Source organism: Anopheles coluzzii, chromosome 3 (genome assembly GCF_943734685.1).
Source record: "Anopheles coluzzii chromosome 3, AcolN3, whole genome shotgun sequence".
Taxonomy (NCBI): Eukaryota; Metazoa; Arthropoda; class Insecta; order Diptera; family Culicidae; genus Anopheles; species Anopheles coluzzii.
Genome location: NC_064671.1, coordinates 11,561,888 through 11,625,966, shown reverse-complemented (window position 1 = coordinate 11,625,966; position 64,079 = coordinate 11,561,888). Strand labels below are relative to the sequence as shown.

At 42.7% G+C, this 64,079-nt stretch overlaps 2 protein-coding genes across 12 annotated transcripts; one reads left to right on the top strand and one right to left on the bottom strand.

Moving 5' to 3' along the window:
- The first annotated feature begins 4,208 nt into the window (after positions 1-4,208).
- Positions 4,209-29,638, top strand: LOC120958297 (nicotinate phosphoribosyltransferase). Of its 9 annotated transcripts, none has more exons than XM_049610615.1 (13): positions 4,209-4,285; positions 5,213-5,599; positions 13,243-13,413; positions 13,534-13,660; positions 13,754-13,837; positions 13,941-14,068; positions 21,695-21,835; positions 21,918-22,089; positions 22,886-23,533; positions 25,520-25,630; positions 26,237-26,502; positions 26,576-26,985; positions 27,076-29,638. In XM_049610615.1, the coding sequence occupies exons 2-13, from the start codon at positions 5,494-5,496 to the stop codon at positions 27,151-27,153; spliced, it is 2,442 nt and encodes an 813-aa protein (XP_049466572.1). In that variant the 5' UTR covers positions 4,209-4,285; positions 5,213-5,493; the 3' UTR covers positions 27,154-29,638. The 9 variants fall into 9 exon arrangements, with proteins under 9 accessions (XP_049466572.1, XP_049466570.1, XP_049466569.1 ...); XM_049610613.1 differs by having other exon boundaries at positions 4,267-4,285; positions 4,662-5,599; XM_049610612.1 differs by lacking the exon at positions 4,209-4,285 and adding an exon at positions 4,292-4,864.
- LOC120958296 (PR domain zinc finger protein 15) lies at positions 27,341-40,266 on the bottom strand. Of its 3 annotated transcripts, XM_040380988.2 has the most exons (5): positions 36,658-36,966; positions 36,556-36,596; positions 32,031-32,957; positions 30,922-31,950; positions 27,341-30,861 (listed from the first exon to the last, which is right to left on the bottom strand). In XM_040380988.2, exons 3-5 carry the CDS (start codon positions 32,874-32,876, stop codon positions 30,640-30,642), a joined length of 2,097 nt encoding a protein of 698 aa, XP_040236922.2. In that variant the 5' UTR covers positions 32,877-32,957; positions 36,556-36,596; positions 36,658-36,966; the 3' UTR covers positions 27,341-30,639. The 3 variants fall into 3 exon arrangements, with proteins under 3 accessions (XP_040236922.2, XP_049466575.1, XP_040236921.2); XM_049610618.1 differs by lacking the exons at positions 36,556-36,596; positions 36,658-36,966 and adding an exon at positions 39,125-40,266; XM_040380987.2 differs by having other exon boundaries at positions 36,556-36,966.
- Between the last annotated feature and the right edge of the window lie 23,813 nt (positions 40,267-64,079).

The window sequence follows — 64,079 nt, the reverse complement described above, 5'->3', positions numbered from 1 at the left end:
AAAACTGAGTTTTAGTGTGCTCAATTGTAAACCGATATTTGATCGAAAATCGATAGAACTATAAATGGTCACTCTGAAAAACTTGCTTAATCTAGCTTTTGGTAAGGTTATGCCTGTGGGTTCACTACTGCATATTTCAATTCAGCCGTTAAGTGCTTTTGTGTTGTATTGTGCATTCATAAAATCAAAACAATAACACCAAAAACCTATCAGATAAAATATATCTTATTTTGTGGATGATATATAGCAGTAAAACAAACGCTTTAAACTAATGAGCGGATGAAATTAAATTTTATCCACAGATTATTATTCAAGCCGATCTGTCACACCGGGTGCTATAAACGCGACGCTCTTAGGCTGTCATGCAGGGACCTGCTGAAATCAATTGCTCCTAGTCAATAATCCATTGCTCGTAATCAAAAATAGAGGATGCTAGTCAAGAATCTATTGCGACTATTCAAAAAAAGTATGCGGCTAGTCTAAACTCAATTGGAAAACCCTGTATGACCATCACCATGACAACTGTGCGATAATCTGAATGTCAAAATAAAGATCATTCGTTTACGGATCGTTGTACTGACAACACCTTCAGCCTTCTGTTTATTCTTCTGCCTTGCGATTTTGTGCCTCTGTTATAAGTTCAACGTTTAATTCAAATTGGTAAAACTCGAGGTTTTACATCTCAGAAGTGGGATACGTCTTATCGCCTGCACCTGCTTTGCTGTCCAATCCAGCACGGCACAAGATTGTGTATCGAAGAGTTTGTTTGTTTGTGTGTGAGATGACGCTACCATCTGCCATTGCAATGCGCAAAAACGAGAAGCTTCTGTGTGTGCTTGCCGGTATAGGCAGCCAATTCGATGTTTAGGCAACGATTTGCCTCATGGTTAGACCAGATTACGCCAGATTCACCAGCCACAACGATATCGATCCCTGCAACCCCAAAGACACCAGCCATCTAGCACTTGCATTTAGTGTGGCCGCCATCTTGTTCATCTTGCACGACAATGACGACACCGCCATTTAGTATGAATACGGCCGGTGGCTATTCTTTTATCATTGCTCATACTTGGAATACTGGAAAAGCTTCGCGCATCACTTCTGTTATTGCATGTGCACCGCATGCCGTGTTGTCATCGCCTCCGATTCATCGTGTGTATTGCCTTCCGCCACTTTATGGATTGACCCCGCTACCATCCTCTACCGCCGCGTCATGTTCGAGTGCTGTGGCATCGGTTGTAGCCTACTGAGCTGTTGAACAACAATCATCGTGGTGTCGTTCAGTATTCAGGTTCATCCTGATCGACGTTGTCCTTATGCTTGGCTGTAACTTCTGTAAACGTCAGCAAGACTTCTAGAGGAGATGCCGATCAGCGGCAGCAGTACTTACACCCACTATGAGATTGATTCAACCGCACGCATCACATGACGACATTATTCAGGATCAGTTCTTTTCGATATCAGCATCGTCCTCATGCTTGGCTGTAACTTCCGTAAACTTCAGCAAGACTTCCGGAGGAGATGTTGGTCAGAAAAGCAGTTGTGATTGAAAGTATGTGAGTTATTCTCATGCCAGCTCTGTTCAATAAGTATTGAAGATTTCTACAGTAAAGCCGCTCAAATTGAGGTCAATTTGTTTGTCAGGATAGCCGAGCTGTAATATCCTGAAGATTTGACCCCTGATAAGACCATAGTGCCCAATATGCCGGATCGGAATATGACCATCACCGTGACAACTGTGCGATAATCTGAATGTCAAAATAAAGATCATTCGTTTACGGATCGTTGTACTGACAACACCTTCAGCCTTCTGTTTATTCTTCTACTTTGCGATTTTGTGCCTTTGTTATAACTTGAACGTTTAATTCAAATTGGTAAAATTCGAGGTTTTACAAACATGAAAAACTAAAATTTACACTAAAATTATATTGAACAAAGCATACGCGACATCACTTCAAATCAATGTCACCTTTGTATGGCAATCAGGAATGCACAAGGTTGCTTCATAGATGTTTTTTTAATGACAGTTACGATTCAAAATTCGAACAATTTTTAGATGGTGCACTGTTTTGTATGACGAGGCTACCATGTAAAATCCTGTTCTATTCAATACAAAGATTACATTGCGTATTGAGGAGGTTATTTGAAATAACAGTTATCAGAGCACATTGTCATAATAAAAACAATTCGACAGTTTTGCCAGCATGACAGCTACAATTGCGTTTGCAATCGCGCTCAATGTGGAACGGGTGTCAAAGTTTTTTTTTGTTTATAATGTTTTGGTGAAACCTAGCCCGTTTGTATCAACTGTTGTTTTTTCATTGAGGGTTTTTGAAATTTGCCCAAGGTTCATAAATTACTACAGGTCGGTCCTTGCAGATTCTTCTTCTTCTTTGGCACAACAACCGTTGTCGGTCAAGGCCTGCCTGTACCCCACTAGTGAAGTGAGCTTGGCTTTCAGTGACTTATTGTTACCATAGCCGTCCAGTTTATTTTCACAAATGTTCATTTCACAGCTAGGAAGTCCAAAGTTACTTAGCAAATCATAAAAAAGTCCTTAGCAACCCTAACTCCCTATCTGCCTATCTCCATAGAAATCTCCATCCATCATGGCTACCAAAATCAGAGCTAAAGACCCACCAGTAGTCTATCTAGGCACCTTGAGTTTACCATTTTTTGTTATGACAATGTGCTCTGTTTACCTTTTTTACAATATCCTCCTTAGAACGTAATATCATCTTTGTATTGAACTGTAATTTCTCAACAGCACGGATTAACGGACAGCCGAATAAAAGGTACCCGGATAAACGGCGTTGCACTGTACTTGGGTTGTCATCCAAACAATGAGGTTAGTTTGAGCTTTGATTCTTCACATTTGTAGTCTGTTAAACTATATACAGGTGTTCCCCGAGATACGACTGTATTTGGGACCGAAAAAATGCCCCAAAGCAAGGCGTAAGACGAAATACAGTCATTATCCGATATACGCTATCGTACAGGATCGAGCGCAATAGCGTATCTCGAGTTTTCGAGTATAGCGGATTCCTATGGAAAAATAACTTACACTACCGGTTCGAGGGTTAAAAAATATTGCCACAGAGTTTTGCATTAAAGTTTTTTGTTATAAAACAGGTATCTTTTGCACAAATTGAATGCAAAATGCACTAAGAACAATAAGGAAATTAAAAAAGAGCATAACATAATTCAAAGAATTAAAATATTTGCAAAAAACACATGGAGCTGTCAAATTTTAGAGAAATCGCGTACTGCGAATTCGCGTACATCGAGTATCGCGTACTGCGGATAATTGCTGTAGTCTTTTGTCGAATATCTGTCAATATAAAATTTATAACCGAAATAGAAGAGTTGGAAATCGTTGAAGGTCTATCAAATCGTGTATTTTATTTACAATAATGTACGATAATATATTAATTTTCCTCCAAAACCCGTTTACACGACAACGATATTCAAGACCTGGGAGTTGTGGGATCTGTGGAAATGTGTTTGTAACGACGAGAAACCGATTCTCAAAATATTCTCAAATACTTTATGATTGTTGAGACGTTATCAACATGATTCTTTCTTTCACCCGAAATATATAAAACAAGCGGTTTTTAAGCAACGTTAATTTATTCTATGAGGCTAAAAATTCAGTCGCTTGGCTCGGGGATACGTGAAAGAATGGCTCACGATCGCAACCTGTTCCGCGATCGGAAATTTTCGTGCAATCGGGACGACTTGGCCCGATCGTTATCAGCAGTTGTCCACACGACTCCACTTCGATAGCGTCCTCTATCGGGATTGTTGTAAAACACTAATGTGCCATCGGATTGACCGTGAATATTTATTTTAATATTCAACAATGATCTTCTAAGATAAAACCCGTTTTTGAAGATCCAATGAATTTCCAAGGAAATTCGAAGTGTGGGAATTTCCAAGGTGTTTTGTCCAATAATTATCACAAAATCTTGCCTCACTCTTCTTTTGAAATTTGTATTTAGAAAAGTTGTTTACATCTAAGATGCCGTGAACAGAGCTTACTTTGACAGTAGTGATCGCCTCACTAGCAAATGACAGTACTTTCGTGTGGGACACTTTTGTAACCCAAGTGTCACGTCGGTTTGTCGGTGGTTCTACAGTCTCGGGTTTAGTTTGACACCGCTGACCATATTTGTTATTTGGGAACGTATTTATTCTCACACAAACAAACTCGCTGCTTGGGAACGGTTGTCCTTCAAAGTACCTTCATGAGAGAGCCGACTGCTGTTGCCGGAGTGCAGTTTTTGTAAAGAAACCTTCATCTAACGTATTACATCGAACAAATCAGCGTTCATCAAGTCATCTACCCTGGGCACAGCAGTGATTTCGTGAAGTTTCCTCCCCCTGGCAAACTTACCCAAAGCGGTGCAAAAACACGGCCCACCACAGAAATCCTACCGCCTACCATCTCAGTCTCGCCGTCGGGTGGGGTGGTGGGGTAGAGCGCTCGCGCGCGCGTATATTTACGTTCAATATAGCACCAACACTAGCGCATAACCGGTTGTCTGCCAGTGTGGTGTGCGTGTGCGCGCTGTGTTGTGTGTGGCGGGTTCTCTTGTAGCTTGCGGGAGAATCGCGTTTGCTTTGCTCATTCAAATCTATTCTACTTTTCCACCGCAAAGGTCGTGATTTCCTTTCCCGGAGCAGCAGCAGCAGTTGGAGCAGCAGAAGGAATCAAAGCGGTGTATGACCGTGAGCACAGGCTTCGATCACAGGTTCACGAATAGCCCGAGCAAGTCGTGTTTGTGCTAAGCTCACACACAGCTTCGTGTTTTTTGGCGGCAGCCGTGCACTTTTATCGTTGTGCTACTGTTTACATTTTAAGGTGATCCGTTGTAATCATTGTAATTTGTGAGTTAGACATCAAATTGTGCGTGTGTGTGTGCGTGCTGAAGATAGTTTGTCTCCCAACCACACTCGACTCGTTTTAAAGTGGCCGTCCCTTCGACTCCGAACCACCCTCCTTCACCCCGCTTCACCCTTCCTTTGCGATGAGAGTGTGATAAAAATAAGAACTAAACCACTGCGTGCATTAACATTGTTGCTAGAGACTGGGCGGAGATGATCGTGGTGTTTGATTTACGCGTGTGTGAAATAGAGCAATATCTTTAGACCGTGCGTAACCTTTCATTCTTCTGCCTTCTCCTCCTTTTCCCTTCCAACCCGAGTGCAGCACTGACACAAGATATTTCCTGTGAGAATAATCGGTCGTCGTCGTCGTCGTTGTTGGGTCGTTCATCATCACCGCGCGTAATCACTGAGTTGCTGAGGTCAAAGCGTCGTAATCGGTACACGACTTGTGCCCTAATCTTGCCCTGTGCGTGCGATACGGCCTACAGGTTCGACAACACAGTAGGCCGTTCGTACGCGGCTTGAAGAACAAAACGATAGTGTGAGATCGCGTGTGTGAGAAGCGGAAGCAGCAGGAAAAAAGGCGGAGAAAAGGAAGAAGAAATGTCCTCGTTAAATCGCGAACTGTCCACGGACAGTGCGTTTGCCGCTGGCCGCAACAGTTGGAATCGCCACTATCATAACAGCGTCGTGCAGCCTCTGTTGACAGGTAAATACATGTGTGTGTGTGCGAGAGAAAGAGATAGTGATAGAAACGGAACGAAAGAGATAGAATCATTTCTAATCACTTTGGGGTTTTTGTTGTTGCTGTGTGTTTGTTTGCGAATTGCAATACAGCAGCCGCTCGATTGATTACACTCGAGATGATGAACTGTCAGCTGGCGTTGCACCTATGCATTTTAATAGGTAAGGGTTCCCCCACCCGCTTTCCTATTGCCACCATCAGCTGTCAAACGGGTGGGAGGTGGGAGGGTCAGCTGTGTATATTTTTTGCCATCCAAACAGGCGGTGGAAAGCGCTCCATTCCGCCAGCCGATGTCGGGTGAAGGTTTTACTTTCGATTTCCGCCATTCATGAGAACGTACTCGCGTAGTAGTAGTAGAAGTAGTACGTAGAACGAGCGAGTAGTGTGTTGTGGTGTGCTATAATTTATTTGTATGCCTCTCTCTCTCTCGTGTGCACCCGTCCGCGTGTCCCCGACCTGGTGGTACGTGGACAGGACCTCGACCGAGTGATGGTTTTGTTTTGTGTTTTTGGCACGAGATCCACAAGCAATTTATGCAATTTGCACACACATTTCGCTTGTCGCCGGGTAATGCCGTTGTTTGTAAACAATTCAATCCTCTTTGCCTTTTCGGTGGGCGCGATTGAGGCGAATTGATTGCCTTTGAAGCAAAAATTTGTCCACTGAGAGGTGTGAATTTGCAGGAAATAGACAAATTGGATATAAATTGACTTATACATAAGATTATTTAAATACAAACAGAGGTTTCGAATGCTTTTGGGATGTTTTCAAAGTTTTCTGCACACGATTTACTGAGTGTTTCTTAAAACTATGTGAAATATTTGTTATTAAACTTCAGAGATCTTAAAATACGTCTGACGAATAGGAAAAAAAAAGAAAAAAAGTTATGAATTCCTTAGGGGAATTTAAAAAAAAATCTAACTTTCTTGGGAAACAACCAAAAACACCCTGGGAAACAACAAAAAAAAAAAAAACCCTGGGAAACCTGTATGTTCTTGTTTTGTTTGATGACCGTTCAGTCTCTCGTCTTGAATTTTGATAAAATTGCTAAACATCTTAACAGACCTTATTCTTACTTCGTTTATTTTGGTTGTTGATTTCGTTCCTTGCATAATGAAGTCAAGGTGATGATTAAATGATTTATTTTATTTTGTCTTTCGAAATTAGTTTTTTAAAGAAAAGAGTAAGAGAAAACCGCAGTTTGAAACAAACTGCATTTAATGAATAATTTATATTTTTGTATTTGTATTGTATGCAGCATCTTTACGTCTAAAACGTAAACATTGCGTAACTTTAGGGGGCTTTGCAAAGTGATGCGAATAAAATGTATCATTAGTGGTATTTTTATTGTTTTCTTTTTGTTGGACTGCTTTTGATTATGTGCAAAATTAGTTACAAAATAGCTTGATAATTTGGATATTTTTCTGTTTGTTGTATAGCATAAATTTACGTTCAAAGTACCCATCGATTGCTTCTTGCCACATACCACCACCAACAAATATGAATGTTGAAAAATGATAGCTACCACTAATGTTGAAAAAAATGTTCTTATTTCAACCTCTGAATGATTTCATCAGTCGAATCTTCAGACACTTGATGATGAAATTCAGTTTGGAAGATGAATTGTTCCAAAAATAAAGTTTTATCTATTTATTGTTTATTGTTTATTGTTTATTTATTGTTCTTGGAAGCTTAGCTTGTTTAATCAATTGTGCTGAAAGTACCACTTTGAACGGCTAAATTCTTGTCCTCAAAAGTTGAATTTTCTTTAATATACTATGATTAGAGTATTCAAAACGTCCAGAGTTTAGCATGAAGCACAAAGATAAATGTTGTCCAGGGGCTAACCTATCTATAAAAAAAAAACAAAAATTGACATAAACGAAATTTGTTTTCCTTTTAAAAGAATATCATCTCGCATAACGAGTGAGCGAGATTGTTGAAATCTCACATTCTATAATAATTAAATCAAAATCTACATTTCAGTTCAATTATTCAACCAGACTGAACGTTTGGGCTAACAGTTTGGAACATTTATTTATAAATTAATTAATTGACCAGCGTATGCATTAATTGGATTACTGCATTAAATTTATTCAAACGTATTTATGACGCTTCATGATGGACCATTATTCACAGGAAATTACCCTAGTGTGTGGTCGCTAAGTTTGCAAACAAAAGGTAAAACAGTTCATTAGTTTGACTCAGTTGACGGACCTTCTAATTGTTTAGCAGGTAAAAATCTAATCAAATCCATAAAAAAACACACACACACATAGCCGACCTCAAAGCCATTCATACTAGCTCTGCACACCTTATGATTTCCCGTCCCTCTTGCGCGTTATCTTGCTTATCTTTCGTTGGGGTAGCACATATCCATCATCATAAAAGAGCAATAATTATCTTTTAGTTGGTTACTCCGCTGCAACTGAACGTCTCGTCCGGTATTTGCATCCCACACCGGCACTGATAATACAGTGCGATAGTGTTCATACGTGGTTGTATTATTAAACACTGACCGATAAGAGGTGACGCAAGATGGAGCAACTACACTCTGGCCCTAGCGCCCCTGGATGTGTTGCCCTTTGTTTCACTTGTCTCTTCTACCGTTGCCATACGGAATAACTGTCTGAACGTACACCATGGTACACAACGAACTGTCCCTGATACCAACATTGTTAGCCGTTTACAGCAAAACTAATCGTTATTTGTTTGTGATGCATTCTGGAACCTACTTTGCACAGTGCAAATGTAATTGTGCAATACAGCAAAGGGCGTTGATATTGCATCAGCTCTCGTTTCTTTCCCGGTCGCTCTTCACAATCGGTCAATGGACAATGGATGAACTTTTGTCTTCCTGGTTTGTTTATGTTACTATTTTCTGATCTATTATAGCGTTCTGCGTCTTGTTCTTCGTTGTCATTCGTTTATAGGTTTTGTTCTGCTATAGCAGAGATGTCAATCATACGGCCCGCGGCCTTCGAAGTCTTGGGATGCGGTCCACGACTCCTTGCATAAAAATATATTTTGTACACCTTTTTCTTTTTGGTTTGATTATTAAAGCCATCAATCAGTGTAGTAGATGAACCTAAGAGTAATTTCAGTAAAAAAATGGTTTTTGGTAAATTTGGTGAAATTTTGGTAAAGATATTAAGGGAAACCCATATTCTGACAATGGGGGCCTTCACGATTCTAGTTAGTTATTTGTATGGGGTTTGACAGTTGGAGGCTGAAATCATGTAAACACTCCATACAAAACCACACACAAAACTAGCCTGCAATTGTCAGTCTAGATTATTCTAGCCACAAAGCTCCCGCTGCGCAAATTCGAGCAGTTTCCAGCGCAGAAAATGCACCAAAATCTGCGCTGGCCAGCGCAGATTTGGCCTGCTCTCCCGCGCTGTTCTTCAGCGATTTCTGCGCTGGGTCGAGCAAGTTTAGCGCCATCTTCTGGCGAAATGGACGAACTATTTATGGCGGCGGAGCAAAAAAAACGGTCAAAAAAATTTAAAAAAATTGGCGCCCATTTTCTCATCCGCTTCGTCTCCCTCCCTCACCCTGCCTTGCCCTACTTGCGCTTTAGCCCGTGCCTTCCGCCGCCAGCTGATTGGCTGTTGCGGTGTATGCGTTGATACTCATATGTGCATTGCGGTTGTGTATTGTTATTGGTGGGTGTTAGCATTTATTAATTTGTGTGTGGCCTTGAGACGATGCGGGAGAAGCTGGATTGGGATTTAAAGTGTTATCGGTGTAGTGATGGTTTATTTTATTTCGTGCCGCTGCTGATGAGACCATTCGATGCCCCTGCCAGTTGAGGGTGAAGAAGCCTATTTAAAACAAGCGTAGGAGAACGTCTAACACTAATCTAATATTTTTTTTATTGAACATGTTTGATGCTTCAACGACCTTCTAAGCATCATGTAGCACAATGTATAGTGGCAATAAAATATTTTTTTGAATGTGCCGAAATCTGTCTCGAGTTTTCGGGTCTCGACACACACACGCACACAGCGCGGGGAAAGTGACCGTTCACTCTATCATGTCGCGATTCCCCACTCCGCCCGGCGCTAGGGATGAGGATGCGCTACAAGATAGCTGAACAAGCCGTTCTACCGACAAGGTAGCCGTGCTCGCTCGTGCGGGGAGGGGGGGGGGGTTCTGGTGGGGGGTGCGTGCGTGCTTGCGCGACTTCGGGGGTGCGTGCTCGCGAGCGCGCTTTCGTGGGTGCGTGCTGGCGTGCGCGCTTTCATGCTCGCGGGCGCGCGTACGTGCGTGTGTGTGTGCGTGCGTGCGTGCTGGCGTGCGCGCGTTCATGCATGTGTGCGCGCGCGCGCTTGTGTGTGTGTGTGTGTGTGTGTGTGTGTGAGTTTGCGCGCGCGTGTTTGTGTGTGAGTTTGCGCGCGCGTTTGTGTGTTTGTGTGTGTGCGTGCGTTTGGAAACCCCAAAACTATTTTATTCTGATGCGTACATTTTCATCCGCTGCGGCTACAAAGTCCATGCATTTTCGATCTCGCTACTTGAGAGACAACACAACCATTGGCATTGGCATCTTTGCGATCGGCTCTGCTGTTGGGGGTGTTAAAAAGGCACACGATCGAAGCGAACGTGCATGTGATATGTAGCAAATTTCTTTCCCATTCCGCTAGCGGACGCAAGTGGAAACAAAACTTGAATTGAATTCATACAAAAGAGGATTCTGGATTTGTTTATTACGGTGCGCGTATGGTGCTGCACCAGTCCGTCCAGAATCGGGCGGCTTGTTGACTTCTCGGTATCGTGACGCCGATTGACCGGCAATGCCTTGGAATGGGTTCGGATCGGTAGGTTCATGTTTTGGTCGAGTGCATTCCGTGCATTTGTCGCCCGACAGCGGTAGACCCGGCAGCACCAAAGTCAAAACAAAAACCTTCCCCGAGTGTGGGCTGCTATGCTAAGTTCTTATTAGTATTATTATTATTATTATTGGGGTAATAACCAACGCGATCATGCCGGCCTTTTCAAGTCTTGAGTAGCACGTAGCCGGATAGTCAGCCCTTGCTACGGCGGACGGTTCATACGCGGTTAGAACCCATGACGGACATGCTGTTAAGATGTGAGATGACGGTGCGGGCAACTTGCATACTGCCACACTGTCTTCTGCCCGGTGCATACGCATACGCGGGGGATGAACCTCCACAAAAACACCGTCATGAACCACCGGCAGATCTAACGGTAGGTGGACTAGGCGGTCGCCGATGATCTCTAGGCTGTAGTATGCCGTATGTCTACAAGTGGACAGAGTATTAGCGATAAGGGCCCCCGGAAAGATGGTCGTTGGGGCTCCGTGTCTGGAGAACCATTTGCACCTCCCCTTCCCCCATGGCTACTACAATTTTAGGGCCTGTGACCGATGATCGTAGGGGTCCCATGGGCACCCCCCTCCCCCCCATCTGCCGGCAATTTAAGTATACCGTTCAATCTTCCAACAGCTGTGTGTCAGTACCCCCTCCTCAGGGGCCTCAATTCGTCTTTCCGCCTTTCATGAACAAAATAAAGGAAGGCTAGACCGATGGATCATAACATTCCGGAAGAAATTACATTTGGCGACAGTTTTGCATACACACATGCGCAGGATGCTTAGCATATCTATGTAATCCACAACAGACGAAAGCAAAAGCTTAGTGTTAGAAACGTGTTGGAGCGAATTAGGGTTCTGCGCGTTGCACAGCAAACCCTCCATAGTGCGCTAGCGATTCCGTAATCATTTTTACATTGCGCTTTTTTCGTTTGATTTGTAAAAATGCAACTTCATCGCCGCAATGTGTATGAACGGTTTTTTAAGCGCCACAGCAACTCATGAGCATTGTCCACACGCGAGAAAGAGATAGCGCTATGGAGGGAAAAAGCACGGACGACGGCTGACAGCGATTGGCCGTCTGACGCAAGGTGTATTTATTGAGGAGGTGAATTATTAGCGCGTTTGCCGGGCGCCATCATTGAGTATTGTTATGTCAAATCGCATACAATTTTCTATACCCCCCTCCAGCACTTCCCGATTTTTATACCGGAGCCCCCAGTATTGTTATGTCAAGTCGTGAAATGTCAATTTGCTCTGAAGCACTTCACTTCCTAATATCCATACACCTTGGTCTGACGCTCCAACACATCCAAACCTTCGACAGCGCGCTCAGGCGAGGGGTATGAGGCGGAGCCAGGGACGGGTAGCTCGACGAGCTGCTCGACAAATTTGCCGTTGGAGAGAAAAGGAAGGCATGATAAAATTCTCAGAACTCCATGATTTCTTCCGTCGCTTTGCGCAGCGGGCTAGAATTAGATTCGAGTACCTGCTCGAAAACACGGTGTTGTTTACATTTATCCCAAGGTGCATTAAAGAGATCAGGTGGTGGAATCTGGAATCAAAGTGTATGTAGTCCAGGTAGTCTCATAGCATTTTTTTATAACCAATTTTGAACATCACTTTTTGACAGAACGAGTGAAAACTTTTGCTCCAACGAGCTTCTGGAGGCTTGACGAATACTCAACACACTCTTAAAATCTTCATTCAGAAGAAGAAGCGATAAAAATCGGTCTTCTAAATACATACACCTTGGGATAAGCCCACCTGTATATTATACTCACTTAGATAGCTGCTCGAAAACTGCTGTACAATGCAAACAGCTGACAGGCTGATATTTAAGCCTACGAACTTGAAACGGAAAGGGCCCCAATTTTCGTTTGGTTTAATGTAGCATAGAGCATGAAACATGAACAAAACGATTGAAAAGTAACTTCAAATTCTTTTGATAGGATTTAAAAAGTTACGTTTTTTCGGATGTTTTAATGTGGTTAACAATGAAAATGGAGGGACTGTCAAATATGTTCAAATAAGAGGAGTCTTTTCACATTGGAGAGGTCTCAGATGAGAGAGAGAGAGAGTTCACTGTAATGAGGAACAATATACATTACTGTAAATTAAATTTATTTGGAGTAAACCTATTTTAAGTAGCTTTTTGAGCCACGTCATCCAATGAGTTTGACAGCCGCTGGCTTAGCCAGTGATCCTCCAATTATTGTATTGTTGTTGTTTTGACAGTTTCTTCTGCTAAATGTACTAAATGGTCGGGCTTGAACTGATATCGATTGGATTTCGAATTAACATGTCTATGATTATGATCTTTGTCGTTTATCTGTATTGCATTCGATTATGTTTTCATTGCTTCGTCTTTTCTTTCGTAATTTTCCTTAACTCGTATTACGTATTTCTTTACTAAATTGACTTCCAATACATATTAAAATATGGAAATATATGGCCAAATAAGGTATTAAATCTCTTCTACACATATTTGGCGTCATTGTTGTATGTATCTGCGCTAATTGCACAATATTAACAACACCAAGCGTTCTGTATTTCAATATTCCAATTGGATTTAAACGCATAATTGTGACGGGTTAAGCAACTTGTTAAGAGTATACTGCAAACTATAGGATAACAAAAAGGAATTTATTAATGTCAAAATCTTCCGAAACAACCTTCAAATTATCTGTCTTATCTCTTATTAATACTATTGTACACGCTTCGCGAATCGCGCCTAATGTTTCTTTCCGTTCTTTCCCCTTCGCAATTCCAGATCTGTACCAAATAACGATGGCGTACGCTTACTGGAAGTCGGGCAAAATCGACGACCACGCCGTGTTCGATCTGTTCTTCCGCACGAACCCATTCCAAGGCGAGTTTACGATCTTTGCCGGGCTGGAAGAGTGTTTGAAATTTCTCGACAGTTTCCACTACTCCGAAACAGGTACGTGGCATTGCACTCGCCGATAAAAAAACCGATGTGGTGTGCGTGTGTGTGTGTTTTGCTAACCTGTTTTGCCTAATGCGCGTTCTCTCCCTTCTCTTCACACCCCTTTGGCTACAGACATTGAGTATTTGAAACATGCCCTGCCCCAAGGCATCGAGGACGAGTTTTTTGAGTATTTAAGCCAACTGACGGCGAAGGACGTCACGCTGTATGCAATAGAAGAGGGATCGGTCGCTTTCCCAAGGTAAGATCACGAAGGCGTTTCATATGCCAAATAGGTGGAATTTGATTATACAATCTATTGGCTGTGGCTTATCTTGCTTCTTTCCCCCCCCAGAGTTCCCTTGATAAAGGTGGCCGGGCCGCTAATTATAGTACAATTGCTTGAAACAACACTTTTGACGTTGGTAAACTATGCGAGGTAAGCAATCAGCCGGCATGATGTTGCCGTGGCGTAACGCAATTCCTTCCCAGCTCAACACGCGTTTGTAATACATTTTATCCAAAACGATTTTTCTTTGCAGTTTAATGGCCACGAACGCCGCCCGGTATCGTATGGTCGCTGGGAAGCACATACACCTGCTGGAGTTTGGGCTGCGCCGTGCCCAGGGCCCGGACGGGGGCCTCTCCGCCTCCAAATACTCCTATATCGGTGAGCAAAAAACGGACGATGGTGATGTAATATAGCGGGCGTGTGAAACAAATTCATGGCCCCGATAGTATTTTGCACCCTTAAGCCCTTCCCCATGTTGTCCTTCTTCTGCGATCGAAACAGGATCAACCTTTAGCCCCCCCGGGCGTTGCGGATTATGAGCCGACACGCGATCCCGGCGTGTCAAACCGACCTGCTTCTTTTCCCCCCATAAGAAGCGGGAGGAAGGCACACGAGAAGAAGAAAGGGAAAGTGTTTATTGGGAAAAAGAAACGCTCTTCCCGGTTCAGCACGTTCCACAGGGGTCCTAAGAAAGCGGGGCGGAGGAGACCCCCCCCAAACGGGGGTGTCGTGTGTGCGCCCTTAAACGACGGACCGCGCGTTGTTGTACTGCATTTGCGCGCGTAACCTTGGCAGCATGTCAAAACACCGGAAGACTCGGGGCAGGCATATTGTGCATTATGCTGTTTCTTGCTACTCCATGCGAGGAAACTTCTATTCCGAAAGTTCGCCCCGCCAATCAAAAATACAACACACCGGTCCGAAGGTAGACTTCCGATCGCCGGGTCTGCCGCGACGCCCGCCCCCCCCCCCCCCCCCCCTGAGGTCCGACAGTGTATCGCCAAGGTTTGTTTGGCTCGGTGACGACTTCTGGCTGATACTTTTTGATTGTTTGGTTGAATGTTTTGTGCTAGCCGAGATTTGGCGGCATAGGGCGTAGGGCGTAGGAAAGGGGGGGGGGGGGGGGGGTCTAAACAAAGCACTTCTATGAGGGGCTTGGCTTCTGTGTGTGCATATTGTGTTTTTTCCCCGCGTTGTCGTCGTCAAGCTGAGTTTTGATATTTGCCCACAGAACGGTACCCCAAAGTGACGACCTCTAAAAGGAGATTTGATCGGGTGTGCACCTCTCTCCCTCCCTCCCTCCCTTCAGCGCTATGCATTACTCTGGACGCATTCAGACGTGCACAGTGTATATCGATCGTTTGCAGTCAATGTCAATGGTAAACGATCAGCGCTAACCTTGGCTGGTGGAAGTGCGCGAAGTGCAATGTCAAAATCACGCGCCGCGGAAGCAGCATGCAATCACGACGGGCTGGGGGATCGGCACGAATCGGCACAAACTTCGTGTCAATCATGTCGATTTTTTCTAAACAAAACATAAAACTGTTATTCTAAAAATATAAATTCTGCAATAATATCACGTGACGGTGTCGCTTTTATGAGGCACCCTTGTTAGGTGTCAACTGTCCTTGGGAACTTTGTGCTAGAATGTTTTATAAAGCCGCAGTACATATTTGTCTTCGTTGCGTAATTCAGACGATTTGTGTTTTACGCCAATTTTGTCTTCAAATTTTACAGTTTATTCGGTCGCTCTTTGCGTGCTTGCGGGCAGCCACATACAAGAAAGTGGAGTAGGGCTAAGCTTATGCTACATTTTACTGTACCTAAAATATCAGTATTTTAAATCAAACACGTATCGATCGATCAGCCTGTTCATGGCGAGCAGCCACACCAGAAACGAGAACACGCTGACGAAGAAATTTCGTATCCCCAGCGCAAACTGCTCCTTGATGCGGGCCTGAGCCGCCTGTTTAGCTCGCTCCTTTCGATTGCTTTCCATTATGGTTTTTTGCGTGTCGCGAATCACACCGGTACAGTCACACTGTTCCCCCGTAGGAGGGCTTTGTGGATGGTGCGACACATTGAGGCTTAGCTCGGCCCAAAGCAGCCGGGCCAGCGCGGGCGGTGGGATGAACCGATCGTACACGTCCGTGCGCACCAGAAACAGCAGCCCGATCAGCACTTTGTCCCTTACCTTTTGGCAGCCGTAAAACACAACGTAGCTGTCACCGTCGGTAGCGAGAACGCGAGCCCCACCGAACCGCCGATAGTGCCGGTACAGGTTCTTGTAGCTGTGCAGCTGCTGGTACAGCTCGGTGGCGGGATTTTCGCTGTACAGCGTAAACTGGTACAGCTCGGTAAAGTTAAGACAGTTGTAGTGGATCAGGACGAGCCCGCGCAGATTCTCGCTGTGCAGCCGGAGACAGCCGGCGAAGGGCGAAACACCCGGCGGTACGTGAAACATGGACAGGTAGCTCGGGTGCGGGTCGGTGTGCGCGTAAACGTACCACGTCTTGAGGTGGAAGAAGTTTCGATTAACGTCCCGTATCGGGGAGGGCAGCTGCAGCGATGGACAGTCGCCATGCTCGAGCTGATAGGAGCGGGCCGGTTTGATGGTGCTGCCGATCGAGAGAAGAAGCGTAACGATCGTCGCCTCGGTTGCTTTCATTTCAACTGGGGAATGGATGGGGAATAGATTCAATCAGTCACATCTCACAAGGAGGTTAGCAAAGTAAAAGCAGTGCTGTATACGTTACCGAAAACTGTTGGAACATGGTCTTTAACTTGGTCATGTTTTCCGTTCGCTTTTGGAAAATGTTTGGGGATCAAAAATTCTTGGAACTGGTGGAACAGGCGTTAATTAAGCTGCGTGTGGCTTCAACAGACACTTCGTCACACTAAAGGACGGACGGCCGATAAACTTACATTGCAAGCGGAAATACCATTCCAGTGAAAAGGGCGTGGGATTGTGTTTGTGTTTACACTTTCATTAAAATCTCATTATGTGTAGGAAATTTCGACAATTTTCGACACCCGTCAAAGGGCGTGCCGGTGTGGGTTGTATCGAATTTCGCAACCAGCCTTAATGGCCGAACGAAATGCTTTCCTTCGAAGGGAGCATAACGATGCCCGGTTCAGTTGATTCGTTGTTGCTGGAGAATCAAGAAGCTCCTCATCCGTTTGTGAGTGGAAGAAGATCTCTGTGTCAGGTGAGAGATGGGAGCGCGTGTAGCAATGACGGTTATTCTACGCATAAATATGCCATGTTGTACAGGTTGCGGCGATTTTAGTGCTTTTCGTTTGATGTCGTTCTTCTGTTTCCAGTGCTTTCTGGTTTGGCCCAGGTGGTACAGTACGTACCACCCAGCAACAGTGTTATGTGTGTACTGTAACCCTTCCGATGCACAGGCACGAGGATCAAATAAATCGTAGCCATAAGGACTGGCAGTACCCACCCGACCGGCTACAGACAATTTGTCTGTTCTGCCAAAATGCCCCTTTGATGACACGCGATTTTATCGATGCACACAGCCTATGCGGCATCATAAATAGCACCGCTAGAGACCGGGTGGCCTCTGGGGATGGTTACGCGACGATCGTAAATTGTTCGATCGAGCATGACAGTGTGTTTCGGCGCGCCAAGCACGTCGATTGTGAATTATTGTGCTGGCGGAAAAAAAAGAGTTATGTCTGTCTGATGGGAGCAAACCATGCTGCGCAATGAATATCCAAAGGGTAATAATGATTAGGTGAAGTGGGCTGAATAGTGAGATCGATCAGTAGTGTGTTGGAATAGAGCACGTGTTTTAGTGCTATGGTTGAGGGTTCTTTTTTTACATTTCGCAGAGTCTGAACAAATAAAATGATAAATTGATCTCGATGTTGCTTTCGCTACAGTCCCGTAAGACATAATAACAAGTATATTGTACCAAGATTCATGTAATCTAGGTAAGCTTGGTAGCTTAATATTGGATCTCAAGGAGCAAGATATTACAGGGTTTCGAATCATATAAGAGAATAGTTGAATCACTTAGGGGAATGTTTGCAAATCGGTAGCGGAATGTTGCATGCAAGCTGTGGAAGTTTGCAATCATATAGGGGAGTGTTGCAATCGATTAGGGGAATTTTGCAAGCGTACTTTGGAGCTGTCATCAGACTGTGGGTGCCGCTGTAAATACCTCAACATATTTTCGACAATCTTACTAACGTAGCATGTTTAATTATGGCTCTGCAGTAGGATTTATTTAGTTTATCATGTGTACAGCTGAATCCCACACGAAAACAACTCCAAATGATGTTTAAAAAAAAGCATCATCGGTATCAATTCGAAGCTTTTTACCACGGCACCACAGTCTGATGACAGCTCCACAGTACACTTGCAAAATTTCCCTAATCGATTGCAAACTTCCACAGCTTGCATGCAACATTCCCCTGCCGATTTGCAACATTCCCCTAAGTGATTCAACTATACCCTTATATGATTCAAAATTCTGTATGTCATTAATTAAAGATTTTGCTCTGATGCTGTTTTATGCGGCAGAATTAGCTACACTCGATTAAAAGAACTATTCTTATTTTTTGTTTTTGAATTATAAGCGAATATGATCTTGGAATGTGTTAGTAGACACCTTTCGTAGATACATTTTCAGTCACTCTTTGTGTCGACTAGAGTCTCACTTTTCTCGAATTGAACATACTAACTCTAGTCCATATAGATACGCAATTCTAAGGGATGCAATCAAATCATTCTCTGCGCCGAATAGTAACTTACTCTTTTGGGATTCTATGGGTCCAGTGTGAATGAAATTCCAGTCATAAAAATAGAATAAAAAGCCGTGCCTTTGGTGGGTCTTGGGACGTGTCCCGATAGGAGTAGGATGGGAGAACCTATATTATCCATCAGCGGAAGTTCACATTCCTTTTCATTGTAGAGTGAGAGCATCTTTACTTTATTGCAAATAAGAAAGCGAGCCTTCCGGGTATCTCGGCGGGCTCAATGTAGCTCCTCAAATTCATTGAAGCTCCCGAAGCTCAATGTAGCTCCATACACTCTACATAGCTCCGTTACTCAATCATTGTGCTCAATGAGAGTCGTTAAAAACTTTTTTTTGCATTAGCTGCATGTAGCTAATAAGTTTCGTAAATAAAACTACTTACGAGTCTGACCTTTACCACGTAGCTAAAACAAACATTCTAGGGCAAACTCTTTTTTTCGCAAATTGTCAACAATAATATTGCATTTTCTTTCGTATTCGATATTCTAGTAAAATGTAGCTAATAATTTATAATCAAATCTCATGCAATTTCTTTGTCCATCGTGACACGGTCGCATGGCACGGTAGCTTATTCAAAACCCGTCCAAAAGTAGCATAATAAATCATAAATTGGTTTGGAAGATTGTGTTCTGCGTGCTGCTGCTGCAATTAATTTATTATAACAACTGCTGATGATTCACGCTGCTTCGAATTCTAAAACAACGATTTTTACTACCGCAATTTGTTATTGCGGGCCATTTTTTGTAGTATTATTATAGAGGCTGCTGTAAGAAACAAAGAAACAAGGAGACACCAAAGAGACAAGGCACGATGTGCCCTGAAAATAACATTCAACAACACGCTTGTCATGCATTACTGCAGTAGAGGCTTCGGAACTGAGCACGAAATGTTGTTAGAAAAATTAAACCTCCCCACGCACAAACAAAAGGGTACACATTCTCATATATAGAACTATGGAAAAAATGCAGTCAGAAGGGAAAAGAAAAAGCTGCATACGCTTTTTTGTTCGAAACGCTCGCAATGGAAAACCCAGAACCGTTTCGCAGGACTGTGTTTGGGGGGTTGCTTTAACGCTCAACGCGCTCCTGTGCGCGACTCCTTTCCCTGCTGCCGCCCCACCGTTGGTGTGCTCTCTGGCTCGTGGCAAAGATTGATCAATAACATCACCATATAAACTAAACTGTTCCTGTTCGTTCGTACCGATATGCCGTTTCGATCACACCGAGGCGTTGGACGGAACGGAACGGAAGAGCGGATACAGTACCGTGGCAGAAAGTGCTATACTATTTTTTAACTGCGTTTATTACCGACCGATTTGGAAAATGATGTTGCAATTTGCATGATGCGCTATCATCATGCGTAAAAATAATGAAATATACACAAACGAACGGAAAGGTCGCTTTTGTGCGGCGGTTAGATAGGGCGTGGGCATGATGACTTCGGGCTGTATAATTCTAGTCTAAGTGGAAGTGAACTACGAGGAACTGGAGCTGGAAAAAGAATATGAAACAAAATTGGAGTGCATAAGACTAGAACAGTCGTCCTTTACGTTATTTGTATATTTACGCTTTACGCTTGTGGATGTCTAACCCAAGCAGCATTCTGATTGTTTTAATCATTGTTGATGGGCAGATGTTATTAAGGGACGGGATTGTCCGTACTCGCTAGTGTAATTTCGATTTTCACTTTTCACGCATCTGGCGGCGACTGACCGAAGCATTTTGCCAAAGAATTTGGAGTCGCTTCAGAAGATATGTTATTTTTCCATGTTTTGTACTTAAACTGGGCTTGAAAGGCTTTGTAATCGATAGATAGATACGGGTTTGCACACATTTCAGTCATTTTTGCGTCAAAAGTCGATAAAACCCCCATTTAATTTTGCGATCCGGCACGTCCATTCCCTCGATGACCAAAAAAAAGCTTCGGTAAGCCGCCGCCATATGTGCTAGTGAAAATCTAAATTACACTAGCGAGGGCGGACAATGTTGTTGTGCGAAATAAAAAGAAGACTGACATACGCTTTTGAGATATGGCAACTGTTCAAATCTGACGAAACCTTCGAATAGCTTCCACCAGTCGCCTCCAGATACGCTTAGTGAAAATCGAAATTACACTAGCGAGTAATGTACCCGTGTCTTTAAAAAAATGTAATCTACAGTCAGAATGAATCAATATTAATCATAACAAATAATTAATTTAGTGTTTTAACATTTTGTGAAATACCACTCATCCCATAACTACACAAAAATCAGTTACATTTTAGCTGAAAAACGTTTAATTTGAGATATGCGGGACTTTGAGATCTGTGATCTGCATCAATAGGGTATCTCGGGAACAACCTGTATATACAGGCGTCCCCCGAGTTACGACCCCATCGAGTTACGACGATTCGCAGATACGACGATTTTGATTTTGACAGTTAAAAATTGTCATTGACAAGAAATGGATGTATTTTTTTGAATTTCTGGGCTAATAACCGTTATACACACATTTCTAAAGATTACACAACTACTCTATCTTGAATATCTATATTGTGTACGTCTTTTAAAATATAATTATTACATTATCGAACATTATTTTAAATAAAATACACGATATCATAGATTCCAACTCTTCAACTTCAGTTATAAACTTTATATTCATAGATATTCGACATACGACTTTTTCGACTTACGCTTTGCTTTGGGACATTTTTTCGGTCCCAAACACAGCCGTATCTCGGGGGACACCTGTACTATTAATTTGTTTATCGAAATGACCACCACTAGTTGGTTGCGTGGATGACAAAAGTACATTCAAAATGTAGCTTGTGAATTTTATTTGGCTAGTAGCGCTCCTCGAAGTAAATGGCTATGGAGAGGGCTGTCCTCCACTTTTACCGTCTGACTCTTTGGGAGAAGGAAAATGGCGGCGAAAGAGAGAGATAGAGAGAGTGAGAGCAATAAAAACTATTTGTAAATGAGCCAAACACGCCACTTGTGGAAAGTTGTCAAGGAAAGAATTTGGGGAAAAAAAACCTCAAAAAGCGAAACTAGGTTAGTAACACAGATTCTTGATAAACTTGCCTGTTTCGACACACCCAACCGATCTTTGTTCTGTTCCTTCCAGCTGACAGTCCCTCTAATAGTGCCCTCCTACCCCGTTTTACTTAAATGACACACTATTTATCATCTTACTTCATGTGCTTGTTTGTTTTTATCTATTTTTTGCACCAACAATCCCTTCCCAGGTGGGTTTGATGGTACATCGAACGTGTTGGCCGGCAAGCTGTTTAACATTCCAGTGAAGGGTACTCACGCACACGCCTACATTACCTCGTTCACCGGAATCGACGAGCTGAAGACGCGCGTACTGCAGCACAAGGAGGATGGTAAGGCTCTATTTGCGCTTCTGGTTGTGTTGCGTCAGGATACTTCTTGCGCTCATGTCTTTCTTTCATGTCCTTGTTTTAGGAACGACCCGCGATTTGCTGGAGCTTGCGATGGAACATCGAGCCGCAATCGCGAGCGTCCTGGACGTTTCGACGGACGAGAGCAGCGAGGGCGAGCTGGCCGCGATGGTGTCGTTTGCGATCGCGTTCCCGGACGGGTTCATGGCCCTAGTCGACACGTACGATGTCAAGAGGTATTCCGCTTCTAGGCTCTACTCTCTCGGATGTTGTTTTCGTTTCTGCGTTTTTTTTGGGTGTTACTTACCTCATTTCGTTGTTTCCTTCGGTTGTACTGTTACTCTTTCTACACCTTTTCTTTCTTTCTACTTCACGTGTATCTTGTTTTTCTATTTTTTCTTAAATCGATTTTGTTCTATTCGTTGTGTTTTCGTACATTTGTTTCGTTGTTACGTTCGATGTGTCGTTTGCGTCCTGAACTCTGGTTTGTGTAGGTTTAGTTTTCTTGTCCCGTATCCCACCACTTCGTTTCTCTGTCACTTGTGTGTGGCTCATTCCCCAAATTGACCGTGTAATTGGTGTCTGTAGGTAATGGAGGTAGAATTGATCATTCTGAACTGTTTGACGGTGGTTTCAATGGAAGTTGTTTGGAAGCGATTGTTGTAGGAAAATCCAAGACCAATATGTATAGATTTGTTCCTCTGTGAATTATTGCGCAGCTATAGTTATTAGCAAGACCTGAGGGTACTCTGGGCATAGAGAGTGTTAACGTGACTGTGCGTGTCGTTTTCCTCTGTGTTTATTGTCTGCCCGTCCTTAAACGCTCCAGCCTTAAGCTGTAAGCAACAACAAAAAAAAGTACATCTTCATCCAGTTCGCTCTGCCACTACTACTAGCTCATGCTTATAACAAAACCCCCTTTCCCCCATTATTCTTCCTCAATGTTGTTTCTATATATATATACAATCTCTCGTGCCCCCCCCTACATCACCGATCGCGATTTCACGGGGTGTACCATCTTCATCAAACCAGCGATAAAGCTCTCGGTGAACCGACGGAGGAACTGTCCGATCCGCCCGATAGCGTTGTGTGCGATTCGCTCTGTGCCGGTCGGCTGCTCGATCAGGACGCGGATGCAGGTTCGCTGCTTCCGGTGGGGTGTACCGCGCTGCCCGAAATACCGGAAGAGGAGTGCAACGGATGCTGCGCGGAGGAGCACGGCGAAACACTCTGCACGCTGCATGACGATGTGGATGGGGAACCATCATCGGCAGGCGATGAGCAGGAGCAACAGGCTGAGGAGGAAGCAACTGAGCCAGCCGCGGCGGAAGAATCCTGTCCACCACCATCGATCACGGTGGAAGATGAAGACGAGGTGCCGGTGGGAGAGGGCGAACCAGGCAAAGGTGGAAGCGATGAAAATGGCAATGAAGACATTGAAGATCAAAATGTACGTAACGCAACGGAGCAGGAGCAGGAGGAGCAGGGCGAAGATGATGAGTCACATGAGAATCAGGTCGATGTACCAGAGGAGGAGATTGAGGAGCAGAAGGAAGAGGATGATGGCGGTGGCGATGGTGGTGGTGGTGGTGGTGGTGAGGATGAGATTATCCGTTGTGCAAACTGTGAAGCGTTGAACACCATGATCCATCATCTCAAGTCCGTTGGAAAGTCCTTCAGGTAATGAATGGCACACACACGCAGAATGGCAATGTGATTCCCAGTGCTAAGTTCCACTACACCACACAGCAACACACATACATAAATACACCCCCCAGAGAATGCTAATGCGCGCCCTTTCGCCCATAATTTCATCGTCCAGTACCAACCACACTACACCACCATTAGTCCATTCTATTACATCGAATTTGTTCTCACGCAGGACTCAGTATTTTAACGATCAGATTAACGTGTTTGTGTGTGTTAATTTGCCCTTGATTTTGGTGTGAATGTGTGCGTGTGTGTGAGAGACTCATTTTTGGACTGTCGAGACATTAACGATCCAACTCCCAAGTAACTAAACGATCGCACTTGATCGAGCAGTTTGATTTTTGCATCCACCTGTCATTACAGTTATGAACTTCGCAGTCGCGCTCGAGAACCTTCAATTTACCTTAGTTGCAATGTACGTGCACAACACACACACACTCATATCGATTTTTTGCATGCATAAACGTTCTTACTCGGTCATAACAGTTTAAATAAGGATTCAATTTTAGGGCGGAAGGTGCTCCCGTGTTTGAAGCTTGTCTTTTTGTCCTGTATTGAATGTTTTTTCTTTGTTTTTTTTTACTTGTTTTTGTGTTTAGTTGCTTTATTTTGCGTTAATGTTAGTGTTTTGGCGGGTTTTACTTAACACATTAACACAAAAGTTTTGTGCAGCACACACTTTGCATGCAGCAGGGTGAGGCAATTTCTTGATATAATCAGCTGGCAACACATAAATTAAATTTGTATAACATAAGCCAACGTAATAATGTCATTTTGTGTCATCGTGTGTTAGTTTCGTGTTTTCTTTTCGTTCCTTTTCTGCTCAAAATTCGTTTCCCAAGAGGAGGACCTACCTTTCGAAGGACTTTCCAACGAGACATCAGTCAGAGAAATTAGTGCAACTGTGAACATAGTTTAGTGTTTTAGCAAATTTGTGGTTGAATTGGACACAAGTGTACGAAAAAAAAGAGGTTATAAGTGATAATTTCGAAAAACAAAACTAAAACCACAACCAAAACTTCCATTGAATCCGCTCTGTCAAACAAAGCAGACGTTTAGTAGTGTTTGCTACTTCGTGAAGAAACAAACAAACAAAAAACGCTCCTCCTCACCCCTATATTTGGCCACACCCATACTCTATCTCTTTCACGGTATTAAACTCTAAATCAAACATTCCACCCTGATTGATATAGTTCCATCGATCTCTTCTCTTCTTCGGTTTTCCGTTTTTTTTCTAACATATTGTTTTCCATTTTTACTCTTACTTTTCACTATTTTGTTCTTTATTTCAAATACTTCAAAATCAAAAATATTGTACATATACTTCCCCACAGTCCGAGAGAGCACTCTGCATGGCTTTGTGTCTGAATAATGGTTGTTGTATGTTGTATGTTGTTGTTTTAGTGCTGGCAACGGCACCATTGAAAAATTTACATATGTTGGTGATCAGTGTATTTATATCTGTGCTTAAATGCCATCCTTTGTAATGTCAATCTATATCTATGCTTTTATACTACTTTCTTTTCTGTTTTGTTTTGGCTTCTCTTCTCTTTTTACATTTTCACGTGGGAAAATGGGTATCCCAATATGTTTTTAAATGAGTTCTCAAGCATTTCTAAGCTTTTACCAGATAGGTTTGAGTATTTTGAAGAAGTTGTCTTTAAAGTTCTAAGAATTAGTATTTTTTAATATTTTGTTTCAAAATTCAATGGTATAATTTTCACATTATTATCTTTTCTATTCTATTCTCCAATTTTCTCTTTGTTCATCTAATAGTGTTTTTTGTTGTGTTTATTTATTTAATCTTTCTTTCTTCTCTCATTTGCATTCTATTTCTGTTTCATCGCTTATTCTTTGCTGTTTTTGCTGCTATATTTTCTCTTTCATATTACCGCCAACTTCCATAACACCTGCTCCCCTCCTACCCACCATCACAACCATACCATCCTTACTTAGCCGAACGTGCTGGCTTGAGCGTTCCCTTGCCGAGTTTAGTAGAGTAGCGGCACATCATATAGAACTGCTCAGCTATTACGACTTGACCCGCCACCATCACTTCCTGTCGAGGTTAGCATTAAAGAGCGGCTTAGTGAGTAGTAGTAGTAGTAGTAGTAATAGTAGTAGTTCTATAGATGAAAAGCAAAACAAAATTTGCTATAAAATTCACGTCCAATGTATCGTTCGTGGTTGGTTGTGGTTGTCCCCCCTTGCATGATGTGTGTAATTGGTAGAAGCTTTTTAGATTGTGGTTTTGTTTTGAAAAATATCAATCATTCTAATCCCATATTTGTATTAGTCGTTCAGTGTTGAGTGCAAAACTAATTGTCGTACCTCATTGTGATCAATGTTCAACATATTGCGCCATTCCTGCATCATTCCAGTAACTGGTATTTCGTTGTCATCTCACTACAAACGCTAGGCTAGGCAGCTGGGCCTTTTTCTTATAAGAAACATTTTCTCTACATTTTTCCTTCCTATGATAAGCTGCTATCGCTAGGGTTTTTTTGGAGTAATTGATCTCATGTCTAATACAAGATCTTTTTCATCTCACTTTCGCGGCGCCACCTTTCTGCCTTATGTGTGGTGTGCTGCTGGTGGGTTATTTCTTTTTATTTCTTTTTTGTTCCTGCTCTGTCGAACAAACAAACAAACAACCACACGTGCGTGCCACAGGAGCGGCTTGCTGAACTTCTGTGCCGTAGCGCTGGGGCTGAACGATCAGGGCTACCGTGCGATCGGCATTCGCATCGATTCCGGCGATCTGGCGTACCTGAGCTGCCTGGCGCGCGAAACATTCGAGCGCATCGCCGAACGGTTCAAGCTGCCGTGGTTCAGCAAGCTGACGATCGTGGCATCGAACGACATCAACGAGGACACGATACTGAGCCTGAACGAGCAGGGCCACAAGATCGATTGCTTCGGCATCGGAACGCATCTGGGTAAGAGATCTTTCTCATGCTGGCGGCTCTTTATGAACCTTGTTTACTAATTACACTGCGCTCGCTCTTTCAGTAACCTGTCAGCGGCAGCCGGCCCTCGGTTGCGTGTACAAGATGGTGGAGATTAACAACCAGCCCCGGATCAAGCTGAGCCAGGACGTGGGCAAGGTGACGATGCCGGGCAGCAAGAACGTGTTCCGGCTGTACGGAGCCGATGGGCACGCGCTGATCGATCTGCTGCAGCGGGTGGACGAAAACCCGCCCGAGGTCGGCCAGAAGGTGCTGTGCCGCCATCCGTTCCAGGAGTCGAAGCGGGCGTACGTCATTCCGACCCAGGTCGAACCACTGTACCGGGTGTACTGGGCCGAGGGACGGGTGGCCCAGGTGCTGCCGTCGCTCGAGGAGGTCCGGGAGCGGGTGCAGGCTTCGCTGCGCACGCTGCGCCAGGATCACAAGCGGACGCTGAATCCGACCCCTTACAAGGTACGTGGTGTGAGGGTTGTGCTGAATGGAGAGATCGATCCTACAAACACACGCACACACACTAACACGCATTTCTACTACTGGTGACAGGTGGCGGTAAGCGATAATCTGTACAACTTCATCCACGAGCTGTGGCTGCAGAATGCACCGATCGGCGAACTCTCATGATAAGTCGGTGGACACGCGAGACGATGGAAATTGGCACTCTGGTTCACACACACCACCACCACCACAACACACCTTGTAAAGGTGTGGTGCGCGTGTGTTTGTTGGCAGTTTGTGTTCTTCGATTTCAGCAAACAACATTGATGCAGTGTTGTGCGGTTTATGGTTTTTTTTAAGTTATGTGTTTCGTTTTTCTTTAGTTGTTTTGTTTTTAAAATTCATCCCAAAACCAGTGGAAACTCCTTTCCGTGGGGTGCTGTTCCTGAAACAACTTTCACGTTTAAAAGCATCCGGCCCGTGGGAATGGCAGGGGAAAAAAGAACAGCTATTCTCAAAACTAATCCCCTTTTACCAAGGGTGCTGTTAGGATCATCGCACAGATTGTTTGTGTGTGTTAGTGAGTGTATTTTGTGTGCAAAGTAGTAGTGCAACGTTTGTCAGTAGATGAAGACAGTTTTTACCGGTAAAACCACATTTCAATACATAAAACACATACATAAACGACGGAATTTATTGTTTGCGCCCCAGAGCCGTGCAATTGTATGGTGGTGTAGTAGGCAATAGCGAGCTGAAAGTCTAGCAGATGCGATATAAAATGTTGGTTGGTCTTTCTCCCCACTTGCCCGAGCTCTCAAGCTGGATGACTGTGGCGTTCGTGGGTTACAAATTGTTATGATGCGCGCTAGATTAGTTAATGTAGTAGCTACACTCTTTCCAAGCCATAGGGGTTTGCATGAAAGCTTATTTTTAATAGAATAAAAACACGGCACCACAAACAAACAAACACGTACCAGATTGTATCACAAACACACCTCTACGGGAACCTGCAATACGTTGTTAAAGCATATACATATATATATTTGAATATATTCATATTTTGACAGTCATTCCTTTTTCTCCAACACGATTCCATTCCCGACACTGGAGCAGACTGGAGGATCAATTGTTGGATTAATAGTTTCTATAGACAGAGAACAGGTGTGACTAGTGAGAAAAGAGAGAACAAAAACACATAGCTCTCCAACATATTCACCCATAACAACAACTAAGCGCACCAAAAAGGCATTTCTAACCCATAAAGCTGCTTAAAAGTCCACAAAAGCACATGTAAACCATTGAGCAGCGTACGTTACAATTTTGTACCTTCTTCCAATAAGCAAAAGCCCCAACAGGAATCCCAACAGGACAGGAAAAATGGAAGTAAAACGATTTAAATTTGCCCCGCACCCAGTGCGGCGCGATCGATATTATCCCTTTTAGCGACCCAAAGGGGGGAAAGGGAAGCGTCTTGTGATATTGATGGATTTGTTGTGTAGAGTGTGAAAGTTCGTGTGAGAGCGTTTAAACGATAAAATAGTAGAACTAACGTTACCAAGTAAATGTAAAATGGCAAGCAATTTGTTGCAAATTCAGAAAAGATTTCGAGAACAAGGATAAGAGGATGAACCGCTGTTTGTTATTTGTGTAGATCCATATACGGTGCGAAAATGAGTTTAGGAGATTGAAAAACAATTTAAAAATGAATAAACACAGTACAGAACAAGCTATATAATGTATATGAGTAGATGTGGTGTGTTCTATCTAGGGCGCAAAGGTGTGCAGAACTCTTTGCTACAGCAAACGATCACCGTGCCTTAAAATTGAGTTACACGATACACACATTTTGGTAGGATGTTTTGGCCACACAGACACACGATACACCTAAGTGATTGCACAATTTGAAGAGAGTTATCATATATACACACACACACACCTAAAACTACCTTTGAGTGCCCTGAGTAAATACATTGCCAGAAATGTCATAGTCCGCCCCACTGCAACACACTTTAGTTTAGAAGAGGGAACACAACAAAAAGGCAAACACACAGCAATAATGAATTACTCTTTTAAAAATAAGCTTTCATGGTATGGATTTCAATTACTCTGGTGTGAGCAAAGCAATACTTGGTACAGTGTATGAAGCCGGTCAAAGGCATTCCACTGTTTGCAAATGCAAAAAAATAGTCTAAAATATGCTAAACTTTGCAACTTTACACTCCTACATTGCACTGCTGCTGCACGATGAGATGATGCATTCCTTCGATTGGACAGTGGGGGCGAGCAACAGCAAACCAACCCCATGGAACATGTTCTCGTTCCGCAAACACATAATTAACACACACACTTTCTCTTGTACGAGCAACTTTGTACAAGAAAACTTTTGAACGTTTCACTATCCTGGGGTTAAATGGGGCTGAAGAGAGTTGTTTTTAACGCGACACTTATTTACTGTTGGAACACGTTTAGTGGTGTAGCTGTAAGCTACGAAATAAACACACACACAAAACACAAACACACTGTAATAGTATGCAAACTGTTAAATTGTACGAATTAAACACGCGCGGCTGGTAGCTTGTGACGAGGGATGATGGAATAAAATGTGCGTTGCTGCGGGGAAGAGTGTACCAGCAGGAGGGAGGAGGCGATCGGTATGGCTTAATAATGTGTATGTGTGTGTTTTAGAAAGTTTTCTTTACTATGGAAAGAATTTATCTGGGTGCTTCATGGCTGTATAATTGGTTTCAGGAAGTAGTGAGTGGATCAGGACCTGGTTCGGAAGTATGTCATCGTACGTATGAAATGTAAGATTATGTACATCGGTCAATACACCAGTCAGGGAACTAAGAACTCTTGGATTCTTTTGGTAAAAAAATCTAAAGGAAAAGCTAATCAGATTCCGCTTATATTATCAAATCTATGATTTCAAATGTAGGTACTTTGATACTGTTGGATTCGTATTGAGGTTCACGCCCTGCTTCAACTGCACTTGCTCCTCGCTGCTCTCGGCGTCCACGGCGAGTTGTTGTTTCGTCCATGGCGTCCGCTAGCGTTTTCCAGACACCCTTCACGTGGCGTGATTTGCTCATCTCCATCGTCTCGAACGAATCATCGCGCTCGTCGTCGTCGTCCGGTGCCTGCTCCGCGTAGATGTGGCGCACCTGCTGGATGGTGATGTGCCTCTTGTCGTACAGCAAATTTGGACAGCGTCCGCGGCTGCCCCGGCATGCTCTTGCCCTTCACCTTGTCGTTCACCGTCTCGTCGCCATCATAGACGGCCGATCCTGAACGACTCCAAACGATTCCAGGCGATTCCGACGGACCTACCTTCTGGAGTCGGATCGAAGTCGACTCCCATGGAAGATGATTGGATGCAAGATCCTGAAGCTGAGTGGTGCTGAACATGTTACCAGCTTGTCGTTCTCAACCATAAAACCCTACCAACGAACGTGGAGAACATGTGACAAATGGTAATGAATTTATCTTTATTTCATTTTCATAAAATAGTTCTCCTTACGTAGTGTAACACGTATTCAAACGATGAAGGCAATTCTTTGCAATATAGGAAAAAAAAACACACACACGCTATGACGTAAGAAACAAATCAACATTTACCTACATTTAAAGCTTTCCGGTTTAGGGAATTTAAGCAAAGAAATAGAAAAACAAAACCTAGCAGGAAAATCTAACTTTCCTAGTGATTGTACTTTTACGTTTGGTCGCTTCCATCTTTCGAGCTTTACTGCCTTGTCCAGATTCGGCGGTAGACGAAACAAGTACGCTCTTTATGGCACTGCCACTACTACCGCTACTACTGCTCTGATTAAGCTTCGCCCGTCTGCGCAAACCACTGCCAGCGGACGTTGCATCCTTTTTGTGATGTTTAAGGTGTAGCTGTAAGCATAAAGAGTGCGATTAGTCAACGATCAGGGACAGCAAACTACCAAAACGCACCTTTAGGTGATGGCTCCGTTTAAATGCTTTCTCGCAGTAGGAACACTTGTGCGTTTGTTCCTTCTCCTCCTCCTGCTGGGCTGCTTTCTGTGCCCTTTTCGTACTGGCGGACGACGACACCAGCTCGGTCGGCACGGTACTACTACTGCTACTACTACTACTACTACTGCTGGCATGGTACTGCTGGTGGCGGCTCAGATTCAACGCACTCTTGAACGCACGGTCACACTTTTCACACTCATACCGGGAGTGCTCTTGCTGCATGTGCACGCGCATCGTTTGCTTCGGTGTTAGCCGCTTGCGGCAAAGCGCACAGAACGCGTTGGACTTGCGTGAAGTCTTCGGTTTTGGCGAAGGTGGTGCTGGTGGTGCTGGTGATGGTGCAGGAGTCTGTGCCTCTTTCAGCACCGGTTTCTGCACCACTTTCTGTACCTTTCGCTTTTTCTGCTGCTTCTCCAGTATGAGCGAACTGACTTCCGGTTTGAGCGAGGTCTTTCGTTTCGATTTGCGCACCAGAAGCTCTCCCTTGGCGGGAGATGCAGGCGCCGAAGATGGTTCTTTCTTTATGGGCGGTGGCTTTACTTCCACCTGCTGCTCGACTGTCGGTGGTTTGATAGGTTCCACCGGGACCATGGTCGCCGGTGGCGGTGTCGCCGGAATAACCGTAATCGTGGTCGAGGCAGGGATTTTTAGTGGTACAATTTTAATGGGAGATGAGGATCGGGCCACCGTCACGCCACCACTGTCGCGGGTAGGCACGGTCGGTGAGGGAGTAGTAGCTGTAAGGGTGATCGGTGCTGAAGGGGGGATCAATTTCGGCGGTAGCAAAGGACCGGCGATGGGTTTGTTCTTGCGAACGCGAATTTTGATCGCCGGTTTGCCCTGTTCGGTGATAACGGTGCGATTGGTTCGGGGCAGATGTCGCCGTACGATGTGCTGTTGCAGTTCGCCGTTCGTTTCGAAGCACTCCGGGCAAGCACTGCACTGGAAGCGCTTGGTGCCGCGGACGTTCAGGATTGCAGGAATCATCTGGGGAGGGATGGAGGGAACATTAATTTTAATGAATAAAAAAATATGTAAAATCTGGACAAAACGAAGTTTGTTCTTACCCTTTTGTTTTCAATCATATCTCCAGCAACGTTCGTCGTCACCAGCTTGATCGTGACCGTGTTTTCCTGCCGATCCTCGATCCTTGTTCCCTCAAACTTGTTCGTACTGCTGCTATCCTCGTCCTCGTACGGAAGATACAGATCGGGATCTACCCCTACCTCCATTTGCGTGACGCTGGCCTCATCGATCCTATACTCATTCACATTAACACCCGCAATCGGTCCAACCGGTGCCACAAAACCGGATTGATTTCCGGATTTAACGCCACCCGTCGGATTGATCGGTGGTTGAAACATAACCGCCGGCGGCACAACATTATTATTGTTCAGCGGCGTTGATGCTGCCGAAGGAGGCATCGCAGCAAAGCTGTTCATCACACCCTGCCCGATGTACGATTTGAGCAGCTGCGTCAGATCACTATCATTCAGCAGGTTGCGGTTGGAGAGGATCTCCCGGAAGCTCGAATTCTTCAACCGCTGTATCAGCACCTCGAACGACGCACGGCGATCGTTCTCCGCCCACCGGAGCGCCTTCAGGATCAGCTTCAGCAGCTCTTGGTCTTTAATCAGCAGCCCCAGCTTCAGATCGCTGTACGAGATGATGCCCTTCTCGGGCGGGCTGACGCTGGCCGGTGGTGTAGCGGTCGATACGGTCGGGGAAGGATTGCTTCGTGCGTCTTTGGCGGCCGATGCGTTGTGTCCCTTTTTCGAATCGGCACCACCGTCGGGATCGAGTCGAAACAGGGGCAACATTACGTTGACGTTTTTGGCCGCCTCGGCCGGGCTGTTGAGACCGCGGAGACGACCGAGCCAGGCGCGGAACGCTTCCTCGGTGCGGCTGGCCATCAGCGCGAACTGGTCGATGCTTTCGAGCTTCAGATAGCACGATCCACAGATGCACTTCGGGAGCAGGTCATCGATTTGTATCTGCCGATGGAAGGAAGAAAGTAGGGGAAGTGGTTAGTATTTAGACCGTGGAGTAGAATCCTTTTCAACTTGGCGCTAGAGAAAGCCATCCGAGGCTCGAAGGAGCATACTTTGGGAATCATATTCTATAAATCAACCAAGTTCATGGCATAAGCTGATGATATACACATCATTGGTCTGGATGGAACAGGCAGCAATTCTATTGGTAATTGATTGTTTCTTTGATTTCACTACTAGTACCTGAATGTGAAGAATATTCCAAACTTGATTGCCAGCTACTAGCATGTGCAAATATCACATCCAAGATATTAAAGTCTGGAGAGTCTGATGTTTCCGGATTGTAGGGTGCTTCCTATTTTTTCCCTACTATCCCTATTAGAACATAAGTACATAAGAACATAGCAGTGAAGGGTAAGTACCAAATAAAATACTGTAATGCATAGGTAACTGATTGGTGCGCCCATTGTAGGAATGGGCAAAGACCAAACTGATGTTAGTACTACCAATGATCCTAATATCCTCACATATCCAGACCTACGTCAGGATGATAGTCTCACATACTATATTATAGCAGAGACGGATTTTCCAATAAGCGGGTTGAGCGGCCGCGGGGGGCCCGGCCAAAAGGGGGCCCCGAGCTAAACCTCGACATGTTAGTGCACTTTCAAATTAGAAATCATTCTGAAATTAGTACATTCTTACAAGTAAGTGTGTGGAGTGAGTTGATAACGTTTATAGCAATTGTTTCGATAGCTCTTATTTCGATGAGTTCTTTATTGCTACTAAATTCTTTTGTAGGTTTCAATCTTTAATCTCTAAAGTTCATTTCTCCACAGCCGAAGTTCATCTCTCCACAGTTCATTTTCGATCCTAGCAACTCTCCAAATTCCCGTTCAACAGTTTTCCCCAAGATTACGCGTAACAGCAATCAAAAGCTTTTGCGAAGTTTGGAGATAATTTCTGAAGGTCTAGACAAACTTTACATACTTTCACACTCTTCCATATTAGCAATAAAACCTCCCATGACAGTACATCATGAAGAAGCTCCTGGGACGTTTAATTTAAATTTCTGGAAAACTTCGTCAATGGTCTCGATTGTAAGGACGAAAAGTCTACAAATACGCAGGCACAGAGGATAATCATTGTCGGACACTTTGATTTTAGGGTAGACCTAACAAATTCAGGATTATATAATTGGTATTTGTAAAAAGATATTCTTAAAAAATGCGCTATAACTTTGAGGACTTTACAGGAAACAAGGGACCCCATTTCGATCGCCCGCTAAGAGCTCCGAGCTTGATCAATCCGCCTCTGTATTAAAGTATATCTAGAGAGACTTAAATAATACAAGAGTGATGACAATCTTATGGGACGAGAAGTAGATTCAATGTGCACTCTCTTTGGACAGTCACATTGCACATTCTAATTGGATTCCAATTTCAGCCGCTGTCAATAGATGAGCAAATGAATACATTGATTTTAATAATATAATGAATCTTCTGTTTTAATGGCAAGTAAGGCCGTAAATTTTCACTACTTCTTTACTCCGGATAGTTCTAAAAGAGCAAGGAACTATAAAATTATGAAAAAAACACAATAACACATACATTACTATGATACTTCTTTTGGAACCTTGCACCAACGGAATTTGATTGATTAAGACCATAGAGAGCTTGGCCTACGTATCTGATCACGCAAACTAGTCGATGAATTAATAATAACTAATATCAATTTATTGTAGCAATATATTGGCCAATCTTGGCAAGATACGTGGTCAGTTCGGATTTTAGAGGACCGTATAAATTTCATACTTTTTATCAAAGAGTGCCCTCAACGATGGGTGAAGAAACACTTCCGATGAGTGGTCTAGGGACTTTCATATTTATTAAAAATATTTATTTAACCAAAAGTTTCAAATTCTCTATTATTGAACACCCGAAGAAACAAACATCATACGAAAAAAGACGCAAAAACTCATTAAAACGTAAAAGTTTTCACCTTGAAAAGATCAAAAAGCTGCATTACATATGAATTTAAGTTAAAAAAAATCAGTACTTAATATTTAACTTTTCGTCAAACTAATTAATTCAATAATATACCGGAAGAAACGAAAAAATCGACTAATGCAGAAGTAATCAATGGTCAGAAACAATATTACTTTAATATCACAATACCGAGACTGTATGCTCCAGAATATTGAAAAATCAAAAATTAATAAATTAAAAATAATTTCAAAACGCAAATCTGCTACCAGTAATGTTAATATTCATGTTTCCCTGACCACAACATGTCCACCTTTACAAACATTCATCAACAAAGCACCTGTTGGACAGCATCGCGCAAATACCGTGCTGGTACCGTGCTTGCTCACCCCAGCGCGATAGGGGTTGAAGATGACGGGCATGTTCGAGGGGTTTGTTTGTTTGCTTTCCCGCTTGCACAGGTCTACCCGTACGTTTCACGCGCCTGTCCTCACACGCACACACAAAGAGAAAGAGAAAGAGAGAGAACCATTCGCCACGCAAAAATAGAGCACGCTCTCTCAGTCAGCAGCACCGTGCTGACCGTGTGCACGTCGGGTGCGTTGGAGCAAGTTGGTCGCTAGGTTACGACGCACAGCACAGGATGGAGCGAGAGCGTAGAGCGCCCGCGCTGCGTTCGTTCGCACCTTACTTGCATAATCACGCACTAATCACTGTCTCTTTCCCGCAGCCGGAGACGGTCGCGCTGCCTCAAGCGCGCGTACACGTGGTGATATCGCGCCGTGTGGTGCTGCGACAGCGCGTAAACGAGCGCGTAAGCCCGTTCGCCCTTCGCTGCAAATTCCGCGCTAGCACCGATTTCCCTTCCACTGACCTGGCGCCTTTCTCCAGTTGTGTGAGTAAATTGCAACTTTCTCTTCTGTTCGTAAACACGTTTTGGACACATACACACACACTCACACACATGCACGGTTACAGTGAGCGCAAAATGGCGCGAAGACCTTCCTTCGATGCGGTGCAAACTGTTGCCTTTTCTTTTCACTCATTGGGCCCCATTGCAAGTGCAGGGGATTTAGTGTAAGAGAGGATGCACTTTTGCGTACACACACACACACACACGGACGAGAGTTCTCTTTGTGCGATGCAGCGCCGCAATCGTGAGGCGTAAGTTTTAGGTTCGCCTCGGTTACACTGCGAATGTCATTGTCTCTCGCTCACTCTTGCGGGGCATGTTTACGATTGGGGATTTCACCGTCTTCTGGTGGCATTGGGGGTATGTGTGTGTGTGTATGTGTGTGTGTAGGGACAGTGAGTATTGTGAGATGTTTTTAAAAATAAAATCAATACACCATGCATCATGCGAGTGACGTTGTTGCTGGCGTGTGTGTGTTTGTGTACTATTTTTCTTCTAATACTACTACTACTACTACTACTACTACTTCTAGCGCTGCTGCTAAGGCCAGCGTTTTTTGTCTCACTTCTAATCCAACTGCTTGCACAGACGATTATTTTCTTTATTCACTCTCGCACTCTGACGAAACTGCACCGAGTGTACGATTAATTTGTTATCCTCGAACTGTTTTGATAATTCTCTTTTTGCCTGCAATCGGGCTTACCTTTCGAATGCACTTTTCACTTCAGATGCTGCATCCAAACACTGTCGAGAAATATGTGTTTAACTATTTTACGTTTGCTTTTGGTTTATATTTGCAACTCACACAAGTTTCCTGTTCCTACAAAATAGTACACCACCGTCTTGTTACTACACTCTGGTTACTAAACGCAATTTTAAACTGTTTAGCTGTATTCAAACTTCAATTTCTTCCACTAGTTCTGACGAGCAATGCAGAAGAAAACATTCCACTTGCGCGTTTGAGCCTGCCTACATCAGCCGCGCGATTTATGGTCTATGTGTGTGGCCGCGACGTTCAGTAGTTCTCGGTCGATCCGGCGGTCCAACACAGTAACCCAGAAAATGCGCGCTCTTTTTTTGCTTCATATACGTTAGAGCTAGAAGAGTAGGCGCGCGCGCACACACCAATGCACAGTGGACTAGTCCTCCTACCATCACCCCCCCTCCGCCACATCGCAGGGTGGTGGAAGGGCTAGAAGTACGGAATTTTACACAAACACATACACACGTGCACTTTATCTCTCGCTTCTGTGTTGTTAGGCGCACTGTGTCTCGCCCTCTCTCTCTCTCTCTCTCTCGCTTGCTCGCCCTTTAAGAAGTGGTGTGGAGGTATCTCGGGTCGGGATAGGACCAAGGCCACCACTATATGCCGCTCCGAGAGCACAACACCACACACTACTAAGGAGTGTGTGCGAGCGTGTGTGTGTTTGTGTGGCTGTGTGTTTGATAAAGTCAAAGGCCTGGTAGATAATTTTATACTTTGAAAACAGACGAAACTCTACACAAAGCTAAACTTAACGGTGGTCACGGCGAACGAGGGAGCCTCATGCAACTGTCAAAACTGCGCTCTTGGCGTAGTAACCATAGAAACGTGAACACGCTGGAGAGCACTACGCGCAGGGTTCGGCCGAGTCCTCTAAACCGTGCGGAGGTATTTGACAGATGAAATATCTCACAGATAGTCCATCACAGCAACCATTGAAGTCGTAAGCATTTAAGTCGAAGTGCAATTTGTGAATCAAAAATCTTCCACTTAAGAGGATACTCTCTCGTGAGTGATTATCAAAAGCGGAAGTTTGAATCTCCCTCAACCCATTAGCGTTGCATGTCAAATACAGTCAACTCTCTCTCTTATTTGAGAGAATAACAGAGGAGGGTATTCAAATAAGTGGGATTTTAAAATTAGAAAGGTTGAACAAATTAGAGAGGTGTATGCAAAGTTCATACAAACTAGAAATAGATAGCGCATTTAGTATGCAGCCTTAACTTTTGCTATCAGAAACTACGAACACGATTTCAGACTGGAACATACATCATTCAATAACCATGGCAACACAAATAAGAGGGATACAGATTTCAGAGGTTCAAATAACAGCCCCCTCTTTTCCGATTGGAGAGGTCTCAGATTAGAGAGAGAGAGTTCACAGTAGTAACGTATCATGCGCATAAGTTTGAATACTTCCTGGCTACTTGGATCAGACTAAATTTCTTCGCTGATTCGGTAAAACAACTGCTGCTGGGAATGATTGCGGACTCAGGCCTTGAAAGGAAGAGGAAATTGTGATTCCTGGACAAGTTCATGTCCGCGATTCGATCTATCTAATATGATATAAAAAGAAGCAGTTTCAGGACTGACATAGATTCAACATTAGTTCCTGGACTGATGTGGGATTAGGATATGTCCCAGGATCGGTATGGGGTCAGGATCAATCAATTAGCGTTCATCTATAGTTCCAGAACCTTTATGAGATCAGCATCAGTTTCAGGACCGGTATTGGGGTCAATATCTGTTTCAGAACCAGTATAGATTGGAAATCAGTTCCGAGACTAGAATGGGTTGTAGATCAGCCATATGACCCATATGACTCGCTCAGTTCCAGACCCATTATGGGTTTAAGCTCAGTTTCAGTACAGTATTAGGCCGGTATAGTATCAGGATTAGTAGCGTTTTGAGTACCGTTTAGATCTGTCGAGATCAGTTTTAGAACCGGAATAGGTTGGAAATCAAATCCAGTGCAGGAATGGATGCAGGATCAGTTCCAATACCGCTATGAGTTCAGAATCGGTCTTCCAATGTCGGTGTCTGTTGAACGGCTTCATGGATTGCAATTGCAACTGTGAATTCTTGGCTGTACCACTAGTGGGCTTGGTTTTCAGTGACTTATAGAATACCCAAAGCAGGACAGTTAGTTTTACGTATACGTTTTACGGAGACACGAGCCATTCGGGTCTTAAACCCATGACGGGCATGTTGTTAAATCGTGCTAGTTGATGACTGTTACACGAGACCTGGGAATTCAGTAATTTTTAATAATCTCCTCGAATTCTTGTTGTAGCCCTGTTACTGGGCCATAGTAGCTCTAGTTAAAATAAGTTTGCCGTTTTGTTCATAGGCAACGCTACTAGTGTTCAAAAGAACATTTCGTGTTTATATTATTTAAGCTTCAAATAACCATCTATAAGAAGACTGCGGGTTCATGTATTATCCTCTCTCCCGTCCCGAAAAGTTGTCCTGATGTCCGTTCAAGCAGTAAAGCTCGCGATTTACTTACATTCAGCTGCAGGTAGCGCTCCAGCTTCTGATCCACCCGATCGTTGCCAAAGATCGGGAAGGCGCACGTGAGATCGAGTATGTCCATGCCGCAGATGCGACACTTCCGCGCCACGTTCAGTGCCAGGTTCATGCTCAGCAGGCTGTTCGAATCCATTCGTACTTCTTTTGTTGTTGTTATTGTAAAATGCGCAAACAGTTGTAAAGCAGATCACAATCTGGTGCAAAAAACCACACACACCACTCCTTTCTACACACGCGCAGCGTTACAGCTTTTCTCCGGGTTGCAAGGCCCTTTTCGTTTGACCACTTTTACACGCACACACACTTTTTTTGACACTTTTCACTGTTGAGCAAACCCTTTTCGGACCTGCTCTACCCCTTTTGGCAGCTTAAGCCTGCTATGATTGTGAAATGCCCCCCAGTATGTGTGTGTGGTTGAGGCCAGGGTTTTCCCTTTCAGTCTGTTACGCGCGATTTTACGCACTGACACGCATAAAACGGGCTGTGCGTGCTACTCTCTCCCTTTAGCGCGATGAAGAATATTTCACAAGTGCAACCACACTCATACACACACACAACTCTTTGCCTGCGTGTGAGACGGTGTGTGTGTTTGTGCACGTTTTTGCCTATTTTTGTAGTGTTTGCCCCCCTCCCACCCTTCGAGAGGGAGGAAATTTAGTTCCCGATTGGCAGCAATTCGGGGCGATGAAAAAAGCTGCTTAATCTTCTAGTAACTTTTCCTGTTTTCACCGTCCAACACACAATGGCAACACACGTGAAACATGCGCGCACTGTTTACCAACAATCTTCTCGCTGGCACCGTTTGTTGTTTTGCTATGCAGTGTGAGCCCTTTGCCGTGACGGCACTGGTTGATTCACGCGGTAGAAAAATCTTTCCCGTGAGTTGCCGTCATCATCACCAACTACACAGACACACTGACACACACACACACTTCTCCTCACCCGGAGGGCAATATTGCGCGTATTTCTTCGTCACGGAGCTGCACGACGTCCGATCACGAAACGAGAGAGAGCACTACTGCGCCGCATGTGTGCTGTTTTGGGGGGGTTGACCGTCTGTGTGGTAAAGTCCGCTCAGCAACGCTCTGCTAGTGTGCGTGCACCTGGGTGCGATAGTGTTGGTGCGTCATCACCATCCCCCAATCGATGTACCTACTTTGCTGTGCGAAAGAGAGTGAGAGCGAGAGCGCAACAGCGAGCCAGAGAGAGAGAGACTAGATAGGAGAGAAACACAAGCGCGAGCGAGATGGGCAACACGTGTGGGGCTGAGACAAAAGTGGCCTCAGATTTTCACATTTCTGCTTGCGCACCCCCACAAGAGCACAAGCAAGCGGGCCAACTCATCGAGTTTTGCGTTGTGTGTTTCGTGTATGTGTGTGTGTGTGTGTGTGTGTTTGTTTGTGTAAAAATATCACAAACACTCAAGCGCTGTCTCGTTTACGCACAGGAAATAAAGCTATTTTCTTCCCGCTTCTGCACCAATGCCCTAACGCTGCCTGGGGCTATTTTCGACGTTCGCTTTATTTGTGAAATTATTGCTTTTGTAACATGTTGAATCATTCTGTCGAGAGATTCGTGTAGAATTATTTAAAATAAAGGAAATTAAGGAATTAAATAGAAAGGTTATGTCTAATACTAAAACAAGGAAGAAATTAATCACATCCCTACAAACAAATTATTGTAAGCGGTAACAGTAGTAAGCAGCGCCACATGTGTTTCTGTCTACTTACGATGGCTAAATTCTTTACATAGAATTGTACAAACAATTGCTGCCGAGAATGGATGGTTCAGGCACTAGATCGCAGTAGGTAACTGTATTGATTTTTGGATCAAGTAACTGGAAGTAAGTTTAGTAACAGACCGGTATGAGTTGTGGATCATGTTCCAGGACCTGTATGGGCTCAGGATTAGTTGAACGATCAATATGAGTTCAGGATCACTTTCTGGTATGGCTTCAAGATCAGTAGCAAAACCAATATGGGATCAACCATCCATGTGGATTGGTAATTTGTCTCCAGGACCGGTATGGTTCCATGTACTAAATCTTGTGCTGGCCTTTCTAGGAATATTTTGAAGGAAAATAAGTATTTATTTTTTTGGAAAATTTAAACTGAGCTTTTTGAGTCTTAACACCATACCGGGCTTTTACTTGTGATTTTCTAAGTAAAGAGAAACATAAAGTTCATTTTTATTGAAAGTTTTCGAAGTTATGTTTTTTCTAAATACAAACACTTAAACAGACTCTTGCATCTACCGTAGAGGTCTCAGTTGTACTGCATAGGTATATGGGTTGCTTCCTTCCCCATTGACGATCAGCACTAGTGTTGTGTAAAGTGGCTCTTTACAAAGAGAAGATGGCGTCTGTTCAATGACCTAAGAAAGGCGATAGCTCTATGTAGCTTCACACACTCCACATGCTCCACAGGCAGCATGAGGCTCCATACGCCCGATGTAGCTTTCCTCGCTGTATGTAACTCCACACTATGTCGAATGATAGTCCTCGCAATCTTCATGTTTGTCATATACAATTCTTCCTAATCCAAAAAAAAAAAACGCTATTGATCTATAGCAGCGGTCGACAAAAATTTGAGGTATACCAAATTTTGAGGACCAAATTTTGATCTAGAGATGTGAGTTCGTTGATTTTGGTCAATCATATCAAGCAATATGATAGGTGATATTGTTGTTTTACTGTACTAATATCATCCAAGCATGGTTAAAGATTGGTAATTCCTGTTATTAACAATAATTGTAATAGTAGTACGGTAGTCAAATCAGTTGCTGCTGTAAGCGCTTGCCGGTCACAACATTATTTTTTTGGTTAAACAATTGATTGCTATGGAGGTAGCTTTGAACAAGCAAAATTATCGTATTTTTGGAGCATGTCTTGATATACCAACATTCAACTGCTTCATGATATACAAGCAGTCGAACGATATCAAAATTCATCACCTGAGTTGATTTGGGGAGCTATATCGCCTAAAGAGGAATTGCCATTGTTTTTCATTATCAAAAGCCATTTAAAGCCTTGCGCTAAAATGCTTCAGGGAAAATACAGTTTTTGCTTCCAACAGGATTCAGCTCCAACCTATAAGGTTTGAACTAAGTTGTGCGTACGGATAACAATGACTTTGAAAAGCGTTTACGGGCGGTTATCAAATACAACGAAAACATATTTTAACTCAACTAAGAACAATGTAATTTTAGTAGTAAAAATTGTTGTAGACATTGATTCCGCAGATAAGTAAAATCTCGTTTGAATTTTATTACATAAAAATTGCATCATTTTTACGTTGTCATCATATACATCAATCCATACAATTTTGCAGGTGAAAGACGCATGTTTTTTTTTTTTAGAAAAATCATTTGATCGAGACTTTATTGTATTTTAAATTACTCCGTCTAAAAAGTGTGGCGTAGAGTTCACTTCTCGATTCATAAAGTTCAAATCCCGTCAGAAATAGTCAAGCAAGTGTCCCCAAATTATCAGAACTTCTGATCTTACTGATCTATCAGAAATGATTAGTCCGTCAAACTATATGATTAGGTCGGACTTTGCCGACCGCTGCTTTATAGCAATTAGTCACAATATTTTCAGGCCCTTACTTCTTAAAAACCATGGAGCTTATTCTGGAGCTCGTTGAGCAAGATATTTGCTCTTTGTCGTCAAACTAGAAAAAAGGACCCTATTCCGGGACGCTGCGTACCGCAAAATATTCTGTCTAGAAGCCATAAAGCTGAATGGTCATAACATAAAGCCGATTAGTCAAACATCTTCAGTTAAGATCACCACCGCGGAATACACCGATCGATGAGGATTCTGGGAAAACAGTCACTTTGATGGAGCCTCAAAAATGCCAGTTTGATGGAGCCCAGAGAAAAAAGGATCGACGGACCGGCCTCAATGATGGCGCTCAGTAAAACTTCCAGTGACGGACTGTTCCCTCTGAGGAATACCTTGATTGTGGTAGGGATTTCCAAAAAGTAGCCCTGGAACATACACACGGATGGAATCTTGTGGTTCGGGACATTGGCTTAAAGTGACTTATTGATTACCCATAGTAGGATAGTCGGTTCTACGTATGGGGACACGCCTTTCTGAAGAGTTGAGCGAGAAATTGTAAGAGAAATTCTAATCTAGAGAAGGATTGAGTAGTAAATTTACTGGTTAGCGGGTTCTTTTTTCGGGGCCCCTCGAGACCTCTAGATCCAACGCGGCCGCTTAGTTTGCTTAGTGCATAATGCGCCCCAGGAGAAACGGTTCATTCGAGGCTTCAACCTATGACGGGCATGTTGTTAAGTTGTACGAGTTGACGACTGTACCACAAGACTGGCAATACCAACATCATGGTAGTTTTATTATTTCCACGTCTTTGATGAAATAGATTCCTGTTCGACGGTATGTCTAATGCTGGTCAATACATTCGACTATCAGTTTATTTCTTCTAGTAAATCTTATTGATATATCAAAATCAGGATAGTTGGCCTAATTATTAGGGGGCTATGGATAACTAAATTTGAGTATGATGATGATATTAACAAACAAATAAACAAACTAACAGAACCATGCGATTTGTACTCGAAGTTGGTAGAGGTGTACTCGGTTTAGCGTATATTATTTAAAATAGAGCTAGAATTCGTCTGTTAAAATGTTTTAACAGATTTCAACTACTTCTTCTCAAGGCACAATGCATCTTGCATTTCATTGAGCTTTATTTCCGTACCGCGTGTACTGCAGAGTCTGATGTCCATAAGACGAATCCATAAACAAATCAGAGAAATCCAAAGACATTTTTGTATCCAAAGTATAGGTCTCATCATCAAAACGTGTTACAAATAGCCTTGTGCGGTCGGTCTGAAACAAAATTTTACGGCAATATTATCGTTATTGCTTCAAGCAGTAGATTGCGTTTGATTGTTAGCGTATATTTTCCCCGCTCGTATTGTAATGCTTCAATATTCAAAAACGTGTGCATGGTTGAGAGCCGCTGCATTGCTCGAAAGAGTGAGAAGCTGCTCGAAATGGGATGAAGCTTACGCTATTCTCCGCTTGCAGAGGCTTGGCGCTAGCAGTATCAAATCGAAATAACGGACAGAATCAAATCGAAATATTTGCATTTGCAGCAAAGGAGAAAATCTTCTCTTTTTTCAATATTTTAAACAAATACCTCCTTTTTTGAGAAGAGGTATCCATTTGTAATGTATAGAAAAACTAATGAAAGAAACAAGGTTTTGTATTTTAATTTTATATATCAATAGAACTGCTGAATGTCGATATCATGGCAAAGCCTTTTGTTCTTTGCTGTTTTTGCTTTGTTGCCTTGACATCTTATTTCTTTAATCAGCGTTTGTTACTACCAAAGCCATTTCAAGCAAGCTTAACATGTTTCTCCAGCAGATAGGTTACATGCATTCGACACTTTATGTCATAATAAAATTGCACTGCTAACATTTCAGTGGGATCGGTTGTGATACGAAATCTGTATTAGACCGCGTAATAGGCCTTAAAATCATACCACTTAGCGCAGTTACTAACAACAAACATCCGAGCCGTTATCGTGCTGCCCACATCTAATCCATTATTCGTTTCTCACATCACAAAATAAAAAAGGAAATAGTGTGCATAAAACAAACAAAAGCGTCAAAATAGGTCCTTTGCATGTGGCTGGGCCCAGTGCGCTCCGACCGATATCTGATCGATCGTTAATCCGCCTATCGAATCCAATCGGGGCTCGCAATTTATCACGTTTTATGATATCGTTTCGCCGAAGTTTGTCATGGTGTGGTGAGCGCACCCCTTAATTACCTTGCACTGGGTCAGAATGTGGGACAATTAGTGGGAAGTTAAAGTAAAAATAAAAACTAAAACCATCGGCTTGCAGGACATGGTGCTCAAAGACAACGAATGTTCCACGCGATCGATCTTATTATGGCGGGAATGATCGATGCAGGAGATAAATCGTATAGTGCGGTTAAGTCATGGTGTGGTTGGCAAACCAGTGTGTGTACGTGAAGCTTTATGCGAGTGAGAAAGCAGGTGCAACGTAAAATAAAAAATGTTATGAGGTGTTTTGCAAATTAAACGTGCTGAAAGTAAAAGTGAAATTAAAAGGAAAAATCGTTAAATCATGAATGAGGTTGTAATGTAATAGTTATAATACACGAGGCTCATATTAAACTGTTTAAATTGCTATTTAGTGTATGTGCTCCGGTTTAAAATGAAAATGAAAAAAGCGCAACACTTTTTGGGACTTCTTTGATCAATCGGATGTGCTTTGTAAAATAACTCACAACGATGGATCAAACAGGTGGTAGAGGTCATAAGAATGAAAAAATTGTGGCCTCTGGTAAAATGAATAAAATTTTTACAATTTATAATTATTCAACAATAACTACTAATTCATACTAATTAGAGCTGGATAAGACATTGCTCAGCAAAAGTGCAAAATAGGAAGAAAAGATTTAGCCAAACATTCTCAAAAGGTTTATTAACTCACTAGTTGAAATTCGATTCTCTGCCTACTATTGAATATTTGCTTTTAATTTTGCACGTTTTTTTATAAAAAATCCTTTAAATTTTCTTGACAGGCTATGGTTTTTTGTGTGAATTTTTCAATACCCAGATTTTCCATACAAACGCATGTTTTTTAATTGAACTGTCAGCCAACTATCGAGCGTTCAACAAAAAAGTATGCCAACTAAAACGCGTTCAACTATTAAATTCCTACTGTAGTAATTTATTTATTTCATTCATTTATTCAATTCAATTAATTGAATTATTTTCCTTCCTTGGTTGGTGTTTGTCATATTTACTTTTATTTATTTATGTTTATCGATCTAGTACTGTAGTAGTATTTTTTATTATTATTATTGTTAGTTATGTTTTGTTACTATTATTATTGCTTTTTTATTATTATTATTGATATTATTGTTATTATAATTATTATTATTATTATTATTATTATTATTATTATTATTATTATTATTATGATTATTATTATTATTATTATTATTATGATGATTATTATTATTATTATTATTATTATTATTATTATTATTATTATTATTATTATTATTATTATTATTATTATTATTATTATTATTATTATTATTATTATTATTATTATTATTATTATTATTATTATTATTATTATTATTATTATTATTATTATTATTATTATTATTATTATAATTATTATTATTATTATTATTATTATTATTATTTTTGTTATTATTATTATTATTATTATTATTATTAAAAATTATCTGTATTTTAACGCTTACATATTATGATATCTTCCGTCTCATTTCCCTGTACGATACAAAAACAGATTTAAATGCTGCCTGCTCAAAATAATTGTTTTGCTTCGTCTCGTGCATGGAACTAATATCTGAGTTTATTCTTGTCCTTTTAATTTTTATGATGAACTAGGTTCTAGCGATTGGTGAATATAAATTCAGACGTATAACTAGAATTCAAATCTATCTATATAATCAGTCCAAAAGTAAGTTGCAGGGTTGAATCCTACGTCTATTTCTAATCTTAGCCTTAAAAAAAGACTTCCGTGTAATACCTTGATGAGTTGTGCGGACAGGAAGCGGAAGGAAGCCAAGAAACATAGATATTCAGCTATTCATTCTCCATAGCCCTGCGAAAGCTACTGCAGACCATTAAGTCTTGGTTTCTTTTAAAGATATTTGTAAAGCAAAATTTACTAGTTATCCATAAATGCTCCGTAATGCTTAGTGTTTTTTTTTATGTCAAACTTGAACTTATGTCAAACAAAACGCTATCTTCACCAACTCAATATTGACCATTTGACACAAAATCACAATCAACCTCCGTTTGAAAGTAACATCCTTTATTAACAACATCCAACTACATTCCGAAACAAATTGTTATGATTGCAATTGTTGACTTTTCTCCCCAAAAGGTCCACTTTTTTCCCGCAGCGATCATAATCGAACTAAACGAGCAATATATATTAATTTCCTTTTGTCAAACCCGCGTTGCCGCGTTGAGTGATGTTTATGCAACGTTCAGCCTAATGACCTTAAGGTGCCTTTAGAAAAACTACGACACAGACGCCACGGAGTTTAACACTGCCAGAGTGAGAATTTCCGGCAAACGCTGGTGCCCGACACAAGTAGCGATCGGTAGTAGAAAAAACCTCCTCCCCCCAACAACCTCCGGCACCAAACCGCGCCACAGCCGAATCGATCGATCGTGCGCGAAAACTTACCCCGCTTTGGCTACGGGTGACCGTTGCATCCACCTCCCCAGTGTAAGTGCTTCCATCCGCAAGGCCTGTGTGTGTGTGTGTCGGTGCGGCGCAATGGCACCGCAGCATGGTAAAAGTTTTGCCCCCCCCCCGGACATGCCACCTTCCCCTCTTCGGCGTGTGGGCAGCAGCAAAATGCCAATTTCGTATTTGCTCTACATTCGCTTATGTAATGAGAGCGCCGACGAAAATTTCCAGCAAAAATCCGCCGGACCCCGGGGCGAGACGTGTGTGTGTGTGTGTTTGTCTGTGTGGGAAGAAGGAGTGTCTGGACAATTGTAGGACGTCGTGCCAGGCGGTTTGCGGGTGCCATTGAACGAGCGTGACCATTTTGCCCGCACATACTTCTTATGCTGCGGCCGGTCTACTAAAGCCATGCTCTGGCCTTCGGTTTGTGGAACGGGGGGGGGGGGGGGGGGGGGGGGGAGCTACGACCGGGAGTGGATAATTTCTCTTTAGCACCGTCGAAGTACTGGCCAGGCTACTGGGCCGAAGTTTGTTAAAACGTGTGGAGTGTTTGTACCCTGTTTCTACTTTCATTATGCTCCATCCATTCCTTCTGCTTCGGCTTCTGTGGGGTCTGGCGGTGGCGGTGGGTTTACTTTTCTTTTCAGATTTTGATCCTCTCCTCCTCGCTGGCGCTCCCAGGGTTCGATCTGCTTCATATTCTTCGCCGGACAATCGCGCAAACGTTTGCGTTACGCGAACGGGACTCATTAGGCGTGCACTTTCTGTACCAGCACGAACCCGCACGAGCTAGCCCGGGCAGGCGGACAGTCAGACCGGGCCCGTTTGCTTTACTTTTCCACCCCCCTTAAGAGGGCGCGAGTGCGCGCCCCTGCGATCTTTCAGGAAGTTCTTGATTGTGTTGCCAGCCAAGGGGGTGAGTGTGGGGCCCATTCCCCCGGATAGTGTTCGTTTTGCGCCGGTCGATTTTCATTTCACTCTGATTTGACGGGCATCGATGATGATGAAGTGTGTGTGTGTGTGTGTGTGTATATCGAGTCCGAGAAACAGGAAGTCCAAACGAGCTGCACGAGCACGAGCAGTCCGAAAGGGTGGTTCTTTTCTTACAGCGTCTCCGGGTATCGCCGTTTCCCCCGTCGCTTGTTTTGTCTACCTCTTCCACCCCTTTTCTGGGGGTTGGGTAATATAGTGAGAGAGTAATAACATTATTTGCTGACAGTAATGGGGCTTTAATAGGACAGATTCTGCCCTTTTTCTTCCCAGCTTCCCTCTCTGGCTTGCAGTGCGCTGGTCTTCATTAGGGTACTGGCAGTCCGAGGCGCTCTTTATGAGGGGAGGCGTTGAAACTGGTTACAATGTTGCGTTCTTGTAAGAGGGTGTATTATCGAGATGGATTTGAAAGTACAAACGACTCGACAATAGTGATGGATAATTATTTGTATAAGAGAGTAAGTTCCAATAATTCCTCTTTGGTCGTCTAATAATGGTTATTTAATTCCCTGAAATAGTTGAATTTTATTCCAATTCCTCCTTGTTTAATCCTTAATAAACGTAAATGGTAAATGATTTAAAAAAACTATTTTAGTTGCATGCCAATTTCACTCTCAAAATGTAGCTTGTGAATTTCCGTTTAATGTTTACTAAAAACAAATTGTTTTAAAATGATTGTAAGAAAAAAAGACAGTGATTAAACAATTGAGGTTATTTTGGGTGTAGTCATTTTATTTGAGGATTATTTTTTAAATTACCTTAGAGTAAGTGAAAGTCTAGGAAATCTGCTAGCGTTAATCGTGAGTTTTTTTTTCTAAATTAAAAGCACAAATAATACAGGGTTTCCCATGATTTAAATACTATTTTCACGTAATTTTGTTTGTTCGTTTTCTGATTTATTCACATTTTCCCATATGTTTTCGGATCTTTCTCATCCAGTGTTTGGCATCTTTCAATAAAAAAGCAATACAACATATGGCGAGCTTTGAAACACTTTCTGGAGACAACCAAAACCCCATGATCCTAAATTTTATGTTAGTTCTTTAGTTAGTAGGTTTTATGTTAGTGGTTCTTATAATATTGACACACTTTCTGGACTCTTTCTAGTTGTTGTTGTTTGCATAGTTTAAAGAGGCTTTGGCTCCAACGGAGTTCTTTCGCCTGAATCTTTCTGATGCTAGACCTAGACTTCTGTATGTCAATTTTATCAAGTTTTGACAAGCAATGGCCATCAAATGCTATTAAACCTCTGTCTGACGAATCTCTGAAAACCCGAGTAACTAATAAAAAGCTAAAAAACAAAGGTAGTTCCCCAATGTTTTTGGATGCCTCCCGAATATTTTTGAATTAGTCTTCTGTTTGGTGGAACGTTCTACGTGAGGACATGCCTGCCTATACAGGCTTTAGAGACTTATGCAGTACCACGCAGCCGAATAGTCAATCCTTGCTACTAGAGGACGGTTTATTCTTCGTTTGAACCCATAAAGGGCATGTTGTTAAGTCGTTCGAGTTGAAGATACCACGGGAAGACCCCTAAATTCATCATTCAGTCTAACAAATGGTTTTCAATTTTGTATATCATTCCGGAATTTAAAATCCATTCTACATATGTTTGAATCGTACCCACCATATATTAACATCGTTCCATCATATGACAAATTCAAACCTGTTAATTTGATTAACATAAAAAACCCATTTACACATACACATGGATACACATTAAAATTTATCCAATGTACAGTAAACAAAGCATTCAATTGGGTTATTTTAATTACAGCGCGATCTGTAAACGGTGCCTTAGAATCAGGATCATTATTTTCGAACATTAATATGTTGAATTATGCATGAATAATACAGTAGGAAACTAAGATTAGGATATAAACAATAAACTGCTCGAATATTATGAACTAGTCGAATTATTGTATATAAAAAAGAATTGTATAAATTGTATAAAAAAAGAATACAAAGGTGCAAACCGATCAGCGATACAGGTATGTATACACCTTCTTTCACTTTTTCCCTCTAAATATCACATCCTGCCCCCTTTTCGTGCTGGACACAGGGTGGTCGACAACCAACCGTATTAGGAATGATCTTGGAGCTGCAACTGAAATCGTATGCTTGCTAATGTCCATGTCCTGTTAGATTGGCTCATCATTGTGTAGCATTGTGGCATAATTACAAGAAATTGGCGAGCTCACCTTACTATTAGTATGACACAGAACAACTCAAGGAAAGGGAGTACAAACCAAGGACTAGATAGCGTCTGATCTTAAGCGATCATACGATACGACAAATTAGCGGTCGATAGATATAAAACAATCTTCATCGAGCGAATAAAGCTCAATCTGTCTGTTGGATCGCACATTACGATAAATAACAAACACTCTACATACGAAACTTTCTTTCTAATGATATAAAATACTACAAATAATACAGATATCAGATAGTTTACATTTTCATTAGATACATTACGCACTAAACTGCTACACCAAGGCTAGCAGGACATGTTTGAATCTACCAAACGTTTGTCATATTAGTGTTTACCTACACACAGCCCAATCTTGACGTACCGATAGCGTTCCGGGCAAGGACATAAAGGTTTTAAATGTTTGTCAACTTAGGCACGTGTCTTAGGCCTTAAGTCTGCACGAAACCTAACCTGACGTGTCGATAAGGATGCAATAAGAACACGCTTAAATAGATCGCTGTTGGCAGATTGCACGAAAATTCGCAAACCATGCGGTTCTTGTGCTCTGCTAGTACACTCTCCGTCCGGCACCGCATCGTGTTGTGTTCACTGGCTGGTCGACTGATTCATTCCAGCCGATAACCTGTTTGTCTGTGTGTTCGAAAATCGCTCACAAGCCCTCGCTGACATGTCGACCGCAGCGTCGCGGTCGGTCACCGCTTCCTAGCCAGGCCTAGCCTTCCAATCGAGCCGCAAACAACGAAACCCATTCACTTTCGATTATTGGTTTGCGCGGTTCGTGGTTTGCTTTATTTGTACCACCCGTGCCTGCACCGGTTCGGTTCAACCCCCTCACATCGCTTCGGTTAGTGGGCCACCCTGTGAGGCGTGTGTATGTGTCTTTTGGCATATATTTGCACTCGAGTTCGAGGATCGATCCGGTGCAGTACATCGGTAGCAGTAATCTAGTGCCAAAGCTATAAACACGAAATCGGGTCGATTTGGGGGTAGTCGAAAGTGAGCCGTGAGTCCTGCGGCCGAAGAAATAGGTGGAATGCTTGCAACCTAACCCGCCCCGCGCCTGTGGGTGGGTAGTGGGATACGAAAGTGTTAACCATAATCATGTTATCGTATGGGGCTTATGTAGTTAAAACTACTGCTTAAGAAATGGAATAAGAACAGGGGTCTAGTGTATGGGTGGAACTTCACTGCACAAGGCATGGTGAATCGATTTGCGATCTTTGTTCTTTGTACGCCAGCTCATAATAATCGATCGTGAGCATAATACGATCGTTGCTCCGTTTGGAACGTGGAAGGCCCCACTGGGACCGAAATCGAGGCGTGGCGTGTGTGCGTTACGGTGTATCTCAGCGGCTGCAAATGGGCTGGAATGTCGTGCCCTTCGGGTTGGAATCAGGCCAGTTTCCTTCTTGAAGTAGCAACACAAATGGACAGGCGCTAGGATCAATTCCGTTTTCGATTTCCGAGCGAAGGGAAGGGGGAGCTAACGCGCTGCTATTATGCTGCAGCGCTTGCGGACAATGATGACGTGTTGCTGCGTACCTGAAAAGCTTAACAAAAGGAGACACAAACTACACGCGTCCCTGGTGGCCAAAAGTAATGTTGACAAATGATTAATGTGACTAGATCGCGCATGATCCTGTTATGATGATGTTGGCAGCGCGGCTTGTGTGTTTGTCTGTCTGCCGATCGTTTGGTTATGCTTACGGTTGCTGTGGTGGTGAGCTTTGCCTGAGCTTTCCTTCACATCACATTAAATCACACGCATAAGCTACTTGTTTCCCACCGAATCGTTTACACTGCAGGATTGACATACCTTCGCAGCGAATCGGTGTGCGCGGACCCAATGGTTTTGATCGGTTGCATTCTTTACACAAATTAATAATCAACCCTGCAGCATGCTGACAAAAAGCGCTGAGGCGTATAAACATAACAAACATAATGTGGTTGTGTGTATGCCGTCGTCGTCGAAAGAATTGTGTCGACCATGTACGCGCCAAACATGGCATCGAGCATGACAATGTGATGAATAGTAATAATAGCATTTGGTGTTTGGTGCTTGGAGATCCTTTTAATGCTCACCAACCCGCAAGGCGCACAAACCTTCGTTTAGCAATGGGTTTTGTTTCTGCGCAAACCACACCACACTTTGGCGGAATAGAAGCGCAAAACCGACCGATCATTAAACACATTTGCCACCTTCCCTGAGGCGGGTATGCGACCCCTTCACGGCTGATTGGGTGACATTAAAAGGTTCTGTTTTGCCTTTTTTTTTCGCGTTAAACGATCGCACGCTAATGAACTCGGAAATGGTTCCGAATAATTATGCCGCACAGGATGGAGGGGTTCGGATCGATGAGGGCTCGGAAAATTGCTTCAAAATAGTCAATCAAAACGGAATAGATTTGTGCGGAGTTTTTGTTTTGCTTTTTGGTGATCGAGCCAACTGTCCATCGCGTAGGAACAAAGTGCGTTTATTTTAGGTGTGCTGGTTGAAAAATGGCTCATTTCCTTGATGATTGTTTTTTGCAATTTCAGCAACAAGTGCGCCAATTAAGGAACTTATAAAGGAATGATAAATTGTGCGATACGCCCGGCAGGTGTTGGTCTACGGCCTTCAAAGATCAACTGACCTATAAAGTGAACGTTCTGGGCACGTATTCTGTGTGCAGGTAATTATCGACCGCAAGTGTGTGTATGTTTGCTTTCGCGAGTTCGATGAGGAAATACCTCTGTTTATCGTGAGAAATAAACTTTTCCATCCTGTCTTTTGCAGCTGACCTTGATATTTTAGCAAACTGTGCGGAAGGTTGAGCCGTGATAAGGTTTCGTAGCATGCATGGAGTTTGTTATTTTATGCCAGTGCGAAAAATGTTCAAAATCCAAGTCTATTTAGAATGCTTATTAGATTTTCATGCTTATCGGCAAATGCATTGCTTGGGTGCATAAAACAGTTTACAGTTCCAATTGAGAATTTGGATTTTAACGTATGATTTGATGTAATAACTTGATATCTATTTTATATTTATTATCATTATTGATCCTTTTTAAGGGATACATTAGAGGTATTTGCTAGTTACACCTGTTTCCATCTACGTTCGAATCTCGTGCCGTTTGCATCGAATCGCAAACCGCCTGCTTCGAATCGCATGCCACTACGATTGAATGCGTGCAACCATGGTTGAATCGCGTTCCACTACGGTCGAATCGCGTTCCACTATGATCAAATCATATGCCACTAGGATCGAATCGTGTGCCGCTACCATTGGATTTCTGAAAGCAAGAGCATAGTAAACTGTTTGTTTACGTTTGAAAGCTGTTTCCTTCTTCGCCGACGGCATTTCATTTGTAAAATACTAATAAAAGGGATTTATTCTCTGATTATAGGTAAACCCCACGAATATTGGTTGAAACCAAGGATTTTACCATCAACAACGAACACCGAATATTAGTTGAACTTAAGGATTTTACCATCAACAAGGGACCACGATATTCATCGATAACAAGGATTTTACGTGTAATCAGTGAATAACTGCCTTTTATTAGTACTATTTTACAAACGAAATTCCGTCGGCGAAGAAAGATATAGCTTGCAAACGTAAACAAACAGTTTACTATGCTCTTGCTTTCAGAAATGCAATGGTAGCGGCACACAATTCGATCCTAGTGGCATATGATTCGACCATAGTGGAACGCGATTCAACCGTACTGGCACGCGATTCAACCATGGGTGCACGCATTCTATCGTAGTGGCATGCGATTCGAAGCAGGCGGTTAGCGATTCGATGCAAACGGCACGAGATTCGAACGTAGATGGAAATAGGTGTAAATTGATGATCTGTAGAATGCTATCTTTTAAGATCTAAAACGTTTACGTATCAGCACAAAAATTATCATGTAAAAACCTTTCAAAATACTGTTTTTATTTTATTTTATCATATTTGCTGTACTTTTTTCTATGCGAGATCTCAGTGCTTGATAACTTATTTTAATCGCTTGGAAAATACTCCGAATACTAAAATTCTTTTAAAAGCAGCAGTAAAATCAACAAAAAATCAAACGAAAAAAGTATGCCTTAAAGCATGTCTTTAAAACCTACATTATTATTTTCTTTTGGTTATTCTTTCATTTTTATGTTTTCTTTTTCTTATTTTTTTAATTTTTTGTCTATTTTTTTACAAATATTTATGCATTCTTTGTATTCAAGATAACCAAAGCAAGGAAACTGGTACTGTAAACATTTAATGAGTTTACACATAATTTTATTAAATGAACAACATAATTAGGCTGTTTGCTTTTATTTAATGTTCCTGCAGACGAAAAATGTCAGGGTGTTTGTCAATAGAAAATACATTTTTGGCTTCATTTTATTCGTGCTTATGACTGCGTTTTTTAGATTAGCGTTTTATCGAATTGTTCGATTGTTTAATGCATTAAGTTTTTATTGTATTATTTGAAATCCGGTGAGCCGGTCTCGTAGTACAGTCGTCAACTCGTACGACTTAACAACATGCCCGTCATGGGTTCAATCCCCAAATAGACCGCGCCGCCATATGTAGGACTGACTATCCTGCTATGGGGGGGAATCAATTAGTCACTGAAAGCCAAAGCCCACAAGTGGGGGTACAGGCAGGCCTTGACCGACATCGGTTGTTGAGCCAAAGAAGAAGAAGATTTGAAATCTTTATAGGTGTGTGTATTTTGAATGTTTAATCCATTTTCTTTATTTCCTTTGATTGCTTATTAAACGAAAAATTGTCCTACATTATCTATCATTTCAATTTTTATGTTGTTTTTGGCACACTAACTAAAAAGGCCTTAATACAGCGAGATGCCCCAGAATAGAATCTCTCTATGGAATGGAATCAGCCAGAGAAAATAAAGTTATTTGAATTTATAATTTAATATTAATTTAATCAACAAAAACCAAGGCACAATCATTAAACCATCGACAGTAAAAGAAACTATATTTTTTCATAGATTGATTGAGTTTGCGCTGCATTTTGCTGCAATGTGTAATCCGATATCACGTACCAAACTACCCAAGGTGCCACAGAGCTGAAAAGAAAGTTTGTAAGGGAAGCAAACAATTTGTTCCAATCGTTCCATTACACGTATGACATACGAGCTCGTGACAGCGGTTTTTTTTTCTTCTCTCCCGTTTGCCACCCAAATCGCTGCATAGCCCTGCCCGGCACATTAGAGATAACGTGGCAGCTTCGCGAAGGCAAAGTGTGCAGGTAAAAGGCACAATTTGTTTAAAAACTTCGTGGGAGACCCACGAGCGACATTCAATTTTATTTACACATTCATAAATGACGTGCCCCGCAAGCGAGAAACGTTCGCCCGTCCGAGCGTCCGAGCAAAAACTGCACATTACTGCACTACATTGTTACGCTTGCTAATTAATTTTGAGCAGTGTGGGAAATGGTTAATTTTGAGCAGCGCGCAAAAGAACGGGATCAATGTAATGTGAAAAAAAGGGAAAAAACAGAGCACAGATCAATCGATATGCAGCTGTGTTCGGGGTGGTCGAAATTGAAACTGACAGTGCATGGGGGACCACACCCGAAACGGTTAGTTCAGGTTCATTATGCGAACGGAGCAGGAAGGTGAGATTGATTTGACTCTTGTTGGATGGCGATCGGGTTCGGTTTAATGGTTTTACCGTGAGCCGGGCTCGACCATGACCGACGCAAAGTGCTAATTTGTGCTTGTCAGGAAGGAGATTGGTTAGATCTCTGCCGTTGGAGAGGGCGTTACTGTGTACTACCGTACCAGAACACTTTGAATGTAGTGTAATTAGTGTTTTGGTTTCGTTCTAAATCGCTCTAAAGGTATTCGTTATAATTGGTTGTAGGTAAAACGAATAAATACTTTATATACTTTTGAAAACTAAAAAGTAATTCATAAAGTCATATAAAATATTGGTAAAATGTCAAAAAGTAATACTAAATGCAAAAACAGACAACAATGTACATAAGCAAAAGAAGCTTTAATTTAAAAAAACACTGTAAATCGTCAAATAATTTAAACTGTCCATGAAACATGAGTAAACAGTAAATGAAAAGAAATAAAAAATCTTATGTCTATAAAAGCGCACAACGTACACATAAAGTTTTGTGTAAAAATAATGCAATGTCATTATATAAAGACTCATTGTTAAAGGTTTGTGGTGGAGGCGTGTATTAAAGTAATGCTTTCCTTTCATCACATACACCCACGGGGATATACCGCTCCTTCCTTCTTTAAATAAACTGGACCACCGGATATGTTGCCGTTGTCGCTGGGTCTGTAACAGCTCGCTAGAATTGCGAGCAGTGGAGCAACGATTTCGCTTCATGTTCTAAGTCACGGCCTTGAGCTTCCATTGTTTGTACGCTTTGGTGAACGTGGCGGTGTTCTGGTGTGTTGGAGCGCTGGTACCGTTTCACGGTGGCAACGCCGGCGTCTTAAAGGCGAAGGCAAATGGTTTCCCTTTCTGCGGTGTGAAACTTTGAAATCGCATCCGGTTTAGCGCGGCCACGTAGGCTAAGTAGAGATACGTTTAACGCGGAAGGACACGGTGGTACTTTGGCTCGGTGAGGGTAGGCAGCTGGTTGGGTCGCGGTGGAACGTAATAAAGCGCGCAAACCCGAGCGGTACACTCGCACGCATTATGAGCTTCGAGTGCGCGATCAGGATTGGATTTCCATACGCCTGTCATTAGTGACGTGTGAGCTTGGACAAAAGGATTTGTGGCGATGGATAGGAGGTTTGCGGTGCGCTGTACAACTCATTGTTGAGATTGCTGGTTTGTTATTTGGTACTGTGAATAATTTAGCTTGATTCCGTATTGTTTGGTTGAAATGAAACGCTTTTATGGAGGTGATGATCAGTTGAGCCCTTTTGATTAATTTTTTTTTACATTTTTATAGTATCTTATTTTTTTGTAAATAAAACATAACCTTTGCTATTTTCATTATTTATTGAACTGTTCATAATGGAACTGATTAATGTAGTAAAAAATTTCTTATGTACTAGCTACTCGCTTACTTTAAAACGGTTTCAAATCTGCTCTCCACTCCAGAAAGATTTCAACGCACAAACGGACGACGAACCCCGCATTATATCACTCGAAAATCGACCGACACCGACTGGAATGTCTAAGCCCGGTGGCATCTTGCGAACTCGCTGGCTCGCTTGGCCAAATCCGCAACACAAATCTGTGCTGCAGATACCCATCCCCATTTGCATCCATTGCCCTCCTTGTGATATTACGCCGGTTGATTACCCCTAGATCCCGCACACACAGGCGGGCGCGTATCAACGCACTCTTGGCAGCGCGCATCTGCACTCCCCGAAAGTGGAATGTCGAACACTTTCCACCATTCGCTTTAATTAAAATTACACCATCGACAATTTTCCCCCCTAATAAAACCCACGTACCCACGTACGGCCGATAATTGTTTGCCTGCTTGTGATGCCGGCATTACGGCATAATATCTCGTACCCTCGCTCGGGTCGGGTGAGTGTGGCATCTGCCTCCATTATCGAGTTTTGTGAGGGTGGGCCTACTGGCATGTACTGGGACTTTAAAAAGTGCATTTTTTTGCTGTAGAGCACGCTTACTTCTTACATGTGAAATAACTTCCGAAAATGATGAATGGATACAGAATGCGCGTGTGCGTGCTGAGGGGGTTCGTGTCCCTTTTTGCGCAGGGGGCTTTGCTCCCAATGAAGGACGCCTGGACGACTGTTCGGTGGTTGGAATTTTGCGGACGATGGAACGTTGGATAAAAAACTGTTTTCAGAAAGCAGTTGGAAATTTGATAACTGGGTAAAAGAAATAATTATAGCAATTCACCAACAAAGTATTATGTGATTGTTTACAATAACATTCTTCTTTATATGAGTGTCGAGTCAAACTGTGAAACGAAATAAAAATAAAAATTGAAGTCTCTAGCAATAACATGTTAGATATCATGTATATTTCAAAGCTACTTTTGAGGTAAATCAGTGAGTACGATTAAGTAAACAATGACAAATACTTTGTTAGTATATACTTATGGTAGTATCAGTAAATATCAAGTTTTACGATTTATTTGTTTGAATTGCAAACTAACGTGCTGGGTATAAGTTGTTTACTGATTTGGTTGTTTCTAACCTGCTTTCAGACTATTTTAATGCTGGTTATAGTTTAGTTTAAGTGTAATTTAAGTGTACCAAAATAGCTTTATTATGTCATCAAGATACCGATTTTACTCCTTTAAAAATAAATAATGGATAAAATTTTAAAACTTCATATGTTTTCTTGAAGTCTACAATGTGTAGAACACGAGAGTTTTTTTTATTTCGATCCAATTTTTAAGAAAGTATACAATTTTGATTAAAAATTGCAACTCAAGGTACCCATTATGGCTAGAGTGTTCCTATATATTTTATATTTCATATATTTTGTTTTGAGAACGGTATTTTACGACTTAATAGTATTACAGTAATACTAGCAGTAATACTTAACAGTATTTTATGACTTTAATATCATTTCGACAGTTTGAAAGTACTTCTTTTGACATATCTTAGGCGAGCAACAAACTAGTGATCTCATACAGGACCCATTTAGGTATGTTTGTTTGTAATTGTAAAATTACTGCTTTATTATACGAAACAATAATTTAAAAAGTAAACACATAGCAAACAAATTTTAAGCCATTATAGAAAAATGCCGATTTTATAAGAACTCGCTCAATACTTGCCTTTGTGATTTTTTGGCAAATATCAATGTTTTGACATTAACCGCGGGATATACTTTGCCTGAGAATCGACTGTTCCCAGAATCGGTTACTAACGACACGTGAGCCTCAAGCGGCCTAAACAGTGGCTCAATTCCCTAGTTTTATTGCGTTTAACTATAACACTTTTTTATCCTTGGTTTGAGAAATGTGACTTTATAGTTTGTCAACCACTGCTCTATTTGGTAAAAATTGTGGCAAAATAATTTACTATACTTTGCCTTTTTAGATTCGAAATAAGCATGAAAGGCCCCTACAATTCAAAACAAGAGCAGTAAATATTAGGGAACAACATGTCCTGAAGAAGTCGGAAGAGACTAACTTGTAAAATATGCAAGATGAGCACATTATTTGGAAATTAATTTCGTTCCAAACACATTCATTCATCGCACAATGACAATTTCAATCAGCATATCCAAACTGCACTAGAAACACTCCAATACACGCCACAACGCCTTGCATTGTGCCAGTGTCGTAACTGGCAGCCGAAAATGCACACCCAAGCTGTAGTGTTCTCGATTTGACTGCCTCCGTCTCGGATAAGCCACATGCGCTACCCGATCTCAGCGCTTTCGATTACGAGCCTCAATAAATGGCTCGATTACATGCATGATCCGCGCATAACAACCATAATCATCGATCGGTTGGCGGCTGTGGGCTGAGGCTGGGTCGGTGAACCGTTTCGCACCTGCCCTCCCCCACTCAGCCCACAACAGCTTCACCAATGCTCATTAGGCTTTTTCTTCTCTTCGCCGATGCGCGAGACCGTCCCCCGAAAGGTGTGACGATGACGGGTAGTGCGGACGATCGTGCCGATCTCCCTGCTACTAGCCCGAACTCGCTCCCCCACTTACCGCGGGTTGCCCATCATCAGCATAATCATAATCAAATCTGGTGTGAATTTTTACTATCATCAAACGCCGATCGGGTGGTACGCGCGGTGGCAAACAACCGCGGCACACACCGTGTGGCAACTAATGATAATGTTGAAAATAGTAACTCCAGCCCCACTTCGGCGAGCGTGCTGCGGCACGAGCGATGATTGTTAGTCGCTTGTGTTTCGGCCTTTAATGTGTACGGTACGTGCGTGCGTGAGCACTTCTGCTCCACTCGTCATGCATTGAATTTCGCCGATGTGATGTGGGTGGCGAAAATGGTGCTGGCTGCGCCGGGAGGAAAGCAAAAAGGCCGGCCAGTGCGCGCCAGGCAAGGCGCAGAACGGTATCATTATGTCAGTAGGCGCAAGGCGGCCACCATCAATCCATCCACAGCAGCATCCAACACGCGGCACCGGTGTTCCGTGTTGCCCGTGGTTCGCCCGCGACTGTGTGTTTCTGTGCGGTTGGCAATTTGGCGATACAGTGTGTCGAGAGTGTGTCTTTGTTCGCTCGTAACAGTGCGCTGGCGGCGGGTGGACGGGAGTTGAGCTCGATTCGTTTTATTTCCTGGCTGCCTCGAATTGGCTGGCTTGGTGGGGCGGATTTTTGACACACATGCATCATGCAGACACACGACACACCACCGCAAACCTGGCGCACGGGACTGTCAGTTCGGTTTTGCATGAATTAGATCATACCGTTGACGTCTTGGTTGGCGTTGGAGTAGCTGGGCCGGGATGGAATTTGAAAGCGAACTATGATTAGGGAGCTTGATGGAAAGGGTATCAAGTGATCTTTCAAATGCATAACTTCTTGCTATCTGTGTAGCTTTCCTTTAATGTGCAAAATGTGAATATTTCATATGTCTCTCAAGTATTTAAGTTTATTAGTACTGAGATAGTCATCAGTAATTTATGAAATACGAAGACATCAGCAATAATTCAAGTTGGAAAAAGTTGTATTGTTGTATTGTATTGTTTATTGTATTAAGTGATTGGCCAAACAAGCGGCCTTATCACTGAATTAAAACTAAAACTTAAATAACTAACGCAGTGTACAATGACAAAACCGATCAACAGAATCTAGTAGGTAGGTGCCAGTCAAATAAAATGTAACGCTGATTAAATTTACGGGCCATCGCAGTCATTGGGTCGTTCTCGCTATATGCACGTCTTGTAAGGTCAGTTCTTAATAGTCTGTAGTTACGGAACACTCTAGGAGGGACATTTATGTTGACTCTAGCCAGTAGTTCTGGCGAATCTATCTCACCGACAATAAGTTTGGACAAAAACGTACATTGGGCATTATCACGTCTCCTAGCAAGTGTGTCCAGACCAAACAACAAACAACGAGTATGATACGATGGACGAGGGGTTACATTACGTCACGGAGTGAAGTGTAGGACAATACGAGTAACTCTCTTTTGGACAGCTTCTATTCTATTGGACCAAACACTAGAGAACGGACACCAAACTGTAGAACTAAACTCGAGGATGGAACGAACATAGGACTTATACAGAGTTAACAGGCAGTGTGGGTCATTAAGTTCTCTCGAATGTCGACGAATAAATCCTAGCATTTTGTTAGCTTTGTCTAAAATATCACAGTAATGTTGTCGGAAATCTAGTTTGCGATCCAGGGTGACTCCTAAATCCCTGACCGTATTGCACCGCGGTAGTTGTGTCCCTGATATGCTATAGATATACCTTATCGGACTAGCTATTCTAAAGAAAGACATTGACGTACACTTATCAACAGAAATTAGCAGGTCGTTGTTGATACACCAGTCAGAGAAAACATCAATCGATCTTTGCAGTGAAAGAGAGTCGGAAGTATTCCGTACGATACGAAACAGCCTAACATCATCCGCATAAAGCAGACAATCTGCTTCCGTAATGGCCAGTGTGACGTCGTTAATAAAAAGCGAGAACAGCAGTGGTCCCAAGTTGCTGCCCTGAGGGACGCCAGATGAACTCTCGAAAACCTTAGAGGAGACACCATCGATTTGTACGTAGTAGCTACGTTCAGAGATATAGGACCTGAACCAATTCACCAGCGGAGTAGAGAGACCGATCCGGGCGAGCTTAGCCAACAGCAAGCGATGGTTCACACGATCAAACGCAGCCTTAAGATCAGTGTATACTGCATCCATCTGAGCTCCGGAAGTAAAGGCTGCGTGGCAGTTGGAGACGAATTCCACCAGGTTTGTGGTAACACTGCGTCGAGGAAAGAAACCATGCTGGCGTGTAGAAATATAAGAACGACAGTGATACATTAGCGAGTTTTGTATGACGATCTCAAACACCTTGGCACAAGAAGGCAAGGTGGTTATACCGCGGTAGTTCTCAGCAGAGTTTTTATCTCCTTTTTTGTACACCGGAAACATCACAGAGGATTTCCAGGCCGTGGGTACAGTACTTTGTGCAAAAGAGAGTTGGTAGATTTGAGACAGAGGCTCTGCTAAAAATTCGCGGCATTTGGCAAGGATTGCCGTAGGAATACCATCGGGTCCAGGGTTGTATGAGGTTTTGACCTGCTGCAGAGCACGTAGTACAGTATCTACCGAGATAATAATATCGCGTACATCAATGTCAACAACATCACGGGGCACATTATTTAAAGCTGCATCTAATGATAAGCTTGCATCATCCGTAGTAAAGCAGTCCTTGAAACGATCAGCAAATAAGTTGCACATGCCTTCCTTACTGCTTGTGGAGACGTTGTTATATGTGAGAACATCGGGGAGCGAGCTGTTACCGCGTTTTGATTCAACATACCTCCAGAATCGTGTTGGGTGTCTGATGAGCGAGAATTTCACTCGAATGAGATAATTAGTATGAAGTTGTCTGTTATAGCTTCTATATACATTATGGGCAGCAATGAACCTTAACTTGGAGTGTTGTGTACCATTTGTACTGTAAAAGCGAAAGCATGACGCTTTGTTTTGCTTTAGACGGCGTAAACGTGCATCAGACCATGGTGGACTGCGACGCGGTGGCATTAGAGGACAGCAATCAGATATAAGCGCCAGTAGTGTTGTGTTAAATAGTTCCAATGCTGAGTTAACATCCGGATTACCTTCCAGGAAAGACCAGTCAGTAGATTGAAGCAGTTCAGCTAGACGGATAAAGTTGGTTCGCCTGTAGTTACGTGTGCCGGACTCACGGTTTGGTGAGGTAGAACGCCAGGAACGAGCTGTATTGCCAGCACCAGTTAAGTGTAGTTCAACAGGAGGATGATGAACATCAACGGCAACCATAGGGAAAGGAGACACCACCGGTGGGGCACAATAATGTAGGATCTCGTCAGAGACAATTATGAGATCGAGAATGTTATTCGATGCATTAGGTATAAAGTTGATCTGAGAAAGCCCATTACTATAGATGCAGTCAAGCAAAGAGCGGCAGTTGTCCGTAATTCGTGAATTCTCATAATTGATTCGCAGTGCAGGAACGTTAGAATCATCGGTGTTCCAGGAAAGATTGGGGAAGTTAAAGTCCCCGAATAGGAGAAACGTATCGGTGGTTGCACAAGCAATATTATCTATGGTGGAGCAGATAGTTTGCATGGTAGTAGTGTTGTTTACTAAATCTGGAGGAATGTACACTACTCCCGTGATAAAAGTACGTTTATTACCATAAACTCTTACCCAGAGTTGCTCAACGGTATCCTGTGTAGGACAAAGTATTGTACGTAGGTGTGAAGCAACGGCAATGAGAACCCCGCCACCGATTGATTTTTTACTATTTTTGCTGCTGCGGTCTGTTCTATACACTGTATAATTATCCGGGAACAATTCCGAGGAATCAATCGTTGAATCCAACCATGTTTC

Bases quoted from the DNA above. Each gene is read 5' to 3' on its own strand.
- LOC120958297 (XM_049610615.1), top strand. From the start codon at position 5,494: ATGTCCTCGTTAAATCGCGAACTGTCCACGGACAGTGCGTTTGCCGCT. The intron at 13,414-13,533 runs GTACGTGGCATT...CTTTGGCTACAG, and splicing joins TTTCCACTACTCCGAAACAG to ACATTGAGTATTTGAAACAT. The intron at 23,534-25,519 runs GTAATGAATGGC...ATCCTTACTTAG, and splicing joins TCCGTTGGAAAGTCCTTCAG to CCGAACGTGCTGGCTTGAGC.
- LOC120958296 (XM_049610618.1), bottom strand. From the start codon at position 39,280: ATGGATTCGAACAGCCTGCTGAGCATGAACCTGGCACTGAACGTGGCG. The intron at 32,958-39,124 runs GTAAGTAAATCG...TTCCATCGGCAG, and splicing joins AGCGCTACCTGCAGCTGAAT to ATACAAATCGATGACCTGCT. The intron at 30,862-30,921 runs GTGCGTTTTGGT...TTATGCTTACAG, and splicing joins AACGGAGCCATCACCTAAAG to CTACACCTTAAACATCACAA.